We start from the raw sequence: 60,948 nt of genomic DNA, 5'->3' as shown, positions 1-60,948 counted from the left end.
GGAGAAATGGCTTCGGGTGGGTTAAGGTCTTTTGTCTACTTTTAGTTATTTGCACTTGCTGTGACCTGTCATTTTTTCCTGTAAACAACCTGCTTTTTGTTCATGTACACCAAGACCTATTTCTTATGCCCAGAGAAGCACCCATCTGGGCATTTTGGAATTGCAAATGATGTCTCTGGAGGGGTGTGTGTGTGTGAGAGAAAGAGTGTGAGTTGGGCACAGACGTGAATGATGTTTGAAGCTGGAGGGACTTGAGGGACAGAGGAAGGCTGGAAGGAGGCAGGGTGCCCCAGCTGGGTGGGAAAGAGCAGAAGTGGACAGGGGAATGATTTGGAAAGTTCTGGGAGGCAGGCCATGGGCCGACCTACTTCAGCGCAACTGGGAAGCTGTCCTGGAACGTTAGGAGGGCAGGGAAAGGAACAGCAGGACACACTGGCACACCCCCTCTAGCTGCACAACCTTGCATCCTACCACCTGCCCGTGTGCACTGGGCACCTCGCTTTGGATGGTACTTAATTGCGAGTAGCCTCATACGTGTGCTGTTTCATACAAGGGAGTCTGTCTCCAGCATAATTCCTACACAGGGAATTGCTGCATCAGACGCTATGTGTATTTGAAATTTCTATGAATATCTACAAATTGCCTGGATGGCAGCGACACAATTTAATCTCCTAACAGCAAAGGATGAGAGAGCTTGTTTCTCTGCAGTTTCTTCAAAATTATACTATTAAACTTTTTCAAATCTTTGATAATCTAATAAAAATTATCTCACCGCAACTTTGTTTTTTGTCTTATGATAGTATCATTGAATAGCTTTTCATGTGCTTAAGAGCTATTTATTGTACTTTCTGTGAACCATGCATTACTTTGCTAATTTTTCTACCAGTTAATTTATTTTCTCATTGAGTCACAACAGCTTTACATGTATGGAGGAAACGAGCCCTTCGTGGTGTCATGTTGAAATCGCTCCCCCCAGTTCGCCGCTTCTCTGTGCGATGGACGTTTTTGCCAGGCAGGAGCCAACGAGACCGTTCACCTCTCCGAACGTGAGAGGCCAGTACTGGGTTCAAGGCGTCTCGAGTCCGTTTCTCATACTCTGTGACTGAAGGAGGGCACGAGGCCACACCGCCCGGGGGTTGGGCGGCGGGGCAGAAACGCGCAGCCAGGCGGGTTCCCAAACGGCGCCGCAGCGTCGCGCAGTGGTTACGACGCGGGTTTCTGGAGCTCACCCTGCCCGGACGCAGGGCCCCGCTCTCTACTTCACGAACGCGTCGGGGACGAGTTGGCACAGACCCCACCGGCCGATTCAGAAGGCATCACGACTGCGCTGCAAGCCCCAGTCCTGTGTTAGAGAAAAATTCGACCCTTCTACCACCCCCACCCCCTCCCCCAAAAGAAATTAAGGCCTCTCGCAGCGTGGGAAGGGGGCGCGCGGGGCCCCCGGACGTCCCCTCCAGCCCTGGGAAAAGGGCGGCTGGAATCTGCTCCTCCGGGCTGGCCGGGTCCACGCCGTCCACGCCTCCGCTTTCCCGTCCTAGCCACCCGCGACACCGACCCCTGTCTCCGCCACCTGCACCCCAGTCCCCGCCCCGCTGGACCCCCTCTAAGCCGCTCGCCCCCGGGTCCCCCGCTGTCTCGTCCATGCCGCGCGCCCTATGGTCGCCCGCGCTGCTGTCCTCGCTGCCTGTGCCCCTCGACCCCCGTCCCTGCCACCTGCACCCGCGTCCCCACCTCACTGCTCTGCCGCGCCGCGCGCCCCCACGGCCCCGCGCCATCCCGCGGCCCCGCGCTCCCGGACGCGGACTACAAGTCCCGCCATGCCCCGCCGCCGCCCCCCGGCTTCCGGTGCTGCGCAGTTTCCGGAGCGGATCGCAACCCGGAGTCCGGATCCGATCCCGCTCTGCACATTCCAAAGGCAGGTAAAGCCCCGGGCCCTGCGCCCGCCGCCCGCCCCGGCGCGCGCCCCCCCGGCCCCGGCCCGCGCCCGCCGCCCCGCGCGCCCCCCCGGGCCGGCCCCCGCCGCGCCGCCCCCCGCGCCCGGCCGCCGCGCGCCCCCCGGTCCAGCCGCCATGCCGACTGTTCTTTGTTACATTCGCCGGCTGCGGGCACCGTTGGCGATCGGAGTCAAAACCCGGCTGGATTTCCCGGAGCCGCTCCGGGATCGCCCTGCGCGCCGCCCGCCCGCCGGGTCCCGCCGCCGCGGGCGCTCCGGGCCGGGCCGGCCAGGCCCCCGCCCCGCCCCCGCCCCGGCTCCCCGCGCCCCCGCCCCCGGCCGGGCCCGAGGGGCCGAGGGGCTGCAGGGCCGCGCTCGCCCGTGGGCGCGGCGCGGGGTCCCCGCGGCCCCCGGCCCGCGGCCCCCGGCCCGGCGCCCTTGTCCGGAGGCCCCTCTGGTGTCGCTCTCCCCCGGTCCTCGGGCGCAGCCCGCGGGGGGCGCACGGGAGGGCCCCTGGACCCCCAGCCCCGCCTTTGGAAAAGCAGATTCCGGGCGGCGGGGTTCCCCAGACCCCCCTGGGGTTTTATTTTCGTAAGCCTTTTGGTGGCAGAGGGAAGGTAGCGAAAGAGATGGGCAGGTGACACGTGCCCGTTCTCGGGGTGGGTGGCCGCGCGGGGAAGGGGCGCCATCGGCCGCACCAGGTGAGGCCCAGCCCGCCCGGCGCAGACAGGTGGGGACGAGGGCCACGTGTGGCTTCTGGCGAGAGGGAGGTGTGCGTGGTGGGGGTCAGTTTTGAAAAGACAGGTGAAAACTCATGGAACTACTACTGACCCAGCAGTTACAGTTATTACGCGTTTACCTTTATTTAGCCCCTAATGTAGTGCATTGGATTTTTCCATAAATGCTCACATTGTCCCCCCTGTCCCCATGGTAGTTTAAAACGGTGGAAACGAGTGTGTGATCAGAGACACATGGACCTGTGTGTGTATTTAAAGCTGCCAAGGCTTGTTTTAAAAAGCCACATTTGCTTAAGCCAGACCCAGCAGATGAATTTAGAGAACCCAGTTTGGTTCCTGATGGTATTTTTAAGGATGAAAAATAAAGGAGCAACTGGTTTTGCGATAAACCGTAAAAAGCAGCAGTGATGGTTCTCCCTAGACGGTGCAGGGATGTAAACACGGTTTGGGAGGGAGGTGATCCCACCCCATAGGCACCACTACCGTGTTTTGTCTCAACCCTGGATGTTTTCACATTCCCCACGATTTCACTGTTCACTCCGCTTCCCCAGATGTCCTGACACTGCTGCCTTATGGAGAATGATTAAGAAATAGTAGAACTATAATTTGGGTGTTCAAAGGGAAAAACATTAAATTTTCTCCTAGATAGAGTTTGTTTGTTTGTTTTCTTATATCCTTGTTTCATACTTTCACAGAAAATTCGCCTGCAAAGACTATAACTAACCTTCAGTTTTGGAAGCAGACGGGACAGTTATTTCTCCAGAGACAAATAAATTAAAAAATCAACCACAATTGCAAAGCTAATAGCTTTTCTTAGAATAATTATATTTGAGAAGGAGCTCAGTTCACTTAGGATGTGGCTCTCAGACCATTTTTTCAATGTTATTATCTGTGCAGGAGCCCGGGAGAAAACCCTCTTGCCATTTTGCAGATTTCAGGCAACTGTTTCTTACACCCCTGACTTCAGAGGTTAAGATTGTGAGCAGCGACTTAGATGCCTTCTCAGGCTCAGTTTCTCATTGGCAAAGTGGGGGTGACGCCTGTCAGGTCACCTCACGGCGTTCTTGGGTGCACATATGTGTTTATTGGGCTATTCATTCATTCGACAAATATTGACGGAATGCCCGTCACATGCCCAATGGCGTGAGACCAAGGGAGAAGGCCTTGCCTGGCGGCCCAGTGTCCTGGGGGGCAGAGGTGGTATGGGGATAAATACAGACGCTGTCAGGGGAGACAGTGGCAAGAGCTTGAAAGAGGGAGGGACAGCAGTGGAGGCTGCAGGCGGGGGGCCCCTCAGGGAGCTGGGACTAGACAGGTCTGTGGGAGGAGGGGGCATTTGAGCCAGTGCCAAATGGCAAGTGCAAAGGCCCTGGGGTGGGGACAGACCTGTGTGGCCTGGGGAGGGAGCACAGCGGAGAGGCAGGCAGCAGGACTGTGCGCCTTACAGAGTTTTTGTTCTGAGCACCATGTCGGTGCCACTGGGGACTCTGAGCAGATGACCCTGTGCTGCCACGTGGGGCGTTGAAGGGGCAGCATCACAGGCATCCAAGCCCAACATGACTCCACTCGAAACAGGGCAGAGGCAGAAGGGGAAGTGAGTCCAGACAAAGCGTCTTCCTAGAGCAGGGCAGGCCTTGCTGCTGGTTTGGTTGGGAAACCAGCCGCAGAAGACTGACAGCTGTGGGCAGGGGGAACCTGGGGCCTGGAGACCAGGCAGGTGCCCCTTGTGGCGGGAAGAGCCCTTGCGCCAGGGCCACATGCTCATTCTCCTACTCTCCTCAAAGGCCCCTGCTAAGATGAGGTCCCTCGATGTTGAGGAGATGGTGTCCCCAGCCGCCCCGAGTCTTGGTGTGGGTGTGGCCCTGGGGTGTGGGGAGCTCAGGGTGCCAGCAGATGTGTAGGTGTCAGGGGAGTGACTCCCCTGTGGGTGGCAGGCCTTCAGCAGCTCCCAGGAGCCCTCCACGCCAGGTGATCATTGACGACAGGTCGAAGGGCGAGACCCCAGAACAGGCTTCTCCGTGCCCACGTTTCTAAAAAGACGAATAGGAGCAGAGGTGAGCATCTGGCCTGATATGTGAACTGACTGGTAAGAAAGCGCTGTCGGCTTCATTCAGCACAGCATTATGTGAGATGTGGGCTTAGCAAAATTTTGCAGACTATATTTGTTTTGATCAGTGGTGTTCCAGCTGCAGTCACACGCTGCATGACATTTTGGTCAACGTCGGATCGCACATATGCTGGTGGTCCCATAAGATTACAATGCCCTGTTTTTACTGTACCTTTTCCATGTTTAGATATGTTTGGATACAGAAATACTTACCATTGTGCTGCAGTTGCCTGCGGTGTTCAGCACGGCAACATGCTGTCAGGTCTGTAGCCCGGAGCAATATGCTACGCCATGCAGCCGAGGTGTGCGGTGGGCTGTACCCTGTAGGTTTGTGTGAGGACACTCTGTGATGTTCACACGATGACAAAATCACCTAACGACGCATTTCTGAGAACATGTCCCCATTGTTAAGTGACGCCTGACTGTCCTGCAATGATGGCTCGATCCCCGAGAAGTTAGCACAACTTTGTGGCCATAGAAAATCAAGACTAATTCAATGTGTATACATATTTGTGTTGCAAAAAGTTACAGTGGGGATCAGTAGAGTCATTTCAAGCACACATATATGACGTTGGGTTTAAATTCTATGGTAACAGAAATAAGAGTCCTGGAGAGAGAAGCGTGGTAAACTTCCATGCACCTTGCAGCTTTCATGCACAGTAGATGACTGTGGCTGTCATGTCGCAGCATTTGGATTCCAACAGATATGTTTACAGGAGTGACGTAGGTTTTATCAAGTCAATATTTAACAGTATGCTGGAAATCATGTCCCTTGAAGCTATGTAAAACAGGGATGAAGTTTATGAGGATAGCTGGAACGCAGGGAGCAGCATTTTGTGAAAGAAACACGGTTGTGGGGATGCTGGCAAGGCGGGAAGGGGACGCCACGCATGGAGCAGGTGTCAGGTGGAGCCGCAGAGACAGGCCTGCGGCCGGGGGAGGGTGAGCAGCCCGCAGGATGCTGGCTTTCAGGGTGGCGGGGCTGGGGGGAGTAAGTGCTGCATCCAGAGGGAGAGAGAGCCAAGGGGCCAGCCTGGGCCACCCCACCGCAGAGGTGCTGGAGGGGAGGTATGTCCAGGGAGAGGGGAGGAAACTGGAAGACCCTCCAGGGCAGAACAGTTTCCAGGAGGCCACAGTGAGGACAACTTGGGGTGGACAGCAGCCCCCACTCTGGCCTGCGGCCCTCATCCTAGTCAGATCAGGAGAAGCAGGCTCTGCGTCTCCCCTGGAGTCTCCGCAGCCTGCAGGGTCTGATGAGCAGGCTGGTGCTGGTCTCTGCGTTGCCACCAGCTACGTAAAATTGGAGCTCGGATCTCCCAGAGATGGTGCTTTTCTTCCCCTGAGCTGCACCGTGCATCACTGGCTCCATTTGTCTTGTTTTTTTTTTGTCATTCAGCATGGCCGGGTCTCCAGCTTATTGCTGCTCGTGTTGATAGACTGCCGGCATCATCAGGGAACCTTGAATAAAAGATGTGGCTCGCGGTAAACTCATCTGTCGAGTGTCCTTGAACCACTGGCTCTGTGGGGAAAGGGGCCGCCCCTGCTGGACCGAGTCTGCCTCCGAGGGGGTGTTCCCAGTGTCGGGTAATTTTCTAGGCCTTTAGCCTTCAGTTAGCTTAGAAAATATTTATGCTAATTAGTTATAATAAGCTTCCCTTTTATTGTGACTAAAAACATAACCGCTATTTTAGCACCATAGTTGACAAGTCAACGGAAAAGAAGCCAAACTCTGTAAGATAATTTAAAGAGATTTATCTGAGCCAAATTTGAGGACCGTGGCCCAGAGCCACGCCCAAGAAGCCTCAAGCAAGTGAACTCACTGTGGCTGGTTTGCAATTTGCTTTTACACATTTCAGGGAGACAGAAATTACGGGTAAAGTTATAAATCAATACATTGGTTTGGCCCAAAAAGATGGGCCATCTTGGAGGGGGGGGCCTTACAGGTGATAGGTGGGTTTAAAGACTCTTCAATTTATAATTGGTTAAAAAATGAAGCTTTTGTCTAAAGGCTTGGAATGTTTTAAGTTTAAGATAAGGAGGTCTGCTAATCAGAGACAAGCCACCAGCCATGTATTTGTTGTGTAAATTGAGGACCTGCAGGTTTGTCTTGCATGTGAGTCACAAAAGACATCTCCAAGAGGGAAGGGAGGGGGCACAGCTCCCTCTCTTGGCCTGGAGGGGATCCATTCAGTCAGCCTGTAGGGGGGGGAACCTTAAGATTTTATTGTCTGGCCTGTCGAGGTGGGAGGATCGCTCAAGGTCAGGAGTTCGAGTCCGGCCTGAGCAACAGTGAGACCCCGTCTCTACTAAAAATAGAAAGAAATTAGCTGGACAACTAAAAATATATAGAAAAAATTAGCTGGGTATGATGGCGCATCCCTGTAGTCCCAGCTACTCGGGAGGCTGAGGCAGGAGGATCGCTTAAGCCCAGGAGTTTGAGGTTGCCGTGAGCTAGGCTGACGCCACGGCACTCACTGTAGCCTGGGGAACAGGCGAGACTCTGTCTCAAAAAAAAAAAAAAAAAAGATTTTATTGTCGTTCACAGGCAAGAGGTTTACAAAATCCTTGTTCTGACCCAGCTGCTTTGTTTCTGACTGTTAGCTGGTCCTGTCTGCTGGGTCCCTCGTGCCTCTCTGGGTCCCCCTGCTCTAGCACATTCAGCTTCTTATTCTCTCCACGGTCCTTTCTGACCTTGTACTGATGTTACAGCAAGTGTTACAGCGAGTGGTCCCGAGGACAAACCGAGCAGCACACGGAGAGTCAGAGAATCAGGGTTTATTCTCTGGCGGGCTCAGAGGAGTCTCGCCACCAAATTTTGAGCCCCGTCTACCCAATTTTTCCCACTTTTATTAAGTTGGGATGATCCAAGGGGTGGAGTCTCAGGTGACTAATGCCCTCCAGGTAATAGGTTAGTATTATGTTGATGCACCAGGTAATAGGGTAGTTGCTGCACTAGGTAATAGTTTTAGTGTTATGCTGATGGGCCAGGCAATAGATTAGTTGATGGGCCAGGTGTTAGGTTAGTATTATACTGATGCGGGTCTTCTATGAGGGGTGGGGGTCTCTGGTGGCTGCTGTGCTAAGTAATAGATGGAGGTTTTCCTTATCACTGAGAATGCACGAGAACCTGTTTCAAAACATGCTGAGCCCCTACTCCCAGCCTTTTCACCATCCAGGCCTCCTAGGTGCCAGGTTTTAAAATATCTCGTGGGTCACGCAAGCCCTGTCATTAAGTGGGAATCAGTCCTCACTCTCTGCCCCCCCCCTTTTTTTGTTAAACAAAACCATGATGGCCAGTTAGCATTCTAATCAGCTGAGAGAGTCCACACTACCTCAGTTTCCATTTTTAAGATGGTAGAGTGCACACCTTTCCCTCTTTGCACAGAAATCCCTTTTAAAGAACCAGAAGTGAAAATCAGAAATATAGATGTCATCCTGGATGAAACTAAGAGGTTCAGAGAGAACAGAGAAGAAATCATAAAAGAAATAGAACGAGAAAACCTCAGGGCGAAGGACGTGGTGCCAGGTTGAAGGTGCAGCCGGAGCAGGTGACAGGGTTTCAGAATGCCGGAGCTTAGACAGAACTGGTGAGAGATTCCGGACGGGGAGCTGCCCAGGAAAGCTTTGCCGGCTGGAAAGAAACCAGACTTGGCAGCTGTGACACTGGGTGCTAAAGGACGCTGGAGTCCTGCTTCTGCCGTTGGACATTCTGAGTGAAAGTGACTGTCCCAGGCAGCCCAGCTGCGGTGTGAGGGTGGGGTAAGGACAGTCACAGCCGTGGCAGATCCTCCCAGACGTTTACCTCCTGTGTCCCATTCTTCTGAAACTGCGGGAAAATGTGCTCCCCCAGATCCAGGGAGCAAACCCAGCACGGGGACTCAGTGGGGCTCAGGAAGCACAGCTGCACGTGCCAAAGACCCAAAGCACAGTCCCCGGGCAGTGGGAAGGGGTGTCAGGCCTCGGTGGCAGCCAGGACAGGAAGGGGAGGGTGCACGGAGCCCACCCTCCATCTCACTGGTCTGACCCTGTGAAAAACTAAGGACAGGCGATTGGAGGACGCGGGCAGATGCAGCCACGGGAGCCCCCCCTCCCCATGCCCCCAACAGCAGCAACAGAGTCTGTACACGTGTATGTACATACAACAGCCTGACAAAACGCACACACAGCAGCAGCAAGCAACGTGTGCACAAGAACTAAGCAAATATAAAAAAATAACTCAATTAACTTTAAAAAGTTCGTGCTAGAAATGTGTTAGTAATAAGCTTGCTTAAGCAGCCAGTGGTATTTTCAGAGTCATAATGTTATCTACATTGACTTGACCAAAATTGTGCTGGGGAATGAGGGGTGGGGAAGAGAAAAAAAGTTAACTCTTCATCTACCGGAGTACGATGTGAAAATACAAGATCCGAAGTCAGAGGTTAGGAGGTCTCAGCAGAAGCACATTAGTTACTCCGAGACATGGAAGCAGATGTCGGAGAAAGATAGACGAGAGTCACCGACCTGGGCAATGGGGCAGGAAATGAGGGAGGCGGGGGAGGGGGCGCTCCTTGGTTTTTCAAGCTATTTGTGTGCTTCATTACTATTCGCTTTCATAGAATAAAAATTATTTTAGATAAGAAAAAAACGAGTGGAGGTACGAGGGTTGGGTATTGGCTCCAGGCCCTGCAGGGGGTGGGGCTGGGTGGGGGCCTTGGCCATGTAGGTGGGTGCTGGGGGGCCAGAGAGCTGGCGGGCAGCAGGGGAGACCGGGCTGCGGCAGGGCCAGGCCGGGTGCCCCTCTTGCCCCGCGTCCCGGGCCTGGGTGCTGAAAAGGCAGTGACAGGGAACAGCGGAGTAGAGCAGCAGCTGCCGTCCCGAGGGTGGGGGCTGCTCTTTGGCTGTCGGTGGGAACAGCAGAGGCCCCCACTGTTCAGTTTCCATCGTGTTTCGAGACGTGAACAGGGACTCTGGGCTGGCCACTCTGTCTACCTTCCTGACCCATTGCTGGCCTCTAGGCCTCGGGTTGGGACCAGAGGGTCCACGAGCAGCTCTCGGAACCGCCCCTAGGCGATGAGATGTCCGGCACCGAGCCCCCGGGCTGGCAGGCACAGCCTGGCCACCGCAGTGCTGCCCTCTGTCGTGGGCACTCACTCTAGGAGGGCAGGAGGGACACGGCCCACGCAGTGACAGCCTGTGGCTTCAAATATGGCAGCTGCTGCCCCAGAGGGACAGCAACGGAGAGGGAGCTATGACCCCCGGCCGGGGCAGAGGCGATGGTGCTGAGGTGGGGTCGGGTGAGGGGATGTGGAGGGCTGGGGAAGCCCAGAAACTAAGGCGCTTGAGTGCGGAACCTTAGTTTGGCCAGAAGGAAGCCTTGTATATAATGGGAAATAAGGTTAGCAAGAAAAGGAGTTATAGCCACTTTATAGACTCGTCATGGCCAAATGCATGAGTTTGGACTTGGTTGGTTAACGGGCAGCGAGGAGCGGTTGTTGGATCACGCCGTCTCTTCATGGCACCGGAAGCTCGCCGTGAAACCTCTGTGTCTACAGCCACACGTGCCAGTCGTGACGCAGGGCAGGGCCGGGGGACGGGGAGGTCTGAGCACCACGGTGCGTGAGGCGGTGGTGGTGCGCTGTAGTTCACAGGCTGTGCAGGCTGGACGGGGACTCCGTGGGCAGCTAGGCCGACACTCTCCCTGTGCAGATGGGGAAACTGAGGCCTGCAGAGGGCGATAACTCACCTGAGGTTTCTCACCTCTGCTAAACAAGAGGCAGACTCACACCCTGCGCCTGGCGTCCAGGCCGCTTGTGACCAAACCAGGCCCTGCCCTCGTGCTGCCCGCTGAGGTCTGCTGCCGTCTCCAGCTGTGCCTCAGCCTGTGCAGAAAGTGCTCTTTGCCCAAGTGAGTCTGGGAGCTGCTGGGCTGAACGCGTTTCAGCGGGGATTTTTATTGCAGGACCTTCCGTGTGCCTGGGTGTATCTCCACTGCAGAGTGGGAATCTGCAAGGTTTCGTGACTTGATTTGGCCGCAGAATCCTGTCTACCACCCGTGAACTACCCCCAACATCTTTCAAGACTGTTCTGCACCACGTGTATTTGAAAATAGCTATCACTCGTTTCTTTAGCTTTTTCCCATTAGTGTTTTTTCCTTTAATGCATTTAATATTGTCACGAGAGCATACACCCAGTGGAAAGAGACCCCTCTTGCTTAAACAAAAATCCCCTGAACCTCTGCATACTTACGATGGGGCTGGTCTGAGTTAAGATAGGCTGTAAGTATGAAATAAGCTCGATTGCTAAGTCTCAGTGTGAAACAGTTCCTTCATAATTTTTATATTGATTACATGTTGAAATGGTAATAAATAGTTTGGATATATTCGGTTAATAAAATGTTAATAAAATTACGTATGTGTAGGCTGGGCGCGGTGGCTCACACCTGTAATCCTAGTGCTCTTGGGAGGCTGAGGCAGGAGGATCACTTGTCAGGAGTTCCTGAAAATTACATATGTGAATCTTGGCAAGATTTTTTATGGCTGTAAACAAGATTGGTCTAAAATTTATATGGAAAGGCAGAGGAACTAGAACAGAATAGCAGAATTTTGAAAAAGCAGAGGAAGCGGGAGGAAGTATTCTGCCTGATTTGAGACCTGCCATAGGCTGCAGTACCGAGGACTGTGTTGGTCAGCTCCACCAAGCGCACTGGTAGAGAGACCAGTGGGATGGAGTAGAGAACCCAGGTGGACCCGCGTAGATACGGCCACCTGGCCTTTGGCAGGTGCAGGAGCAGGTCAGCAGTGCCAAAGCGTTCACAGGCAGAAAGGTGAACCTTGACCTCACCTCCCATCTTACACAGTAACTCAAATTGCCTAACAGGTTTAAATGTGAAACCTAAAACCGTAAGGCTTTTCTAAGACATACAGGAGAAAGTCGTTGGAACCTAGGGCTGGGTGAAGACAGGTCTTGGACATGGTACTGAAAGCCACTGGGTTGGACTTCAGTAAACCCCTTTGCTCTGCAAAAGGCCCTCGGCAGAGGATGGAAAGACAAACTACAGACAGGGAAGAACTACTTGCAGATGACATGTGACAGAGGATCTAGACATACATATAAGGAGCTTTCAAAACACGACAGCGAAAAAACCCACTCAATCCAGCTAAAAAAACGGGCAAAAAATGGAACAGACATTTTACCGAAGAGGATTTACAAAGGGCGCGTAAGCAATGAAAAGATGTTCAGCATCATTCGCCACTAGGGAAACACAAATTAAAACCACAAGGAGATCTTGCCTCACCTCTGCCAGGGTGTCTAAAACGAAAACCTGACAGCTGGATGCTGGGCAGGATGCAAAGAAGCCGGTGGTCCACACGTCGCTGGTTGAAGGTAAGTTGGTGCAGCCACGCTGGAAAACGTGGGAGCTTCTTAAACAAACAAAATGTCCTTTTGACGCGAGCCCCAGTCATTGCACTCTCTTGGGCGTTTATCCCAGAGGAGCGAAAACTTAGTCCACAAGCAAAACCGTACGTGATTGTTCTTAGCAGCTTCATTTGTTACAGTCCCAAGCGGGATAAACCGGCGTGTCCTTCAGTGCCTGAGTGAGTGGCTGAAGTGCAGTACCCTCGTGCCCTGGAACATCACTCAGCAGTCACAGGGAATGACTCTGGGTGGAGGCGGGCTCCCCGTGGGTCGTGGGCATTATGTGGAGTTTAGAAAAGCCAATCTCAAAGGTCACACGCTGTCTCACTGCATTCGTGTGACATTCTTGACAAAATTGTAGAGATGGAGAACAGATGGGTGGTCGCCAGGGTTAGGGATGGTGGGGGTGTGGCAAAAGGGGGAGCATGCATGTTCTCGGTGGTGATCACACAGTCTACACTCCTAATACAGTGACAGAGGACCGCGCACACGCACTGTACCGACGTCGGTTTCCTGGGTTTGATACCGCGTACAGTTACGTGAGACGGAGTCCTTGGGGGATGCTGGGGGAAGGGTGCACGGGACCTCTCTCTACTGTTTCTGAAACTTCCTGTGAATGTGTCATTATTTCAAAACCTAACAATAAGCAGAAAAATACTACCTGTGTGCCTCAACTGGTATGGACAGTGTTGCTTTGACACGGAGGGGCAAGACACTAGTGAGTCCTCCAGGCCCATGATAGCCTCCTGGGCTGTGAGACCTCATCTCTTTGCTTCTCCGTCCCTTTCCTTATGTAAGTGTGGGAGGGTGGGGGGGGGATGCCCAACCAGGATAACAAAGTCTTCATTCCACACTTACATCGACAGCCTTCCTGAAAACACCTTTTTCTTTATCTCTAGACGTGCCTTAAAATTGTGAAGTTTTCATTTTCCACCATTTCAAAACTAGTTGTTTTTTCTAAACCTCCCCAGCCTTTGTAGATCATATCAACAAATAATCTTTCAAAAACGTTTTTCAAGCTGGGCTGCACGGTGGTGCACCTGTAGTCCCAGCAGGTCCAGGCTGCAGGGCTCTGCTCACACCTATGAATGAGCTCTGCACTGCAGCCTGGACAGCACAGCAAGACACCATCGCTTAAGATGTTCCGCTCAAGTCTGTGGAGCCTCCGCTTGCTTTTCTTTCACTGCTTTCAGGACCTTTTGCACAGACCTGTTTTTCTGGGGAGACCTCTCCCTTAGGGAGATTTTGAATGGAGTTGGTTGGTGCTAGAATAAAAAAGGGTTGCACTTTACTCTCTGACCAGTGTTTCACTAACAGCATTCTGTAGGACCACTCCGTGTGTTTATAGAAAATTTGTGCAAAACTCAAAATAATCGGTGAGTTACTGGACTTTCTGAGCTGAGGGTGGCAGGCATCTCCCTGCATCTCAGTGCTCTGCAGGGGAACATTCTCAGTGTGGAAAGGAGTTCTGGTCCCCTTGGCCTGGCCTGCGAGGTCAGGGTGGAAGCCTCACCGGTAAGTGACGTGTGATTGAGCCTGGAGAGGCACACCTGCCTGGTAACAACAGAGGCAGCCCGGACTCATTGTTCTGGACCTTTCCTCTTTGTACGAGAAGTGAATGAGTAGGGTCTCCCCAGGGAGTGGGAGCCTTCTGCTAGCTTCTCCCCAGAAATGCAAGATGAGGCCGGGTTTGTCTAGCCGGATCCGAATGGCACCCTCTGTTGTGTGCTGTAGCGGGGAGAAGCCGTGTGCTTGTTCTGCGCATGCAACACAGCCCTGAAGCACCACCCTGCCACCCTGGTGTCCTGTGAATATCTGCACAAGAAAGGGACTTTGTTTTTTGGAGCTGATAGCATGTGCTTGCGGGCGCCAGTTTCCTGAAAAGCTATGGTTTCTGATGGCAGCGTTGTCGGTTTGCAAGCTTCTTCACTAGCACAGATTTTGTTTGAACTTTCCTTCAAGTGCAGGCAGCTGGAGGGGTGTGGAATTTGCATCAGGAAGTGCCAGCGTGCACGTTCCTAAGCAGGTCCGGGCCGTGGGCGCGGTGAGCCTGGGGTGGCGCGAGCAGTTAAGCAGCCGACACCGTGTGTATCTCACTGCGCTCCAGGACGTCCCAAACCACGTGAGGTGGGCAGTGTCATCTCCAGTTCACAGCTCAGAAATCTGAGGCCCCAGGTGACCAATGTCCAGATCATCCTGTGAATGGGGGTCTGTGCTCAGCTGTCCCCTGTGCAGGTGGTTCTTGAGGACGGACGGGAAGGAGAAGTGACTGGATGTGATATCGGCCTGTGTGGGAGCAGGAGAGCCGTCCCTGATGTCACGTGTTGCTTATCCCCGGAGAAATGCTCCCAGGGTGTGTGGGGCATCAGGTGCAGGTTAGCGGCTGAGGGAAGAAAGAGGTTGTGTTAGACATGGCTGCCTGTGGTGAATTCACGGCCCAGTGAGGGAGGGAACAGCAAGAAGTGACAATGTGGAAACTGGCTTTTAAAATATGGTGATATCTTTATTTTACAAATGGAAACCGATGCCTGTATGAAAAGATGAAAGTCTAAGTTCATGAAGACTTTCCTAGACATGAGGCCGTTCAGGTCCATTGCTTTTGTTAAAAAGCAACGTTGGTGGCTCCCGCCTGTAATCCTAGCACTCTGGGAGGCCGAGGCGGGTGGATCGTTTGAGCTCAGGAGTTTGGGACTAGCCTGAGCAAGAGCAAGACTCCGTCTCTACTAAAAAAAAAATAGAAAGAAATTATATGAACAACTAAAAATATATACAGAAAAAAATTAGCTGGGCGTGGTGGCTCATGCCTGTAGTCCCAGCTACTCAGGAGGCTGAGGCAGGAGGATCATTTGAGCCCAGGAGTTTGAGGTTGCTGTGAGCCGGGCTGATGCCACGGCACTCTAGCCCGGGCTACAGAGACTCTGTACCGGGCTTTGAGACTCTGTCTCAAAAAAAAAGGCAATGTTATTTTAGGTGGGAAGACATTCCGAGGCCCCCAGCTCCATTCCACAGAAAGAGGGGACCCTGATGTGTTTCCCTGTAAAGTACGGGTCACACCCTGCACGGGCTGGGGGACGCCTTTAGTAGGACTTGCCTTTAAATACTGCTTTGTTATTAACGAGGCTCTCTGTGTCCCGACAGGTGTCGGAGATGGCCGAAGATGGGAGCGAAGAGATCATGTTCATCTGTAAGTGACCCCAGACCATCCGCGACCCGCTCACTGTCACAGAATGCAGACGAGCCTGGCGCTTGCTGTCTGGGCAAGGCCATGCCCACATTTGTGTTTATGTAGAGAAAAGCTGTTTCTTTTGGAATTGCCTTAGGAAACGTGACTACATGCGCAGTGCACGTCAGGGGTGCGGTTTTAACAGGGTCGTCTTACTCAGAACTCCTGGCAAAGGGCACGTTGCAGGGGGTACCGCTTGATTCAGAAAGTAATCCGGGGGTTTAGGACGAGGAAAGTGTGTTAGATTTATGATAAATGGGTTAACATTTGTAGATTTTCATTTATTCTCAGTGTTGGGGGAAGATCTGTTCTTGGTCACCACAGAGGTGACCGTATAATTTGAGGTGTCCTCAGAGCTGGGTCTTTTCCTTGGGGGTGTGTCCTGTTTTGCACCCCTGACATTTCCGGGAGCACTGAGAGGGCATTTGTGACATGGGCTTGTGCCCTCACTTGTCTCTGTGGTGTTGGGGCACACGTGTCCCTGACCACGGGTCACCCCCCCACGGGGCAGGGGTCCTCGCGTCCCAGGTTCATGTTCTTTGGGTGTCCCCACGCGGATGCCGTCCCCGCTGACGCTCTGACGCTTGGGTGTCTGCTCACAGGGTGTGAAGACTGCAGCCAGTACCACGACTCCGAGTGTCCGGAGCTGGGCCCCGTGGTCATGGTCAAGGACTCCTTTGTGTTAAGCAGGGCAAGGTGAGTGACCGCGTGAGCTGCTCTTACTTCCCCAGCCCCGTGTGTCAAACAGGGTCACCTCCGTGTCCACTGCGGCGCGAGCTCAGCAGCCTGTGTGTCTGCACACGGGGGAGAAGGAGCAGAGAGACTTGCCGTGGGGTTAGTGGCTCCGTCCCCTGTGAACCGAGCAGCCGTGCTGCCAGGACGAGCCACGACATGTCTCAGAGCTCCAGACTGAGTTCTTTGACCCAGCCCAACGTTCTGCAGAGCCCGGCTGTCCCCGACACAGCGTGGCGTCCGCGGAGAGCTGACTGGCCGAGTGGCCGGTGCACAGAGCAAAGGCAGCCACGCTGAGGTCTGCTCTGTGTCCGACCCAGGCCTGCAGCTGGCACACGCTGGGGACCAGCCCGGTGGGCTGGGCTGGGGGCGCTGGGTCTGAGCAGAGGTGACAGGGCAGAGCCGATGCAGGTTCTGGAAACACCTGCAAGTGGCCCTTCCAGGTGGCCCTGCCATGTTTACCTGTGGAGGCTGCGTCACCCGGCGGCCCAGAGCAAGTGACCTTGGACAAGGCCTTCTGCTCTCTGGAGCTGGGCTGCCTGTGACGTGGAGAAGACGGGTGGCCCTGGTTGTGGTGCTGTCGTGTGTGGTGGGCCGGGCGTGTGGTGACAAAGCTAAGACCGTTTCCATCTTTGCTGTACTATTGCCGGGAGCCTCCCGACCACCCACCCGTTATTCTTTTCTTCTCAGGCTGACCTTATTCTATGCAAAACAAAGAGATTAATATTTTTGCCTCAGTGGAGAGCTGACCGCGTCTTGGCTTCCAAAAGCCTTCAGGGTTGCCTTTTGCCCACGAACGTTCAGTTGAAACCATTAGTCCCACAGTCAGGCCCTCCGTGAGGGGTCCATGGTGTCACCCGGCCTCCCACTCTGCCGTGGGGGCCTGTGCTCCAGGCACCCTGGCGTCCGCTGCTGCTCTGGACATGTCTTGGGCTCGGCTGCCCTGGCCTGGCGCCGAGGTCCCAGCTGGTGTGCCTTCGTCTTGTGCCCCATCCTGCACGTTCTTCTGCTTTGGTCACTCCGGCCACATCCTTGGAGAAACTGGCCCCGTCCCGCCTGGCTGGAAACCCTCCTCTGGTCTTTGGGAGGCCTGTGGCACGTGTGTCTTTCCCGTGGTGCCCTCCACGTGGTTCCTCGTCTCCAGTTCTGTGGTCCTTCCGCCCTGGCCCAGTGTGCGCCTTGCGGGCGAGAGCCGGGCTGGCCTGCTCTCTTGTCCCATGTCGCTCGGCTCACGGGGGTTTTAAATGCGTCCTTTAGCCAACCGCCCCTCCAGCGTGTGCTCTGGGCGAATCTGGCTGGGGCCTTGTGGTGGTTCGGCACTGTGTGGCCACGGCCACAGGACTACAGCTGAGCACCACAGCCTGGGGGCGTCAGCACCACTGCATGGCCCTTGCGAGGGCGGCTTCTGTCTCACCACCGCGGAGAAGTGATTTTGAAAGCCACGCGGGGGTCGGTGAGAGTGAGCTTGGAGGTCATCCTAGTGGCCGTCCTCTCGCGAGTCTCCCGTTTTGTTCCGTTTCCAGGTCATCCCTTCCTCCCAACTTGGAGATCAGGCGGCTGGAAGACGGAGCCGAAGGCGTGTTCGCCGTCACTCAGCTCGTGAAGCGGACGCAGTTTGGTCCGTTCGAGTCCCGGAGGGTCGCCAAATGGGAGAAGGAGTCCGCGTTCCCACTGAAGGTAAAGCCGGTTGCCAGCGAGAGCCCAGGAGCCGGGTGGCTTCGTGGCCTCCCCTGTGGGCGTGGGTGTGCCGACTGTGGGTCCCAGTGATTTGTAAGTGCCTCGGACACCGCTCTGAGCATTGTAGTGCTGCTTAGTTTCCAAGAAAATATTTTTCTTTTTTTTTTTTAGCTTGTATATCACAAGAGTATCAAACTTAAGTTAGTATTTTATAATTTTCAATTTTGCAGAATATTAAAGAGTGTATTTAAAATGTGTGCAGGAGTAAACCCAAAACGCTGACCTCAGTTCTCTTACAACCTGGGTTGATACTGCAGGTTCTGTGTGGTGGTTTTGCAAGAGTGCAGCAACCTAGTTATTTTCACACCTAGGCAGGGCATACTGCATTTTGCAAAGCTCTTTCAAAGGCAGGTGTTTTGATTGGGCAGCAGTGAGATGCCAGGCAATAGCACAAAGTTTGGCAGCTCTAAAAATTTAGCACATCAGACTGAGCAAAGACAGCTGTTCTCTACTTTTACGTGAAATTGAGAAAACGAAGTGGGTGTAAATTGCAAGGGGGCTTAGAGTGCTTAAAACGTGACCTCTGTAAGCCCCACGGGGCCAGGTGAGGCGGGTTGTTCACCACCCTGTCCGCCTGCGGCGTGGTGCCGGTGTGGCATGAGCCTTCCGAGGCGTCTGAGACAAAAACACAGGAGGAGTGGGGTGCGGTGGACGGAGGTCAGCTGTCCCTAGAGACCCTCCAAAGGACAGGCAGAGGGAATCCTAAGCTTGTTTTCTTAGCAGTCCTTTGAAAAATTGAGCGTATAAGGCAGATTTCAGCAGAAAGGGGAAAAGGAAAGGTGCTTTATGTACAAAAAAAGAAAGAAAAGAATGAGAAAGGCTGTTTCATGTCAAGGAGTGACATAAAGGCCTAGAACCGCGCCTCGGAGAGGCTGCTGGCCGCATGCTGTGTTTCGTGGGACCCAGGTGGCCGACGCAGGCAGTGGTGTGGGCTCACAGCCGGAGTGAGTCCCCATTCAGAACGTCCTTTGCGCCCACTTTGGTTGTCTTCCAGCTGCTCGATTCGGAAGGTTCCCGTCTGGTGTCGTCTTGTTTTCAGTGCACACGCCAGCGCCAGCCTCGGTCACCTGTCTGCCCAGGGGCACCTGTGGGCTGCCAGAGGGAGGGTGTCACCCACAGGGGGCACACTTTCCACGGTGACAGGAGGTCATTAGACACCTGGGGGTCCCCTCTGCCCCCTCCCCTCGCTCCCGAGGGCTCTATCCTCAGAGGGGCCTCTGCAGGCAAAGCTTGGGCGAGGGGAGAGATCTCTTCCTATGGTGGGGAAGCAACGATCACAGCAAGAAGAGGGGGACAAAGCCCTCCTGTACGCGCGTGGTTGACTTGAACTTCAATATATTTAAGCTTCTCTTCCTGCTCCCTGCCTGCTTTTAATCCATAGGGCAATAGTGCTGTTTTACAGATGAGGGACAGCTTGTAGAGACCGAGGAACTTGGCTAACGTCACCTTGCATGCCTGCAGCAGAGCCCAGAGTAGGACTCAGGTGTCCAGGTGCTCACGTGGACCATGGGTATAACTCAAGTGTCCCAATTCCCACCAGACCATGCATAGGGCTCAGGTGTCCCCATAACACCTGGAACAGGAGCAGGACTTAGATGTCCTCATGTCCGCATAAACTGATGAGAACCTGAGTTCCACCCCTGGGCAGTGAGTAGAACTCAGGTGTCCCAACAACACCTGGACCAGGTGTAGAGCTCAGGTGTCTGATGACACATGGATCTTTTGCTGTCTCTACTGCTGCGTTTTGCCTCTGGCCAGCCTGGCCTGCCTAAGCCACGTGGTCCACCATGACCTTCCCGACCATTGTAAACACCTGAGCAGGTCGTGTCCTCTGACGCAGCACTGTCTAGCGGGGTTCCCCAGCACCCCCACACATACACTCTTAGGTAATCAGCCCTTCCCTGGCCCCTCGCGGGCCGGGCTCCCCCCAGGTGTTCCAGAAGGACGGGCACCCCGTGTGCTTCGACACGTCCAACGAGGACGACTGCAACTGGATGATGCTGGTGCGGCCGGCGGCGGAGCCTGCGCACCAGAACCTGACGGCCTACCAGCACGGCAGCGACGTGTACTTCACCACCTCCAGAGACATCCCCCCGGGCACCGAGCTGCGCGTGTGGTACGCGGCCTTTTACGCCAAGAAGATGGACAAGCCCATGCTGAAGCAGGCCTGCACCAGTGTCCACGGTACGTGGTGACCCCGTGTCCTGTGGCCACCTTCCTGCACGCCTTGCTGGAGGGGCTGCTGGCACCTTGGCTGCATGCGCCAGCCCTCGCTAGAGAGACGAATCGTGCCGGCCGGCCCCGGTGCAGGCAGGGTAGGGGCTGCTCTCACTGACGGAGTTGGGTCTGTCTGTCTGCTCATTAAACGTCGGGGCTGACAGACAGGAGAGCTCTGACAAGTGTGTGCAGGTGTGTAAGCTCCACCCCAGTCGAGTTATGGGACATCCCCTTCACCCCGGAAGGTTCTCTCGCCGTTGGCCGCCTCCTCACCAGCAAACATCGAGCTGTTCTCTGTCCTCTGGGTTTGCGGTCTCTTTTCTTTTACAACTTTGCATTTTCACGTAGTTGAGGCCTTGCTGTCCCTGCCGTCTGACTGCGTACCTCTGTTTGCCCGCACACGCTGACCTGCTGGCAGATCCCAGGCGTTTTTCCTGCCGTCACTATCTGGCATCTCCTTGGGTGTGTAGGGGTGGCTTTCACGGAGAAACTTCTCTCTTGTTGGCTACTAAGTGATTGGCAATCAAGAATTGCCTTCTAATTGTTGGATAATTTCTTTTCTTAAACATTCTTTTAAAATTGAATTTTGGAAAATGCCGAATACTTCCCTTGATGAGAGGACAGTCGTCATGATGAGTTCCAGTTAGTCCCCACTACTTAGCAGGGAGCACTAGGTCGCAGATAGCTGCCTGCAGTTTGGGGGTAGCTTGAACTACATGCGTGGGGTGGGGGGCCTCACTGCGGGGACAGCAGCCTGTGCCGTGGGAGGAAATTCCCTTTGTTCTCACTCGGTGGCTTCCAGCTAACCCGTTCCTGGTCCTCCTTTCCTGAAACGTTCCCGTGCAGGTGTGTGTTTCCCTCTCTGGAGCCTGAGTGCATTTGGGAGGGAGAGAGGAACGGGAATTTGGCTGTGGTTTCCGCGTGTCCACGGTCTCCTCCTGGGCTTCTCCAGCCGGCGGAGCCCAGAGTGGGCACAAGGGAAAGCAGAGGCTGGTGGGAGGGGCGTCCTGCAACAGTACCCTGCAGGTGCCAATCTCCCTCTGTTCTTCCTTTGCTTTAAGAACGACAAAAAATTCCATACGCCCTTTGTACTTCTTCCTTCTTGTGATCTTATGAGCCCTCGTCACTGTCCTCCCTCCCCAGACCTGTGGGGCGTGGGGTGAAAGCCTAGAGGTGCTGCCCAGAACAGCAGCCACCTGCCCCAGGTGTCTGTTTAAATCTAAATTCAAATGGAACAAAGTTAAAAGTTTACCTCCCCCAGGGCACCAGCGTGTGTTAAGGAGCTTGGCTGTCATCACGGAGGGTTCTGCTGGGCAGCGCGGTAGCTGCGGCAGACCAGGCGCAGCGGCACCTACTGGCTGGGTGTTTGGCATGCCACCGTCTCTTATTCTATGAGCCCATGCGAGATTGGGGAATTACATTTGGTTACTTAGCATGTATTTTTTTCTTGAAGTCAAATAAAGGGATAGGTCTGGTCCCACCGGGCAGGTTTCTTGAAGGAAGTCACATTTCCACGACTGGTGAGAGGACAGACCCTGCCATAGGCTGCTCTGGCCCCACGTCCCTGGGCTCAGTTTCCTCATCTGTGACACAGAGATAGTCACGGGGCGAGTGAGTCAATGTGTGAAAACTCTAGAACAGTGCCTGGGACATTGAGAGTACCCGTTTTCTCCCCCTTCTCCTCCTCCTCCTCCCCACCGCCATTAGAACAGGCCCCTCTCCTCGGGGCGGGGTTGCATGGAGACACAGGGGCGGTGGGTCACCTGCTCTCCTCTCTTGTCTCCTGCAGCTGCAGGCACCCTGGAAAACAGCGCCCCTGTGGAGTCGGAGCCCAGCCCCTGGGCCTGCAAGGTGTGCTCCGCCTCCTTCCTCGAGCTGCAGCTGCTGAATGGTAAGGCCGGGCGGGCAGGATGTCGGCGGTTGTGAGGCTCCTGTGCTGGACTCCCTCTGCCTGCACTGTCGCCTCCCCAGGGCTGCGGGTGCTCCCCCCACGGTTTAGCCTTCTCAGGTTTAAAGCTTCCAGCAGAGCCCTCGGCTGCGTGGGGTGTGTGACTGCACAGCCAGGCTGACTTGGGGGACGGCAGCCCACGCCGTCTGTCCCACAGTGTCACCTTTGTCGTCCCAACAGTGACTCTCCCTTCCTCTGTTTCTTTATCTACTCCGGTTGTCACACCCATTTAAGGTGGCCAGGAGAGAACTAGATGCACTCCCGAGTGGCGCGGTGCCCTGGGCACTTGCTGCGATGTCTCGCAGGGCAGGACTTTGCTGCGTTAGTGTGCGGCTGCCGTGTGGTGACGGAGACTCAGGCAGGCAGGCGGGGGAACGATGTGTGGTGACAGCGCGTGGCTTTCTGTCACGTGTAGAGTGCGCTCGGAGCGGGGTTTCAGCCAGAGCAGCTGGAGCGTGTGATCGAGGCACCCTGGGCTGGTGGCACAGGCCTGACTGGCTGCCTTCACCAGGTCAGCGGCTGGAATGTGCTGGAACCTGTGAGAAGGTTCCTCCCAGGTGGGTTTTAGTAACAAGACTAGTGTGAGGGTTCCACAGAGAAGCCTCGGTGACTCAGCAGGGATCGTCCATCTGCTTTGGGACAGGGACAGACTGACTTTAGCTCTCTGGTCACAGTTTCCCAGGACGTCCTACCAATCTTGGCTTTAACGAATTTGCTGACATGTCATTGTGCCCCTGCTTGGGGAGGAGGGTTTTGTGTTTGTCACAGAGATGAGAATAGCAAGGCGGCTGCTGGGTGTTAGGAGCCGGGTCTGCGAAGAACAGGCCCACCCCAGACTTCACAGCACAGGGGGCAGCACCAAGACGTGGTCGTTTAGTCCACAGAGCAAGAAAGGCTGTTTTGTTTGTTTTGTGTTTTCTCCTGGTGGCTAGTTTTGAGTGAAGAAAACAAATTCCTCACTGTGGCAGAATTCTACTTGTCCTATCTGTGTACGGCTGTGAACTTGGGTACCCCGCATTCAGTCCGGCTGACATTTCCTGAGACGGACTCAGTGCCGGGTCCTCTTCTAAGCACTCAGCCGTGTGAGCTCTGTGAACTCTCCCAGCAGGCGTCGGTGCACCTGTGGCTCCCACGTGAGGGCCGGGCAGACCGCGGGCCGGGGCGGGGGGTGATTGAATCACCTGCCCAAAGTTGTGCAGCCAGAGTGTGGCTGAGCGGGCTTCAGACTCAGGCCGAGTGGTCGTGGGCTGTTCTGTCCGCTGCAGCCTCTCTCTGGGGGTCTTGTCGGTAAAGGAGGGGCTATGCAGGAGCAGGACCCTTGAGGCCCGCCTGCGAGGGTGGAGGGGCCGTGTGCCCCACAGACTGGCGCTGAGCATGGCCCCAGGGCCAGATGACAGGCCTGTCCTGACCGGGCCTTCCAGGACTGGACCTCTTTGCGCTGCACCAGCACTGCTGTGTTGTCACGGGGAACACAGCGGTTCCGATCTGTCTCGTCTCATGGGGTCTGAAGCTGCCAGGTGTTTGCTGGAAGTAGGGAGACTTGGCTTTGTAGTTTCAGGATCATACTTGGCGGGTTTGCTCTCTTTGAGGAAGGCTAACATCCAAACCAAACCAACGCTTGAACTTGAGCTTCTTTTATTTTTTTAATTAAACTTAGAAGATGCACGACTACGGGCAATTGGAGGTTGGCTTATGCTTTTTACAGTCAGGTACACCACACACTCCTGACACCAGGGACTTGGCGAAGTCATTAGAGTGGCAGTACAGTACGGTGAGACAGAAGACTGTCATCCTCGTCGTGTCCTCTGAGGGATGTCATTTCCCTGTTGTCCCCTGGGGGAGCCCTGCTCACATCCCAAGCATCCCCTAAGGACCTTGTGCATCAAACAGGTGCATTAACCTTGCCGCCCTCCTGGAATTTCACTAAAAGGGCAAAAACAAAAGAAAATGGGGACACGTGGGGCAGCAGGCACGTTTGGAAGCTGGAAAGTGTTTGGGGAAATGACAACTGCTGTGCAGACAAGAGGAGCTGAAGCCAGCAGTGGGGGAGACCAGGTAGCAAGTCAGCGCCTGCCTCAGAGCTCCGGAGAGGTCCAGAAAGGGAAGGTGCCAGATGCCTTGGGCCGAAGACACGGAGGTTGGCTGGGAGTGTGCACAGGAGGTGGTCACACCCCTCGGTTCTGCCCCATCCCTGTCGGCAGAATACTGGGGTTGACCCTCCGGGGAGCTAACGCGGAGGGACCCGTGAGTGGGGCCTCCAGGAATGCGCCGGACTGAAGACGGGACTCGGGGAAGTCACACTGCCGAGACGAGACCCCTGCAGCGTCCTCGCGCTTTCCTCCCAGCACAGGGGCAGCCCGGTTTGTGGTCCGGGAAGGGGAGGGTTGGGTTTCTCTGGGGGAACCGGCCAGTGCCCAGGAATATGGCCACTCGCCCCCCGGCCATCCTGCAGGAAGCCACCCACGCCCGGGGCACCCGGGGCCACCTCAGGTGTGAGCACTGTGGACCCTGGATGAGGGCTCACGTGAGAGAGGGGACCGCCACAGCCAACAGAAGCAACTGCTCTGAGAAAACTGAAAACCAAACCAAAACAGGAAAACGTCTGTTGCAACCTTGAAGTAAGAACAGGTTGCTATTAAAACAAATTGGAGAACAGAAAATAACTGGAAATTAAAGCTGTGCTCACAGAATTAAGTTTGAGGGATGAGTACTGCAGGACACTGAGGAGTCTTCCAGAGAGGTGACATAAAGAGGAGACTGTAGGGAAAAGATGGGAGGACTGAAGTGTCGGCCCGAGAGGGGTTCCACAGAGAAGAGGGTGAATCCACAGGCCAGGATGAGGAGTCGGAAACTGCTGCAGACCTGGGACGTGCTTCCAAGTGGGAAGGCCCGGTGAGTAACCAGCACCGCCAAGCCGCATCGCCACGAAGCGTGAAATCGTCTTCAGATTTAAAGAAGAAAAACTTTCAGAGAGAAGAAACCAAGCTGCCTGACACGGTGAGAATCAGAGTGGCATCATATTAATACTTCACGACCCCAACCAGAAATTCTTAAGCCACGTCATTGTTCTAGGGTGAGAGCAGCCAAGGGTGTATTCAGACAGTCACGGCACAGACGTGACCTCCTGTGTCATTGTTCTCGTGAGGTTACTGGAGGATGGCCTCCCGTAAAATGAGGGCTCCACCCAAAAAGAAGGCGGCAGGGCTCCCCGTGGGGTTCCTCTCTGCGAACAGCAGAACTCACCCCAGGTGCTTTACTAGGAAGGGACATGTTGAAGGCACTGAGTAGCTCAAAATTTACAAGAAGGAGGCTGAGTGAGGAGGCTCATGCCTGTAATCCCAGCACTTTGGGAGGCCGAGGCGGGAGGATCGATAAAGCCCAGGGTTTGAGACGGGAGTGGCAACATAGTGTGACCCCGTCTCTACAAAAAATTTAAAAATTAGCCGGGTGTGGTGGTGCAGGCCTGCAGTCCCAGCTACTCAAGAGGCTGAGGCAGGAGGATCTCTGGAGCCCAGGAGTTCGAGGCTGTAGTGAGCTATGATGGTGCCACTGCACTCCAGCCTGGGCAACAGAGTGAGACTTTGTCTCTAAAAAAAGAAGAAAAGAAAAAGATAAAATAATTTCCAAGAAGGGCCAAAGAATCAAGAAAGGAGAACCCTGGAATTCCGCGGCAGGGTGCCAGACCTGCCTGGCAGGGACATGGCCACCCACGCTGACGCTGGGCTGGCATCCACACCCGTGCAGCTTCTGAGAGCCGGACGCCTCCATTGGCTTGCCAGGAACAGTGCTCTCGGGCCTCTGTGTCCCCACGCTACTGACAGAGCCTGGGTGCAGACCCGCACTCCAGCAGGACAGTTGGGGAAAGGAGTTTCCTTGAAAGGTGGGGCTCAGGTGGTGAGAAGTTAACAAAACGTCGTAAGGGTGTTTTACGGTGCCGACAGCCAGGACGCAGGACGGACATCCACTGAGCGTAGGACACAGGAAGGGTCAAAGGAACGCCCAGGTTGCTGGTGCGGGAGGTTGTGGGACAGGAGCTCTGCCCTGGGTCTCAGGGGTAACTGGTGCAGATTGGAGTGGGACCCAGGACTCCAGGAAGAAAGGCTCCAAAAGGGAAAGAAAAGAAAAAGAGAGGTTAGCTGATGTTCTTGTCGAGAGAAAAGTTAGACTTCTGGTAGAGAGTTTAGGGATCAGTTAGTGACATATACATAGAAAAAAATAAGCAATGTTAAAACGCAAGGCAACAGTTAATTCCAGGAAGACAGAAGTTGTATATATAAAAAAGCTAATCATAACCCATATATGGCACAGCTATGAATACATTTTTATGGTCATAATTATGTAAACACTGATTATTGATTTACCCAAAAATTGTGGTAGGGATATATTGGTGAGGTTGGGAGAAGGGTGTGTGTTGGGTAGGAGAGTACCGTGCGTAAGAAAGCTCAGTCCCAGGCTTCCGTATTCAGTGGTAGGTAATGTCTAACACAGGAAATGGAGAGATAATTGTGGGGGTGGGGGGCTGCTGTTTCCGTCATACAGCGGCACTGGCTGGCTGTGCCTTCTCAGTTCTTCCTTGACAGACTGTGACAACGTTACCAGTCTTCTCAAAGCACCAACTTTTGGCTTTGTTGATTCTTTCTACTGAATTTTCATTTTTATTAATTTCTGCTCTTATTTATTATTTCCTTTTTATACTTTTTGTTTATTCTGTTTCTTTTCTATTAAGTTGAATGCTTAGCTCATTAGTTTTCAGCTGTCTTATTTTCTAATATCCTACAAGCATTTCAGATCAGTTTTTTCCTGAGAACCATGGTAACCACATTCCATGTTTTGATTACACGGAGTATCTAAATTTATGTGCACTATATAAAATGCAGCATTAATAAGTTGAGTGTGTGTACTTCTCTTTGATATGTGGTCTCCCTTCCCCCATATTTCAATTCTAAATATTTTCTGATTTGCATTATTTTTTGTTTGAATCCATAGTTACCTAGAATGATAGTTCCTAATTTCCATACGTATGGCTTTTTTCCCCATAGTTAGCTTTTGTTGTGTATTTCTAACCTTCAATCTAAACTCACTTTCCTACTGCCTCCAGAACGTCTTCTGGGGCAGGCCTGCAGGTGACAATCTTGTCAGTTTGTGTCTCCAAGTGTCTTTATTCATACTGGAAACTGTTTTCACTGGATACTGAATTTTTGGTGTCCTCTGATTTTCTTTCTGCCCTTTGAGGATATGGTTTTACTGCTTTGTGACTCCATTATTGCTGTTGAGAAGTCCGCCGTCACCGCTGTTGTTCTTTCCTAGGTCGTCTCTTTCAAAGGTGCTTTTGAAATCTCGCCTTTGAAGTTCCGCAGTTTGTCACGGAGCCTTGGCTTATTCGCTCTCCTCCTTACGCTCTGGGGTCTGAAGACTTGTGTCTTTCGTCCATGCTGCATGACCCTCCGCCTTTTTCTCTCGCGTGGCTTGTTTCTGTCCTCTGCTCTGTCTGTGGGTCCTGCTGTGCGTGTCTGAGACCTTCTCTTGGCCACGCAGCTTCCAGCTTCTTGTCTGTTTTCCTTCCTGGGTAACCTTGGCGCTCTCTGTTTTGCTTTGCCGCTTCTCTCTGTAGTTGCGTCTCACTCTCTGTTTAATCTATACGTTGTTCTTTTGTTTAGTGTCTCTGCTTTTTGTTTTATAGAAATTTTATTTGGTTATTTTTCATAACTGCTTTTCTGCAGTGTGTCCTCACCTTTCTTCATGCTTTATCGCCCTTTACTGATTTAAATGTACTTTTCCCCCCTTAGCTTATGCCATCCTCTGGGAATTCCAGTTTCCCTGGGTTTTATTCCTATGTGTGTCTGCTGACACCCCCAGGGCTTACTGCTTTATTGCTCAGCTTTTTGAGATTTTTTTGCTGGTACTGTGGTGAGCTCTGTAGCGAGAATCTTCCCCCCTCCCCGGCCCCACGTGGTCCTTCCTGGCCCCTGGATTGTGGAAGTGCGGTGCAGAGAGCTTTCCGTTTTGCTTCTGCCAGGCCTCCCGGGGGGTCCATAGGTATAGGTCACAGTTCGTACTGGAATTTATTTTTTAGCTCGAATGGTGTGCATTCGCCTTCTCTACCCCCAATGGCTCTGACTCGGGGCTTCAGCTCCTGTCGAGGCTCATTTAATACCTCCCTCCGCCGCTCTAAGCCCTGAGCAGAGACCAGCTTTCTGGTAGCCTTCCTAGGCCGCTGGACCCTCGCGGAATCCGGGCGGAGATCTGGCTTTGCATGAGCAGCTGGGTTCCTGGGCCCAGTGTGGACCTGAGCTCGTGTCTCCCGGGCCCTCGTCCCGGGGGCCTCAGAATCAGCTTGTGCTTTTATGCTTTAGCTTTGAGTTCCCTCTGCGTGTCGGGCTCCCAGGAATCTTGCTTTCCTTGTTTTAAAGTCAGCAGTGCAATCACAGTTGGGGAACGGGAGCATTCTAGTGTATCAGCCTTTCCTTGTATTTGCAGCCAGATGGGCTCGCTGTTCGCTGGTTCTGCTGATGGCCGTGTCACCTTTTGCTGTTTGCTTTTTAATTTTCTTTCCCTCACTAGCCCTGGCTCCTTGAGCACTCACCCGGCACAGTGTCTCTAAATAGTGAACAAACGAGGAATAACAGCCACTTGGTCCTTAATGCCTTTGTTTGGGTATGTTGAGATTTATAACAGGAAGAATCAGTCCTAGGCCCAGATTTGCACGCAGCTTCCTCTGTCTGTGAGTCTTGGTCACGTTCGATCTCATGGGCCACGTCTTCCTCCTGCTTGCTGGTACCCTGTGTCCAGCTTGGCGGGCCCTGCCCACCTCCCATCAGAGAGCTGGTCCATCCTTGGACTTGGTCCCCAGCCCCGCCTGCCCGTTGCCTGTGTGTCTTCCGATTGTCTCTTCTTGGGAGGTCTCTGGGGCTTTCTTTGATTAAAAATAAAGCAAAGCTTTTTGTTTTCATGCAGTATTTTTAAAGGAAATTTTGTTTATCATGTGTTGAATATTTTTTAATATTCCTCTTTGAAAGTACATTTTAAAGTAAATGTAGTACATAGTCATTGTAGAAAAATTAGAAGATATAAATAAGCTTAAAGAAGAAAATAGAAATTGCCTGTAATGTCACCATCTGGAGAGAAACGCTTTAGTATTTTGCTATATCCTCCCCAGGTCTTAGTTGCAAACATACGCGTGCGTCTGCTTTTACTGTTCACAGAACTGTCCCCACGGTGAACCTACCCTGCTTTTATCACCCGATTTGCTTTTTAAAATAGTTGAGTTTGTGCAGTGGAAATGCTTTTACTTTCAAAAACAGTGGAAATAACGTTCATTTACCTATACAAAAGGTGCACTATTAACAAACAGAAATGGGGGGTAGAGGTGGGGCCAGGGCATGGGTGGGAATCAGGCTCCTGACCGTGGTGCATTCGTGTGTCCTCCCTGCAGAGCATCTCTTGGGTCACTTGGAACAAGCCAAGAGCCTTGTTCCAGGCGGCCAGAGCGAGGTTTCGCCCGAGAAGGAGCCAGAGGCACCCCGGGGGGACCCCCCTGCAGTGCCCGCGAATGAGAGTGTTGTGGCCACCAAAGAACAGAAGAAAAAGCCTCGAAGGGGGAGAAAACCCAAAGCGTCCAAACCCGAGCAGCCTCTAGTCATCGTTGAGGACAAGGAGCCGGCAGGTGAGGAACGGTCCTGGGGTGAGTCTCCTGCGGGACACAGCCTTCCTGGTGCCTGGGGACCAGGAGGACAGGGAGACGGGGCCTGAGACCAGGTCGCCTCGGTGCCAGGTGGGAGAACTCAGCGTAGAGCAGTTGCAGGGACGGGGGAGGCTGCGCCTTCTCCTTTGTCTCAGTCGGCTCTGTTACAGTGCGAGCTGCACCGACTGTGTTGCTCACCACACGTGGCACGTGGGTCACCTGCGTGTGGGCAGAGAACATTTCCGTCTCCCGGCACTTTCCTGAGAGTCTCCTGCACAAATTGCTCACCCGCCCTGGAATTTCTCACGGACGGAACTCTGTGCTGGCTCCGTGTGTGTGGCCTACAGTGGCTCAAGATTGGTCCATGTCGTGTTACCAGTGGCTCCTTCTTGATCACCGAGCAGTCACCAGGCCACGTGCGGACACCCCAGGGTTTGCTCACCTGGGACCCGGGGATGGGCATTTATTTGTTTCACGCCCTGCCTGGGGTTTGTTTCTTGATCATAGTGTCCTCAGTTGAGTTTGAAGTGACGTGTGACCGACCGTCTCGGGTGTGCAGCCCCTGTGGTTCTCACGCAGCCCCGTCCAAGCCCCCTGGCGCGGGGATGGCGGGTCCTTGCACGTGACGACAAGATGCGAGGCTCCTCCCCCACCCTCGTTACTGACACTGGACAGTTCTCTTTGCTGTCTGGGATAGCCCAGGATTCCTCTGTTGAGAGTGAGAAGGAATCCTTATTCTCTAGTCTCGGCTTCCCCTCTCTGGCCCCGGGTCTTCAGCCAGGTCCCAGTCCGGGAGCTGTTGGGAACTGGCCGGGAGGACGCGGTGAACTGCCCCGGGCAGCTCCCTGTCTCTGGACAGGCAGAGACGTTGGGGAGGGCGGAAAGCTTGTGAAGTGGTTACTTCACTGTTCATCACTTGCTGTCCTCAAGATAGCTTGCCTAATCATAAAAATTAATATTTCAAAATCTCAGGCAGAACTAATTTTTAATAAGTTAGATTCTGCTATGTATGTAAAATATTTCTGGTTGGTACAAAGGATTGGGGTAACGTTGTGATGTGGTTTTAAACAAGAATCGCAAGTTACAACTTCAGTTTGGGAGGAGAAACACGTTTTCCTTTCCTGTATGTACAAGGAAATCTGTGGATCCAAAAAACTGCCGGGTTTCCTTTCCCGTGTGAGCCATAACAGTCCTGCACACGCTGTGGCCCGGCTGCAGCCCCACGGCAGTGTCCCTGTGGTTTGGCCGTGTCTATCGCCTTCTCTGCTGGTGACTTGGCTTGTCGTGTCCCCTCGCACAGAGCAAGTGGCAGAGATCATTACCGAGGTCCCCCCGGACGAGCCTGTGGGCGTGACGCCGGACGAGCGGATTATGGAGCTGGTCCTGGGGAAGCTGGCCTCCAGCGCCGGCGACGCCAGCCCCGTGCCAAAGTGAGTCCTGCCGGCACTCGGGCCGCCCCGTGGGCAGACAGTGCCAAGGCAGCTGGTGCGTTGTGGAGGGGAGGCTTTGAGAGGGACAGAGACGTGCTTGGGAAGCAGCAGGAATGTTCTGGAGCTCAGGACTGTGATAATGCATCCACTGTGAGCACAGCTGTTAGAAAAATTTATTTACTGTGATAAAATATGTGCAACATAAAATTTACGATTTTAACTATGTTGAGGTGCACAGTTCAGGGGCATTAAGCACACTCACACTGTTGTGCAACCATCACCACACTGCCCATCTCCAGAACCTTCTCATCTTCCCAGACTGAAACTGTCCCCATGAAACACTGACTCCCATCCCCTCCCCAGCCCCTGGTGCCCCCCACTCTGCTGCCAGTCTCTGTGAATTTGACCACTCTAGGGACCTGTGGGAGTGGGATCATGCAGCATTTGCCCTTTTGTTACCGGCCTGTTTCACTGAACGCGATGTCCTGAAGGTTCATCCGAGTCCACTGAGGGACACTGGGCTGCTCCCGCCTTTGACGGTTGTGCAGATAGCTGCTGTGGTAAAGCAGATTTTTGTTTCAGGAAATTTTTGTGTTTTACTTATTCTTGGGTAAATTTTCACCCCAAAGTTGACTGCGGTGCTGGTCCCTTTTTTCCTTTGGCCCTTTGTGGAGCCCCGAGTTGCAGAGTGCACCCGGGGCACCGGCAGGTACTGCAGCTGAGGCCAAAGTAGTACCAGAAATGACGGGGCCAGCTGCCTGTTTACACGGTCTCATTGCCCGGAGGATGTCGGGGGCTCACCATCAAAATACTTCCAATAGGGGGAAGAAACTTTTAAAAAATCAGATTCAGATAAAATATAAAACTGAGAGTTAAGACCAAGTGAGAAAAACGGAACACGTGTGATGTGATTGTTCTAGTTGAGACACAGAGTCACCTCCAGGCTTTCCCGTGGCCAGAGCTAAAACCAGCAGGGTGTGCGGCTGTGCAGAGCGGCCTAACTGACGCCATTCAGCCTTCAAGGTGCTGGCCCTGGAGGTGACGCCGCAGCAGTTCCCGCCTCCCTCACACAGAGGCGTGGCTTGAGCCGGGCAGTGTTGGAAGGAGGCTGTTCCCAAGATGATTGTCACCTGAACTCTCTTCCCCAGCGGCCCAGTTTCCCGCCTGTCCCTTACCAGTTTGCTTCTCTCGGGCAGGTTCGCCCACCACCAGAACAGCACCATCTCGCTCAAGAGGAGCCTGATCCTGTCGGGCAGGCACGGCATCCGGCGGAAGCTCATCAAGCAGCTCGGGGAGCACAGGCGGGTTTACCAGTGCAGCATCTGCAGCAAGGTCTTCCAGAACAGCAGCAACCTGAGCCGGCACGTGCGCTCGCACGGTGAGGACGCGGCGGGAGGCCGGCGGGTGTGTCCCGCCACCGGTCCTCGTGGCCAGCCGTGCCGGTGAGGGGTGGCAGCCGCGCTGGTGTCTCCGGCCAGCTGTCCCTTCCGACACAGGGGGAGCGGGAGGGCTCCGCATACTCGGCAGAGAACCTCGCGCTTCAGAGATGGCGAATATTTTTTCAGTACGAGCTCGAAGTAGTGAAGCCGCTTTCTGTCGGTCGGTTCCGCAGGTGACAAGCTGTTCAAGTGTGAGGAATGCGCAAAGCTGTTCAGCCGCAAGGAGAGTCTGAAGCAGCATGTTTCTTACAAGCACAGCAGGAACGAGGTGGGTGGCATGGCCCGGGCGGTCTCCGTTGCGTGGAAGCGGGTTGACTGGATAACCCGCAGTGGGGGGTTGGAGGGTGGGCAGGTCCGGAGTGTGGTTACCCGAGAAGGGGACTGGTTTCCTAGGGCGGCAGGTGGCGAGAGGGCACGCTCTGTGTGTTCCCAAACGGAGCAGGAGAGAGCAGAGGGGAGGGCCGCAACACACCCCCTCACAGGGTCGCTCAGCGGCACCGGAGGGGCTGGTCTCTGTGGACCCTGCCTCGGGGGCTCTTAGTAACGGCGCGTCCCTTTGCCCAGGTTGACAGCGAGTACCGGCACCGCTGCGGCACGTGTGAGAAGACCTTCCGCATCGAGAGCGCCCTGGAGTTCCACAACTGCAGGACAGGTGAGGCGGCCTGGGTCTGGCCTCTCTGTCGTCATCCTAGGTGACAGACAGGCCGTGGAACTGTGGGTGGAAGCAAAGACTGTTTGAGAGTAAACAACCTCACTTTTAACACTCCCTTCTGTTCCCTGTGCTGCAAAGCAGTTGTCACTGATTCTAAAGACACGGATGGAAGCTTTCCCTGTCAGAGGGACGTGCTTCCTCCCTACGTTAGTCAGCCGAAGCCGTCTGTGGCCCGTGTTTGGGACGTTGTAAGGTGGGGGTTCATCTCTGAGACGTTGTGACATAGGAGGTCCCTGTTTTCTGGGAACAGGGCGCAGCAGTGCACGGTCTGTTCTGGGACCGCATGAGGAAGGAAAGACGGGGCAGTGGCATGAGGAGCGAGGCTCTCTGCCTTGACCATGAGGTCTCCTTCGTCTGTCTGTCCCGCATCGTCCAGAGCCACCTCGCATGATGTTTTGTTCTGAGCCTGCGTCTCCAGAAGGGAGGCGTCGTGTGAGGCTGGAAGCTGGCTGTGCCTGGACCAGCCTTGGTGGAGGGGCCTCTGGGCCCGGGGGCGTCTCAGGCTGCATCTCTCAGGCTGAGTTAGAAATACACAGCACAGCAAGGAGGCCTCGGCCCAGCGGGAGGATCCTGTGCTGCCCGGCTGCGGTTCTCTGTGTGGCCCAAGGACGCCCTGTGTCCTGTGGTGACAATGTGCTACCCTCTGGGGGAGGGGGATGCCTCCCTTCCAGCACTCAGCAGCGCCCACGCGGTGGGTGGTCCCAGAGGGGGTGGAGGGAAGAGTCGCAGTTGCCTTGGTGTCCCCCCTCTCTCCAGGACTTGGAGCAGACGCGGGGCGTGGGGGTGGCCAGCGGCAGTCGGCCTGGGGACCTGCAGGCCAGCCTTCAACCCCCACCCGATCTTGCCAACCCGCTCTGTGCTGTGTGTCCAGCACCTGCCTCTCTGTGCTGGCTCTTGTTGAGGTTCCGCCGACCCTGTGCCTCTGGAGAACCGTGGACCAGCGTCCGCGGACTCTCGCTGCCCCGGGGCCGTGGGGGGCCTGCTCCCCGGCACATGCTGGGCCTCTTTGCCCGGTCGGGTCTGCTCTGCGGGCTCCTGTTTGGAACCGTCCACGGCGCCTTCCTCCCTGGGGCAGGGCTGTGCAGGCGGCAGGCACCAGTCACCTTCCACCTGAGCTTTGGCTGCTCTGAAGGCTCCGTGTCCAAGGCATGGAGTGGCTTCCGGAAGCTTCTGGATGAGCTTCCAGTGCACTGCACCACCTGCATTCTAAGCCCTCCCCTCCCAAGTGTTCCCAGGAACTTTGGGGGACAGGCACCTGACTATTTGCATTCGGTGCAGCCGTAGCCAGACAGAGGAACATTTATCTAATTTATTAGCCTCCCTGGTGGTCCCCAAGATTGTACACGAGAGCAGTGGGTGAGGGCAGTGGATTCCTGAGGCTGTGGCCGGTGTCTGTGGTGCCTGGGAGGCAGGCTGAGGCTGAGGGACAGCAGTTGGCTATTGTTGGTTGTAACTGTTTCTCTGGACACAGATGAAACAGTAACTGAAGCGGCCAGAGCAGCAGCTGCTACATGTCAGCCAGAGGTTCTGTTAAGCCAGATGTTCATCTTTGCCTATTTGGTTTTTTAGAGACAAGGTCTGGCTCTGTCACCCAGGTAGAGCGCAGTGACATCATTATAGCTCACTGTAACCTTGAACTCCTGGGCTCAAATGATCCTCCTGCCGCAGCCTCCCCAGGACTACAGGCACACGCCACCACACCCGGCTAATGTTTGTGTTTTCTTTTTGTAGAGATGGGGTCTTGCTGTGTTGCTGAGATTGGGCTAGAACCCCCGCCATGGCCTCCAAAGTGCTAGGATTACAGGCATGTGCCACCTCTCCCGGCCTGTCTTTTTTAATTCTGTAGAGCCACCAAAGTGGCCGTGAATTGTGGTATATTTTCTCTTCTAAGATGCTCTAATTTCAAAGGTTAGAAGTGTAGGCCGAAATGAAGGCCAAGCCTTGAAACGGAGGCCATTTCTGCCTGCAGTGGTCCTTTTCTATGGCACTGACGTTAGAATGTGTCTCCCGTAGACCATGAAGCCAAGAAAGTGTAATGTGGAGAAAAGCTTTAAAATTCGTAGTCTGGTGGGTTTTTCTCAGGTTCCCTCCACAGGACCTGTCTTGTTTTTGTCCCCGTGCTGTGGCGGGGTGTTGACATGACGTGTCTGAGTGTCCTGCCCGGCCGTTGCCCGCGAGCGCTGCTCTGGGGAGTAGCCGTGGCTCACACCCAGGCCCTTGGGCAGGACAGAGACTGTCACTGTCACCCTCCCCTGTGGCTTGGCTCCCCCAGAAACCCACTTTCCTGTGTCCAGGTGACGTGTGCCCCAGGCCCAGATCCGGGTAGGCATTGGTTCTCACTTGCTCCACTTGTTAAAACACAAATGCAGACCTCGGCGGCGGCAGGATCATTGGTGGGAGAAGGGTTGCTGCTGGGACCCCGTGTCTGCCTGGACTCCCGAGCTGGCGATGTGAGGATGGCCGTGGCAGGAGCAGCCACCCTCAGCTGATGGAGTCCAGGACAGCTCTGCACCCACCGGGCAGATGCCACCTCCGAACTGCAGGGAGCACTGTGAACTGGGTCCTCTGTCCACGAGCCAAGAGGAGCTTGTGAGGGAGGAAACTGAAGCCCAAGAGCAGCAGCACCACCTTCTAGTGTCGCTTCCAAGCCCTGGGGCCAGTGGGGCCGCCTGGCCAGGAGGGAGGCTCACCTGTGCTGCTCAGTGCCTGTCCAGGAGGGAGGCTCACCTGTGCCGATTGGCAGGCCCAGGCTGAGGGTGTCTGTGGTGACGATGGGACAGCACTGTCAGGCATCACCCTCACAGGGCCCTTTGCTCCGGAGGTCCCATTCCGAAGCATTCATGCAAATTTAGCAGAAGGGAAAAAGATTGCATCGCTGAGTGATCTGCAGTGTCCAGAATGATGAAGTAAGTTGTGGTTGAACTGGATGGAATATCGTGTTGCCACTGAAGCAACCGTGGGGGTGTCCACATCGCACGCGTGCATGGCACACACGGAGTGCACGGATACGCGTAGAGTGGGATCGTGCAGGGAGGGCCAGAGCCTGTGAACACCAGGCCAGAAGAGACGGTGAGGGTGGACTGTGCCCATGACGTTTCCGACCACGGGCAGGTTGGCGTCTTTCACAGTTGCTAGGGGCCTTCGTGGGGCCAGGTGAGGAGGGCTCTGAGTCAAGGCCGCTTCCCGGGTGGGGAGCAGAGCCAGGTCTCCTAGGCCTCGCTGGGGCCAGTTCTGCTCTGCCCGGCCTCCTGCCCTGCAGTGGTTGGAGCTGTGTGCAGGCGCCACCACCCCCTGTCCTGGCCTGTCCTGGGTGTGGCGCCCAGAGAGCAGAGGTGGCCTCCCCACTGCCACCTGCTGCCTTGGTCCCAGGCCCTGGGGGTGGCCGAGTGGCCAGGCAGATGCCCCTGCCTGTGTCTCTGCTGCCCACGTGGGAAGAGATTAGACATCTGACTTTCTGCATGTCGAGGATGTCTGATTCCCTGGCCCCCCGGGCTGCACGTTGGAATCTCCCGAGTGAAGGCAAAGACCTACTGAGGCCTGAGTCCTGCCCCAGAATCGGATTCACTAGTCCTGCCCAGTGGCACTCAACCTGGAGCGGGCAGGATTCTGCCCCCAGGGGACATTGGCCGTGTCTGGGGGCATCTGGTTGTGGCAGCTGGCTCAGGGCAGGGGTTGCTCCTGGCGTCTAGTGGGCGGAGGCCAGGGACGCTGCTGGACACCCCAGTGCGCAGGGCAGCCCCTCCAGAGAGAAGCATCCGGCTCAGCACGTCCACGGTGCTTGGCTGGGAAGGCCTGGGCAGCGGACCCTCAGATTCCTGGTGACTCCGTTGTGCAGCAAAGAGGGGACGCGCTGGTTGGAGTCGTTGGGGAAACGGCAGCTTTCGATGCAGTCTTGGAGATTTGTGTATTTGGCAAACGTTTCCTGGGTGTGGGAGCTGGTCGCTGGGCCAGACCCCGGGCCCAGCACTGGCGACGGCACAGTCTGTCCTGGCGGCCTCGCTCTGGAGAGGGAGGTGGCACCTGTGGCACTGCAGACAGGGCAGTGGCACCTGTGTCCCAGGCACAGGAGGAGAGAGCAGCTCTTCCGGGCAGGTGGGGCTGGCGGGGAAGGAGGAGAGGGGTCCCAGGGCATGAGGGGGCCGGGCTGAGGTGACCTGGGGTTGATGCAGTGTTGGGGGGCCCCTGGGGTGCTGTTGGGGGCCTGGGTGGAGCAGAAACAGGGGTTTTACTGGCTGTCTTTGAGGGGGGGCTAGAGCTGAGGCCTGGGGCACGCGATGGGTATTTCTGAAGGCTCTGCAGAGTGTGTGCGTATTTGTGTGTGTATTAGTGTGTATGTGGTGTGTATTTGTGTGGTGTGTGTGCATGTGTGTTTAGTATGAGCGTGCGTTTGGTGTGTGTTGAGTGTGCATTACTAAAGGGGACCTAGAAACGAGGTGCTTAGGTTGAAAGGTGTGGGAAATTTGGGCGTGTTGGTACGCCGTGGGGGGGGCCAGGGGAAAGGCAGGCATGGGGGAGGAGGGCCGGGACTGCAGGGGTGGGGGGTCTTAAGGGAGGGTGAGGGACCAGGGCGGGAAGGAGGGGCCCTGGAGGGGCGGCTAGTGGGTGGTGACGAAAGGTGAGCATGGTGCTTGCTTTCGGGGTAGAGAAGAAACCACTGAAGCGCGTGGATTCCCTGCTGTGCCACGCGCTCCAGGGTAGGTGGCACGTGACTTGCAGAGAACGTCCATTCCTGGCCACGTCGCCCTTGTGCACCTCCCGTCCCTCCCCCTGCTTTCTCGCCACTGCAGAGGCCACATGCTCGTGCCCACGTTTGGTGTCATTCACCTCAAAATCGCTGTGTTTGTTTGCTCTCTGGACAGATGACAAGACGTTCCAATGTGAGATGTGTTTCAGATTCTTCTCCACCAACAGTAACCTCTCCAAGCACAAGAAGAAGCACGGGGACAAGAAGTTCGCTTGTGAAGTCTGCAGCAAGATGTTCTACCGCAAGGACGTCATGCTGGACCACCAGCGCAGGCACCTGGAAGGTGAGCGCACCTGCCCTGCGCACGCGCCCTGCAGGGAGGGGGTGGCCGGGGCACGCTGGCACAGCCTCTGGGAAGCATGTCGGCCACGCCTGCTCTGGTGCCTGAAAACGGCCCCCATCAGGCCCATAACCCTCTTCTGGGAACCTGCCCCGGTCGCAGAGAGCCCGGGACACGGTGTCAGGAGTGCTGTGTGCAGGTGGAGAGGGCTGGAGACGCCCGAATGCGCTGCAGCAGGAAAGAGTGTTAAGAAAGCCAAGGCCGGGCGCGGTGGCTCACGCCTGTAATCCCAACACTCTGGGAGGCCGAGGCGGGTGGATCGTTTGAGTTCAGGAGTTCGAGACCAGCCTGAGCAAGAGCGAGACCCCGTCTCTACTGAAAATAGAAAAAAATTATATGGAAAACTAAATATATATATAGGAAAAATTAGCTGGGCATGGTGGCGCATGCCTGTAGTCCCAGCTACTCGGGAGGCTGAGGCAGGAGGATTGCTTGAGCCCAGGAGTTTGAGGTTGCTGTGAGCTAGGCTGACGCCACGGCACTCACTCTAGCCCGGGCAACAGAGCGAGACTCTGTCTCAAAAAAAAAAAAAAAAAAAAGAAAGCCAGGCTGTTCCTAGGACTGAGTGTTATGCTTGTGAAAAGTGTTTTTCAAAGACACTAGATCCTGTGAAAAATGTTTCAGTGTGAAAGTAGGAAAAACCACTGAAAGAGCAGCTGCCGTTTTGCTGACTAGCCCTTAGTAAAGCACCAACCAAGACACCTTTTTATAAAAATCTAGAAAAAAATCATGTTAACAGTGAATTACAAATGGAACTTTATGCTTGTGAAAAGAAAACGTGAGCTAACAAAGTTGCGTGTAAAGTATAGCTGTCTCCATACAAATGTGCACACGTTCATATCATTGTGCCTTTTTAAAAAACAAGACTGGGCCGGGCGTGGGGGCTCACACCTGCAATCCTAGCACTTTAGAAGGCTGAGGTGGGAGGATCACTTGAGACCAGGAGTTCAAGCCCAGCCTGGGAAACATAGCAAGACTCCATCTCTATAAAAATTAAGAAAAAGTTAGTGGGACATGGTGTCATGCACCTGTAGTCCCAGCTACTTGGGAGGCTGAGGCGGGAGGGACACTTGAGCCCAGGAGTTAGGCTGCAGTGAGCTGTGATCGTGCCACTGCACTCCAGCCAGGGCAACAGAGTGAGACCCTGTCTCAAAATAAATAAATAACAAGATGGGAATCGTATCTTATGTCATTTTTTGCACGTTACTTATTTTACCTGACTTTTCCTCATGTTGGTTTATAAAGATGCGCAATTTGTTTCTTTGTGATTCCTTGGGGGGCACGCTCAGGGTCTGCATGTAGTGACCAGGCAGCCTTCAGCAATCCACTGTGCCTCAGTTTCCCCACCTGTACAGGGGAGACAGGAATCGTGCCCAACCCCCTGGAGTTGGGGTGAGGGTTGAGCCAGACCCTGCTCAGGAAGCCCCTTGCCCCACACTGGCGCAGAGCACGTGCTCCTAAATGCCGTTGCTGTGGTTGCCACGGGGTCCCCTGTGACGCTGCACCGTGCAACGCACACGTAACAGTCATCTGTGGGAATAAACTCAGCTGTGACTTGCACGGTTCCCCTTCACACTGGGGCTTGGTCTAGACCCTCCTCAGACTCCTGCTGTCTGTCCTGCTGGTGCCACTGGAGCCTTTGGGGAACAGCCCGCGTGGCCTGCATGCAGCTTGCCAGGTGGGCGGCAAGTCTGTGGCTCTGCGTTGGTGCCCAGTGCGGCGGGCATGTCCACGGAACGGGTCTGCAGCGCAGGGAGATCCAGAGATGAGCATTCTCTCTCGTTCACATTACCTGTTTCACACGAGCGTTTACAAGTCTGTTTTGATCCCAGTTTTGAATAATATGCCTTAAAACCGTAAAGATTTTACCAGCTGACTTTTCACCCTGATCCTGATTTGACTTATTTAATTCATAAGAGGCGAATATTAGTATCTTTTTAATAAAAAACATCTGCCTACTTCCAGCCGTCTGGAAGAATCGTAGCCTGGCCCGGAGCCCTGGGCGGAGCGAGAACCTCTTCATGGCTCTCCTTGCAGCCCTCCCACCCCGTGGGATTCAAACACTCCATGCCCTCCTCTTGCCAAGTGTTCCAGAGGCAATAGCTGTCACCAAGTCCCCTCCCTCCTGGGAGCCCCTTTGGGAGCAGCAGTGTGCAGTGACATTGCTCACACGGCCACTGTCCTTCCATGAGGGCAGCTCTGTCCTCCTGTCCAGCGGGGAAGGCCCCTGGCTGAACAAGCGGCCGACTGACCTTCCGTGTTCCGGTGCTCACGCTTTTGCCGGCGGGGTTGGGATTTCAGGAGTGCGGCGGGTGAAGAGAGAGGACTTGGAGGCCGGCGGGGAGAACCTGGTCCGCTACAAGAAGGAACCTTCTGGATGTCCAGTGTGCGGCAAGGTAACTCGCTGTCGGGGCAGGAGGCTGGGATAGGAAGCACGTCGTTCTCTCGAGCTAAGACTCAGAGCTGTGCCCATAGGTCCTGGGGGGAGGATTTTTCAGGTAACGATGGCTGCTCAGGCTGCCTTAACCTAAAGTGTCCCCATTTTGCACACTTGTCATTTTGATCTCCTTGGCACCTTTGATGGGTGTCCAGTGAATGAGCTGAGAAAGCAGTATTTTTCCCTTGAGAGCGTTTTTCCCTTTTGCCGTAATTTTTCACCTGAGCTGCTCCACGGCTCGTGCTGTGCTGAGGTGTCCTGTGGGAAGGCACAGGCACAGCGCATGAGGAAGTGGGAGGTCCCCGTGGCCACTGTGCCTGTCAGCGCTGGTGTCCCTGCCCCTCAACCAGGGAGCACTTCCTGCGTTGGAGCGTGGCCAGTCCCGTGGTTACGGAGCTCCCCAGGCACACGTAGCAGATGACAAATGAGCGCAGCGTCACGTCAGCCATGTGATGCATCCGTCCCAGGGCCTCTGGGGCTGACCTGGCGCTGGCTGGGGACTCAGACACCGCTTGCTTGGCAGCGACGCTGGATCCTGAACAGCCAGCACCGCCCGCCCCGGGAGACCCCACGGGCCGGTGTCCGTGGTGCTGATGTGCATGGGGCTCAGACCACACTTTCCCTCATGTCACCGTCACAGCCAGGCTGCCATGTGTCTGATCTCACTCTCTGCAAACGAGCACCTTGATCTTCACTGGAAATGCTGTCACCCAGCTCTCACGGCTGACGTGTTTGTGAGATGTCAGCTGTGTCCTGGGAGGACTAGAGCGTGTGTCCCTCCTGGAATCCACGTGCCGCGGAGCAAAGGTTTGCAGAGAGGCTCCCACGCAGGCCCTGAGCCCCAGCAGGTCTGGAACGTGGCTTTGGTGGCTCTAGGAGCCACCAAGAGGAGGGACACTGATGAATCTGTTGCAGCCAAGCACAGTTCACAGGAGCCGCCTGGCGCTGGTGCCCTGGCGAGACGTGACACAGCAGCTGGGGAGGGCAGGCCCCCGAGGACGGCCAGCTGGGACCGGCCCAGCTGCCCTGCCTGCTGGCACGAGGCAGCATTGCCAGATCTTTTGACCTTTTCAAGAGAAAACGGAAATATGTGTTTTTATATGAAATTTCCTGATTTTTTCCAAACCACAATGCAGGCCGAAGCAGATGGGTCAGCAGGGCAGTGTGGCCTGAGGGTTTGGCCACAGGTGAGGCTGGGTGGGGCGGAGCAGGTGGAACAAGGCACGTGCGTGAGCCGAGACGGCCGGGCCTGGCTGTGCCCGGGGCAGAAGGGGACAAAACCCATGCCCCGTGTCGAGTGTCCCTGGGCCTTGGGGAGAGCCAGCCCCGCACACTCTCCATGCTGCTGGGAGATCACATGTGTGAAACCACCCAGCCCTGTGCCTGACGTTCAGGTGTTTCGTTCTGTGCAGTGTTGACTGAATTCTCATCAAGGGTCACGGCAGGTAGTGAAATATTGTATGTTTTGGTAGCTGAATTCTCTGTTTCCAACCATTTCTGTCGTCAGTTCAGGCTCCCCTGACAAGGAGGCAGCTGACACCTGTGGATTCTTCCTTCCCTGAACCTGCTCCCCTCCCACCGGGCGTCCCTGGGATGTGGGCGCAGCGCTGTTGGCCCCGAATCCCCTGCACATCTTGATGTCCCATGGGAACATCAGCCTCCCGTCCCTCCCGAATCACTCGTTCCCTTTTGTTCACCTGTTGTGTTCTCTCTATGAGAATGTGGGCGTCAGGCGAGCTCTGGGAGACCTGCCTCCCGGGCTACCTGGCCCCTGGGAGCGGCCGTCCCGACGGAGACCTGCAGAGATCTGTGAGGAGGTGAGGGCCGGGACCCTGGCGCTGGCCCACTCTGTGCTGGTGGGCACAGGGCCACATCTGTCTTGTGGGCCACAGTGGGCCCCAGTCCTGGTGCTGGCCAGAGACAGAGGTGACCCACGGACGTGTTGGGCGTTGACGTGAATGTGCAGGAGACGCCGTCCACAAGCTGAAGGTGTCTCTTTTTTTTCGATACCTACTCTGGGAAGGTTACAGGTATTTCTGTGATTTACTGGCTCCTTCACAGGCTCTGTCCTAGTGAAACATTTAAGTGAGCTAAAAAAAAAAAAAAATGAAGATGAGCCACCACTTACAGTGACGACTAGGAAGTGGTTAATTCCATAACATAACGTAAGCACCTATTCAAATGTTTCAGCAAACAATCCTATTCTAGCATCACTGATTGTATCTCTCAGCACAAACACCCAGAACTTGGAGTCTGGAAAGCAAACGTCTGCACTTTTGTGCCTGGTTATGGTTTATCCAGGGGACCCCGGTGGTGACAGCCTGCTTCGTGTCCTGAAATGCCATAACCCCTCGCCGTGCTGGCTCTTCTGCCCACAGGTGTTCTCCTGCAGGAGCAACATGAACAAGCACCTGCTGACCCACGGTGACAAGAAGTACACCTGCGAGATCTGTGGGCGCAAGTTCTTCCGCGTGGACGTGCTCAGGGACCACATCCACGTCCACTTCAAGGTGCCGATCACATGCCAGCTTTGCCCAGGCACAGGGGCCTCCGGGCCAGTGTCTGTCTTAGCTCATGCTGCTGTAACAGTCCCGAGGACAGGGGCTTGTGAGCAGCAGGCATTTCTTTCTCGCCATTGCGGAGCTGGAAGTCCAAGGTCAAGGCACCAGCAGATCGGTGTCCAGTGAAGGCTGCTTTGCCTTCCCGCCGGGTCCCCGCACAGGGAAAGGGGTGAGGGGTCTCCCTGGGGTCCCTTTATGAAGGCACTGATCCAGGCACTTCACGCGGGCTCTCCCTCGAGGCCCGGGCACCTCCCAGAGGCCTCACCTCTTAACACCGTGACCTGGGCGGTTAGGTCTGGGGGATACACACATTCAGACCACAGCAGCGTCTGAAACAGGTGCCAGTCTGGCCCCATCCGGCCTGTTCAGAGTGTGCGTGAACCTCGTGTGCCCCGCTGCGGGGCTGGAGGTAAAGTCCTCAGGCCAGGTACTCCCGGGGGAGGAACAAGAGTTGGGGTGGCGGCACTTGCTTCCCCCCTGGCCTGGAGGAAAGCAGGGAGTTGAGTGGGTTCTTGGGGAGCAGTGAGGACTTGGGGTGTGGCGCAGGGCAGGAGAGGCTGAGGAAGTGGCAGTGGTGCTGCGGGCCCAGGGGGACATGGAGCATCCAGACCTGCGAGTTGGCACCTGGCCAGCTCGAGCAACTCCCCGCAGGCCAGGCCCCGGCCCGGCTGGCATCCTGCTGGCGAGAGAGAAGCAGAGGGAAATGCAGACAGAGGGTGGTTCCCGAGTGGGGTGGCTGGGGACCAGCTGGGGTGGGCCGGCCCGTGCCTGTCCCACGAGGGACAAGCTTGTTAGGGCGTCCTGTGCGTCAGAGAGGCATTTTCCTCTCCATTTAGGTGAACTATTAACTGCCCCTGTGGTGCAGATAGCAAGGCTTCCGCCACACCGGTAGAAACCGGGCGTTGCGGCTGTTTTCCAGGACATCGCGCTGATGGACGACCACCAGAGGGAGGAGTTCATCGGCAAGATCGGGATCTCCTCGGAGGAGAACGACGACAACTCTGACGAGAGCGCAGACTCGGAGCCTCACAAGTACAGCTGCAAAAGGTGTCAGGTGTGTGGCCGTCCCGCCCTCAGACGCCGGGGTCATCTGGGAAGGGTGCTCGCAATGGCAGGGCTGCAGGGACCCACACAGCACCGCTGTGCACACTGGCAGCGGCCACCCCGCCAGGGCCTGGGGGGTGGAGCACAGGCCGGGTGCTCTGCCGTGTCTGGGAAGGCCGTCCCGTGTCACTCAAGGCTGAGGGGTGGCCCATATGGTCTCACAGCCCCCCCCCAACCCCAGGAACCCGCTTCTTGGCCTGGTGTGTGTCCACACGTGCAGTGTGGGGACTGGGGCGGGTCAGTCCCCGGGAAGGTCGGCCACGCAGGCTGCGGGCCACGGCGCCTCCCCCCACCCCACCTCCCCACCCAAGACCTGAGGCCCCTCGCGAGGACGCCCGTGCAGGGAAGGGGCTTGCTGAAAGGGAGGTGCTGTTTCTGAGGAGACCCATCTCCTGTGTGGGGCTCCGCCACTCAGGGGAAACCATGGCTCCCCGTCAAGGCCCCAGGAGTCCCTTTCTCTTTGGCCAGAGTGACGGGCCTGGCGTGTGATGCCCTAATTAGCTGAGACACCAGGGACTGACTGTCCGTGTCGCGCCCACAGCTCACCTTCGGCCGGGGGAAGGATTACCTGAAGCACATCATGGACGTGCACAAGGAGAAGGGCCACGGCTGCAGCATCTGCAACCGGCGCTTCGCGCTGAAGGCCACCTACCACGCCCACATGGTCATCCACCGCGAGAACCTGCCGGACCCCAATGTGCAGAAGTGAGCCCCGCAGGCATCATGCCGGAAGGGAGGGCACGCATTTCCCTGCGAGGAGACTGAGCTGTCCGAGGCCCCGAGCAAGTTCCGTGCCCTGGGGCTGGGCCAGGCTGCGGGGAGGCTTGGGCACTGTCACTCTGAGCCTTCTGGTGTCCCCGCTGCCGGCTCTGACCGCCCCGTGCCTGGACTCCCAGCACACACAGGCCACATGGCGGGAAAAGAGCAGGGTTCTGGGCCTGCCCACAGATGACCGGGAATGCTTTCTCCCCACAGTAATTGGGTGTCACTAATGCTGGGCCACAGCTGGCTCGCAGCCCGTAATGAGCACTGACGGTGCTTGCGTGAGTGAGCGGTTGTCGCTGCAGGCTGACTGGACACCCAGGGCTGCCCTGACATGGCACGGACGGGTCTCAGGGCTGCCCCGACGTGGCACAGACGGGTCCCAGGGCTGCCCCGACGTGGCACGGACGGGTCCCAGGGCTGCCCTGACGTGGCACGGACGGGGCGGCTTAAACCAGACACTTACCTTTGCACAGCCCTGGAGGCCGGAATTCCAGGGTCCAGGTGCCAGTGGGTTCCTCTGAGGCCTCTGCCCTGGGCTTGCAGATGGCGACTTCTCCCTGTGTCCTCACAGGGCCGTCCCTCTGTGTCTGTGTCCCAGTCTCCTCTTGTCAGGGTGGACTAGGGCCCACCCACGAGACCGCGTTTCCATTTAATTACCTCTGCAAGGACCCGTCTCCAGACGCAGCCCTGCTCTGCAGAGCTGTGGGTCAGGACGTCATCAGGTCACCGGGCGGTGGGGTCACAGTTCAGCCCGTAACAGAGGCTGAGGCAGTTGCTTCTCGTATCATCCACGTGCGCCGTTTGCCTCACCGTTGCCAGTGGGGTGCTTGGGAAGGCGGCCGCGCACCACGCTGAGGGGGTCTCTGGTTTCAGGTACATCCACCCCTGCGAGATCTGCGGGCGGATCTTCAACAGCATCGGGAACCTGGAGCGGCACAAACTCATCCACACAGGTAGCCGTGGCGGGGGGAGGGGGCTGGTGGGGGGGAGTCCGCGCCCAGCGCCTCCTGCTCTTTCTCCAGCTGCTTCTGTCCCGCCTGCCCTGCTGCTTGGAGCACCCCCTCCCCCGCCACCCCCTTCAGGGCCTTGGGGACCTTCTGCCCAAGCCCCCAGAGGGTCCTGAAGAGGTGACCCGCCTTGCCACTGCACCTCCCACTGTGGCCCAGCCCTCTCCCCGGCGCTGCCTTTGCGCAGACCCCACAGGTAGGGACTTCGGGGCTCTGAGACGCTGCTGTGTGTTTCAGGTGTGAAGAGCCACGCGTGTGAGCAGTGCGGGAAGTCCTTTGCCAGGAAGGACATGCTCAAGGAGCACATGCGTGTGCACGACAACATCCGCGAGTACCTGTGCGCCGAGTGTGGGAAAGGTAGGCACGGCTCTCATGGCACGGTCTCCGCCGGGCCACGGGGTGCACGGGGTGGAAACGCCACCTTCGCTCGCTGAAAGGGGACGTCAGTGAGAACTGGCACGTCCCAGTGCAAAAGGCACCACCGGGGCGTCCCAGGGGCCCGCGGGCCTCAGTGAGTTGCTTAGCGCGAGGAAGGACGTGCGTCGGTATTTAAATCGGGGGTCCGGAAGACAGACGAGGTAGTCCAAAGGCAGAAAGACGTGCTAAATTTAAAGGCGCAAACAAATAATTCTAAAAGTAGGAAAATAATGCTCTATGTAATTGTTTAAAGTACAAAGTGATTCTAAGAATCCCTGTAGGGTCCGACAGCTGTCAGCCCTCCACACTTAGCTACTGACTGACTACGGTTGGCTGCACATTACAAGGTTAACACAGCATGGCCGAGGGGTCTTCCTTGTCACACATAAGGTTAATTAATAATCTATGGATAAAATAGATCAGTAAACAAAATTTAGAAAAAACACAGTTCTAGTACATGTTAAAATTTTGACCCATTCCTGTTTTTAGAAGAGCAACAACTTCCTAGAAGACTTGGGCCGCTTCCTCTGCCTGGCCGTCCGGATCTTTAGACATACTGTGTTCCGCAAATGGTTTTGTTTTCTCCTGTGTTGGGTTTTTAAAACTTAAACAGAAAACTATGAGGAAAACACGACTGCCCTGTAACCCCCTCCCTGCAGGGAGGCCGAGTCCCCTCCCGACCCTCAGGCCTCCGCCCGGGCCAGCACAGGCACCGGCTCTCGGCTGCTGTCCACTGTGCAGAGTAATTGTGTGCGAGGAGAGCGTGCGGGTTGTTTGTTGAAAAAGCAACACAGGCACCTAGACAAAAAAAAAAAAAACAATTTTTAGAACAACACAAATAGATCTGCAAGATGAGATTCATCCTTGCAAGTTCATCCCTGGCCCGATTGCTGCCCCTGGGCTGGGCCCACTTGCGGTTGGCAGGACCGGACAGGTCTTCCCGGTGCTTGTGTGCCCTACACACTCGTTCACCAAGCCGGTGTGCCCCTCCGTCTGGCTCTGACCTGTGCCGGGGCCTTCTCTTCCTCCCTGGCCTGAGTTAGTGAGGTTGTGCTTATTTGTTTAAGGAGTGGAAACTTAAAGATTGCCTTCTTTAAGTTAAACTAAAAGTAGATAGAAAGTCACTCTTTAAACCATGGAGTGTCCTCTTGATTGACGTATGTCACCAAGGTCCAAGGAAACCTTAGTCATACTAGTGCGTCTCCCCACCTTGTCCAGTGGGGGAACGGTGGTAGCACCTGGAAGCTGACCGACAGCCCTGGGCGTTGCGTGTGGCCGTCAGGTGCAGGGCCAGGCGCCGGCAGAGCTGAGCACTTTGGGTGTCACAGCCGGTCTCCAGGGACGGTGCCCTCCCAGGTCTCGCTGCTGGTGGTGTGGGGAAGCCGTGGGACCCGCAGCCCAGGGCAGCCCCTCACCACTGCCCGACGCCTGTGCAGGGGTGGGGTCTGCGCTGTGGGTGTGGCCACACTCTGATCCTCCTCCCCCCGTCCCCGCAAGGCATGAAGACCAAGCACGCGCTGCGCCACCACATGAAGCTGCACAAGGGCATCAAGGAGTACGAGTGCACGGAGTGCCACCGCAAGTTTGCGCAGAAGGTCAACATGCTCAAGCACTACAAGCGGCACACGGGTGAGTCCCGGGGCCGCCTCGGTGGCAGGCGCCAGGCAGGGAAGCCAGGTGTTCCGGTGGACATGTCATGCGAAAAAGCCACTTCGAGACGCTGCCCTTTCTTGACTCTGAGTTTTCTGGGTGACCCCCAGAGCGGTGGGTAAGCGGCTGCGTGTCTCAGAACCTCCCTCACGGGCGCCCAGTCACACGCAGCCCCATGCACTCGGGAGCTCAGGTTGCTGCTCAGCTGTGTGGGGCATCTGGCGATGCCCATCAGTGCTTAGCTGTCCCCATCCACTCAGCCGTCTTCCCTGCGGACATCTGTGCCCAGGACACGTGCTCAGCCCAGGGCCAGACAGGCGTCTGAGTGTGAGCTCTGCAGCGGGAACCCACGCCGTGGTCCCCGGGGCCCCTAAACTGCATGTTGAGTCCTGCTGCCATCTGACCCCGTCTCACCTGTGCACCTGACCCCTGCTCCCCAGGGCGGCCCAGGCTGCCACATGGCTCTGCTGTGGGTCCCCTGTCATGCGGTGCCTGTGCTTTTCCAGAGCCGCACCGTCCTCTTTCCTGGGGGAGCTCTATCCATTACTCCATTACTCGCTGTGCCTTTTCCGGAACACTCCTGCTCCCCAGAACTGAGCCACGTGCCCTCTCTGGGTTCTCAGAACACCCCACACTCTGCCTGCCACCCGCCAACCTGCTGGGCTGTGGTGGCCTCTGTCCCGTCGTCCCAGGGCCCTGTGCGCGTGAGGTGCTCAGTAAACTCTCAGAGGACTGAGTGCACCTTTTAAAATCCCTCACCTATTTCCACTGTGGGGGAAGCTTTGTCTAAAAGGCCCCTTAGGGGCCCCCATCAGTTTGGGGAGTGGAACGGGCCGACTCGATCCCCTCGCCCACCTGAAGGCAGATGGGGACCCACCCGGCTCCGGGGCTTCAGTCCCCGCCCTGGGAAGGGGCGTTTCGGAGCCCTGTGCACAGGGGCCGCGGGGGAGGATCAGGAGCCTCTGGTGTCCGTGTGACAGTGTCTGCTGCCCCCATCCTGCCAGGGCAGTTACGGGCCAGGATGGACTGAGCACGTACCATCGAGTCAGTAGAGAGTCAGATCAGCTCTGATTTGAGTTATTATAGTGAAGGTTCTTTTTAACCATATTGGTTTTGTGCAGCTGTAGCAATTCTGTTGTCTCTTGTGCTTGGTGTGTCTGTACTATCCTTGCATTTGGTCCTGATTTCAGTTATCATTCAGTCTCTCCTTGTGTATGTCATGCATGATGCCTGGATCTTTTTGCACTGAGGGAGGTGTAGATGAATCAATGCATTAAAGAAGTGGCTGTTTTCCTCTGCGAGTCGCACCCTACCTGTGTTCTCAGATAACTCTTCCCACATCTCATTATTTGTTTGATATGAAATGTCGCCACTGAGCGGTAAGTCTCTCCGGCCACACTTGCGGCTGAGTGTGGGGTGGGAGTTCACGGTCTGCCATCCCCTGGACACTTACCTGCCCCCAGCGCTGCAGTCACTCGCACACGTCAGGGGAAGACAAGACTCAAAACACTCACTGGACACGTGGCGTTAAGCGTGCCTTTTTCTGCAGGGATTAAAGACTTCATGTGTGAGTTGTGTGGGAAGACCTTCAGTGAGAGGAACACCATGGAGACGCACAAGCTTATCCACACCGGTGAGTGGGCGCCATCTGGGGAACCTTCCGGCCGCAAGCTGCCATGTGCTGGGGCTGTCTGAGCACATGCAGGGGTGGGAACAACTGTCCCGTTACATGGACTTTTCCAGAATGGCCAGTGCTGCCTTGGCTTAACAGTGGCCCGTTGGCCCTCTGAAAGCCCACCGCAGCTTCAGTACCCATTCCTGAACTGTCTGGTATCGGCGGATGCAGGCGGGGCTCTGTGGGGATGAGGGCCGCTCGCCTGGGTGTGTCTCGGCCTGACCTGGCAGGTGACCCTGCAGGACGTGGCTGGGCATCGCCGGGATGGCCCCACGGTGCCCTGCACTTACTTGTCTTTCCCTCTCCACCTGCGCGTATGTGAGAAGTGGGCAAGCAGTGGACGTGCTCCGTGTGTGACAAGAAGTATGTCACCGAGTACATGCTGCAGAAGCACGTGCAGCTCACGCATGACAAGGTGGAGGCGCAGAGCTGCCAGCTGTGTGGGACCAAGGTGTCCACCAGGGCCTCCATGAGCAGGCACATGCGGCGCAAGCACCCAGAGGTGAGTGTGGGCCCCGGCGCCTTCTCCCTGCCCTCCGCAGTGCAGGGCTGGACCCCCACCTGTGGTCTCTGCGCACTTCCGTGCCACGCTGGCTCGGGGACCTGCCTCCCTCTGCAGACCCCGAGTTCCTCGAGGCAGGGCCTGGGTCTCGGGTGCCTCTATGCACTGCCTGCCACGTGGAGGTGCCGAGTGGAGAAGGTGGGGCAGAAGAGCCTCGGTGTGCTTCTTGCTGAGGTTATAAATTGTATTCCCCCTGGGGTTACAGCAAGATGGAAACACAACCTGCCCCTCCCGTGTTCTCCCCTCCAGAGTAGCCGAAGTGCAAAACAGGGTCCTCCTTGTGGTGCTGGGCCGGGAGGCAGAAATTATCCGGAAGCGAGAGGAGGTCGGCTCCCTTGAAAGCCCGTTCTACAGGAAGGTCCAGGGATGTTCAGTAACCAGATGTGCTTTCAGAAGAAGCAAACTGACAAAGAGAGCAAGGAGAATACAGGGAAATAGTTAGATCACTGCAAGGGAAAGACTTTCTGAGCGGAAAAGCAGCAAAAGAAGTTGTGTACAAAATATCAGTAGATTTGACGACATGGGCACTTCTCTGTAGCTCAAAAAAGTAAGCAAAGGGCAAACTGAAAAATGTGTAGGCTGTTACTATCTTTAGATATAGACTGTTCATACTAAAGGTGATAACCAGCCAGGAGCAGCGGCTCACACCTGCAGTCCTAGCACTCCGGGAGGCCGAGGCTGGAGGATCACTTGAGCTCAGGAGTTCAAGACCAAATATAGAAAAAATAGCTGGGCATGGTGGCATGCACCTGTAGTCCCAGCTACTCGGGAGGCTGAGGCAGGAGGATCGCTTGAGCCCAGGAGTTGGAGGTTGCTGTGAGCTAGGCTGACGCCACGGCACTCTAGCCCATGTAACAGAGCAAGACTCTGTCTCAAACAAAACAAAACAAAGACAAACACTTTTCACTTTTGGTCTAATCTCCTCAGAAGAGTAAAGCCAGTGAACGCGTCTGCGTTGGTTCTTTTGTGGGATCGGCTTTCAGACTGTGACTAGGACCCTGATGACGTTGACGGTGGTGGTGGAGAGCCCCTACACATGGACTCGTGGTTTCCCCCAGTCCTGCGTGGTGTCTCCACAGCGAGGTTCCCTTCTGTAGCAACTCCTGGTATCACACACCCCCAGCACGTTCAGCTGTCCCTGTCCTGTGCCCCTCGTCTCACGTGTGATTCAACTCCGTGATCTCGGGGACAGTACAGCTAGTGCGAGCAGGGTGAGGGCGGTGGATACCGCTCACCTCGGGCAGGACTCGCTGAGCTGTGGCAGGACCAAGTGTGCACGGGGGCGTGAGTCACGGCGGGAGCATCATGTGCTGGGGACACTGGGCAGTGAGGCTGTGGGAGGGAAGGAGTCTGGAGACTGTTTCATGGTCGGGCCTGAGCAGAGGAGGGTCGGAGGCAGGGGGATGCCCACGACGGGAGTCGGTGACACGCCTGTGTGGTGTCTGGGTTCCTGCCTGTGCCCGAGAGTGGCCTCAGGTGGGCACAGCACCCCGTGCTCACCACCCCCTGCTCCCTGCAGGTGCTCGCGGTGAGGATCGACGACCTGGACCACCTCCCAGAGACCACCACCATCGACGCCTCCTCCATCGGCATCGTCCAGGTGAGCGGCTCGGCACAGGTGCGGGCGCTTCTAGACAGGCAGGTGCCTGCAGAGTGGGACCCAGTGGGCTCAGCCCGGCTGTGGGGGTGGCCCCTGGACAAGCCCCAGGGTCTGCACCTCGTGTTGCGTGGTCGAGTTTCATTCTCTGGTTTTTGGTTGATCTTTTCCCCCAGAACCTTCTGGAATATCTCCTAGTTTGTGTGAAGTTTCTATAACTTCAGTGGTTTGAATACTGGTGTATCTCACTTTGGAAAATAGATGGCTTCTAGAAAAAAAATTAGCATGATTGTTTTATGCAAAATAAGTTTAAACATATTTATTAGATGAACTTACTTTTTAAAGGAATTTTTAGTCAATACCTTTGTAGAAAAATTTTTATCACAAAAAGAACATGTCACCAAGCCTGCATGTGCACTGCTGTGTTGGGGACGGCGCTCTTGAGCACCGTGGGGACCTAGGGGGCAGGTCGCACTGCCTGAGCGGGTGGAGGTCCAGGTCCAGCCCCAGAAACCGTGAGCCGCTTCTGCCCCTGGCGGGTCGCAGGCAGAGGTCAGAAGGGAAGTCCCACCATGACCGCACCCTGGCCAGCTCCCGCTGGCTCTGCCTGCCGCCAGGGGGGATGGCACAGGCAGCACTCGAGGCGTGGAGGTGGCCAGGGTGGGCGGGTGGCCGGCCACCACTGCCCGAGGCCCCTGGGAGGCCGAGCGAGCCGGCCCGGAGCCGGCCTGAGCCAGAAGGCCTGGCCGCGGCCCCGTGGCGCCCTCGACACTTACACGGGAATGTGTGGGGAGGAGGCGCTGTCTGGGATGGCCGTGACCACAGGCCTCCTTTGCTGTCCCAAAAGGAGGTGTCCGTGCGGTTTTTGTGGTCAAACCCATTTTAACCCCAAAGTGTTTTCTACAACAAGTTTGCTTCAGCCTTGGGGACGAGAGCCCTGACTTGGCAGCGTCTCAGCCTTGGCCTGAGCTCCCCAGGGCTGAAACATTTCCTTTTACCCAGTGACTTAAAAAAATTAGTTTGTTTAAAGATGTTTACATTTTAGCACTAAATGTGGCTTTAAAAACATGAGGTGTGTGTGATATTCTTAAAACACTGAAACCAAAGGAACTTGCCTCGATCCTTAGAAATGCAAATACGCAGACAGCTGTGGCCCCTGGTTCCCGTGGCAGCTTGGTGGCCCAGGAGCCTCAGCAGGGACCGGCGAGCGTGCAGGGGCGCTGCTGGGGCTGCCCTGGCCACCGTGGGACGCAGCCCGTTGACCGGGTCGGTCGCTGATACGGATCTTCCTGCAGCCCGAGCTGACGCTGGAGCAGGAGGACCTGGCGGAGGGGAAGCACGCGAAAGCTGCCAAGAGGAGTCACAAGAGGAAGCAGAAGCCGGACGAGGGGGCGGGGGCGCCTGTGCCCGAGGACGCCGCCTTCAGCGAATACTCGGAAAAAGAGACAGAATTCTCGGGCAGCGTGGGCGACGAGACCAACTCTGCGGTACAGAGCATCCAGCAGGTTGGTTTACTCGTTACGCTCGGGTTAGGGCCAGTCGCTTTGCAGGACATGGCGTTCCCTAAGCTCGAGTCTGCTCGCGTGACTCCAGTCCCTTTCTTAACCCCTGCAGTGTGCAGGGTGGACCTCGCCTGGCTGTAGCAGCAGAGACGTCCCCTTTTCATGTGTTTCATGCAGCTTTCCGAGTGCTGAGTGCAAATCACACTTGTAGTTAACAGCTACATGACGCTCTAGCGTGTTGGAGAGAGACATCTCCCACTGGTTGGGGGTTAGGTGGGTTGTTTCCAGTTTTGGGAGATGACACATGGCCTGCGTCAGCACTTTTTTTGCAGAAATGCAGCCCTGTGCATGCACTGACCAGCCAGGGAGCAGGACCTGGGAGCCAGAGGGTTCCTATAGGGAGGGCTGCGGGGTGAAGGAAAGGAAGGGCGTGGCCAGCCGGTCCCAAAGGATGGAACCTTGCATTTTCTCCACCGGCATCGCTTTTGCTCTGGAAGCCCCCCCAGTCTTTGGTGCGGTTGTGTCTGACCCTGCGCACCTGTCGAGTGCTTTTGGAGATGGTAATCCCGATTGCAAAATCCTCGAGTTTGGCTTTCCTTGCTCTCCATGAGGAAGAACTCTGCGTTTTTTCTTATTAGCTGTCGGTACTGCAGATGCTTTTATCACCGTTTTTAGCTTCCTGGTTGGGATTTTCATTTGCCAACAGCAAGGCAGTTTAGAGATGGGAATGGAAAAGGAAGAATTTACTTTTTGCCATTTTCATGCTGACTTTCCTCTATTTTTGTTCTAGCCAGTGAAATCCATTTGTTTCTCGGTTCTATCTCACTGCCACTATGATTCTGTCTGTATTTTGTTTCTCTTTTTCACTGAATTATTTTCCCAGAACAAAATTAACTTGGTTTCCTCTTTCACCAAGGAATGTGGCACTTCCCTCCCTCGGGCGAGGCGTGTGATTGTTCTAGAACAATAACACAGTGTCGTGGGGAGGTTACTTTTCTTCTCTCTTTTGCAGAAACGATGACTGTCTTTTGTCACATGTGACTCTTCCAGGTGGTGGTGACCCTGGGTGACCCTAATGTGACTGCTCCATCGAGCTCGGTCGGCCTGACCAACATTACGGTGACTCCCATCACCACTGCAGCTGGGACTCAGTTTACCAATCTCCAGCCGGTGGCCGTGGGGCACCTTACCACCCCCGAGCGCCAGTTACAGCTGGACAACTCCATCCTGACCGTGACCTTTGACACCGTCAGCGGGTCTGCCATGCTGCACAACCGCCAGAACGAGGTACAGGTCCACCCGCAGCCGGAAGCCTCCAACCCGCAGTCCGTGGCGCACTTCATCAACCTGACCACCCTGGTCAACTCCATCGCGCCCCTGGGCAGCCAGCTCAGCGACCAGCACCCGCTCACCTGGCGGGCGGTGCCCCAGACGGACGTCCTGCCGCCCCCGCCCCCGCAGGCGCCCCCGCAGCAGGCGGCCCCGCCCCAGGTGCCAGCGGAGCAGCAGCAGCAGATGTACAGCTATTGAGCCCGGGCGGGAGACGGGCGAAAACCACAGCGAGGGCGTGTTGGATTGTTTTAGATGTGTTTGCTGAATACCAAACAAACAAAAAAGTCACACATTGCAATGTAAGTAAGGTTGACTTAGCTTTTACAGAATTGTTTCCAAATCCCTCCAGTGACCACCACAGTCCATCAGCTTATCTCGAGAAGTGACCCAAGGGGCCGGAGTTTTAAACCGGGTTGGGTTCCAGGGCGCTAAGGCGGAGCATTGGGGGCTGGGCCACCCCACCCGCCCTTCCAGGCTGCCTGTGTCCACAGCTTTGGGGACATGACACGTAGAAGCAGGTTCCCAAGAGGCAAGTGATAAGTTACTAGGAGCATAAATGGTTCATTTCTTCCTTTCCTTTGAGCTCAGTTACTGTATGAAATTTAACAGACAGTGTTCACAGGTGGCAGCACGCTGCAGGGGGACACGGTTTTCTCCTCACTTTCGGATTTTTTAGCAAGGGAGCAGGTAGAAGTTTAAGTAACATTTGTTCTCTTCTTTGAAACATGAGTTGAGTCGATTTGCTGTATGCTGGGCTGAAACCAGGTGTGAGCTGTGCCTGCAGCATGTGAGCCTCCGGCCTTCAAGCTCATCCTGGGGTCAGGTGAGGTCACTGACTCCGGCATCAAAGACATCTTAGTAATATCCCTGAATCGATTTTCAGTATAGTTTTTTCATTTTTTTACTTTATCTCAGACACACATTATGTATTCAGGACTGTGTTGTGGCCAACCTTGTTTCTGAACTGTATTTTAACCTGAGTCGTTTGCACTGTAGGACTTGGGGGTCTGGGCCAGGTCTGCACAGCTGGTAAGCGGGGGGCCCTCGGAGTGGTCTCGGGACTCTGCCATCCACGCGTGTTTATTCGTGAGCTCAGCCGGAGCCCCCTGGATGGGAGGATAGGGAACGCACTCATGTGTCCTTTGTTTAAACTTCAATTCCAAAGGCTGACGTGTTTCAAGACCAACACAAGGGAAGTGCTGAGCCCGCCGGGTGGGAAAAAGCAGGGGCGGCTGGTCCAGTCGCAGAAGCATTAATTGCCCCAATAAATGAACGTGCAGGTGAACACCCAGCTCTGCGTGTGCGGGGACACATGCTGTCATACATGTGTGCAGCTTCAGGGTTGTGGGCCAGGCGCACAAAGAGGCCCCGCCGCCAGAGCCCTGCTGCCCAGCCATGGGAGCTCCAGGAGGCCAGGGGAGAAGTTTGATTCTTACTTTCCTGATATTTTTTTAACACTGTCTGAAGTGAAATGATAAACTTGCCTTATTTTGCCCTTGGTCACTACTGGTCCCAGATCTCATGTTCCCTGGGAGGCTGTCTTGAAGAAACGCCGTGGACCATCAGTGATTGACAGACGAGGCCAGAGGGACCCGACGTCGCCAGCGAGGCGTAGGTGGTTTGTGCTGCACGGAATGCACCTTTCCCACCACTAACGCCATTCCAAACAGCAGGCTCCTGCGGACGGGCTAGAACGTGCTTGTGCAATACACGCCTTCGCGGGCTGGGAGAGCGCCGTGCCCAGGCAGCTGCGGGGGCCTGCGAGGCCCCACTCCCCGCACACCCAGCTCTCGCCTCTCGGCCGAATAATAGTGGGAGAGCCTTTTACTTTTTAATTTATGATAATTATTTTTATGTTATTTATGTATATAATTAACTGCTTTATACATAATAGTTTCATTAAATGAACTTGGACCAGGAGTGATATATTTTCTAAAATACTGTCTCCATTCTCCAAATATGCGTGGTCCAGGCGTCCACAGGCTCAGCGAGAGACCCAGGGTTCCTGAGATATTTTTGTAAAACCTGATGACGGTTTCTCTTTGCCTTGGCGGAACCTAGCGGGCAAACAAGCGAGCGAAGAACCCACGCGGGCCCTGGGCCCGTGATCTGACATCACTAGCGTTTACCTTATATTCCTCTCCCCTGTGAGGAAAGGCCTTTGAGATCACAATTTTATTTTTCTAAAGAAGTTGTTTTAGTGCCTAGAGTAAGACTGTATCAGATGTTTTTAAAGAACCTCACGTAGACCGCGTGGCCCTGGTGTGTCGCCACTATTTATTTAAATGCCAGACACGTCCTACTTGTTATAGTAAGGGAGTGCTCTAAATAAAAATCAGACTCACTCCCAGGTTTCATGGAAACACACGTAGTCTTGCTGGGGCCACAGCGTGTGGTCGCGGAGCAGTCGCTGTGAGTTTTCGTGTCCATAACTGGATGCAAAAAAGCAAAAGTACTGCTCAGCCAAGTCATCAAGTGTACACTGTCTGGCTATTTATCACTGTTTATCGACAGAAAGTATTTAATTTTTTTAACTGATCCACGGTGCGCAGATGTATCCGTAAAGGAAGAAATCAGATCAAGCCATTGTGGCCTCTGAGCTCTGTGAATCCATCTCAGTTGCTGTAAATTAATAAATTATGAGAATTTATTTTCGATCTGTGAATCTGTGACACTGTGTGGTGAAGTGCCACAGCCGGTGTGACTCTCGCAGGGCGATCGCGGGTGCGGCCGCTCCCTGGGACTGGCGTGCTCTGTGTGGAGACGGGGCCGGGGCTCCGGGCGGCTCTCGTGGGTGGTGTGTCCTCTCAGGAAAACGTTCTGTGCCAAGCGCCCCTCACTGTGCCCGCCGGGAAGCTGCTCTGGAGAGTTCCGGGCATGGCAGGCAGGTTTCCTGACCATACACGGTTTTCCCAAGATGCGGTGTCTCTTTCTCACTGGAATTTGAAAGGAAGACTGTTCTGAGATGTCGAGTGTGTTTCGTGTCACATCAGTTTGTAAGATGATAAATAAAAGGTGCTGTGACCTGTGGTTTTCAATTGCTGACCCTCTGCCCAGACCGCCCATTGCGAAAAGCCGACACACCTGGTGTATTTTGAGAGTGCCTGTGATTCCTGCTGTGAGCCGCATCTCGACTTCTCTGCAGTCCAGACCTGCAAAATGTCTGGATTATTTGAAATGTTCCCTGAGAGACTGAGGTATCAGAAGCCTTCTCAGGGATTACCACCCCTCCCCCCCAAAAAAGAACCAAAGAAAGTGCATAGAACATTTTTGCAAAGCTTAGATCGGGAGAGAATGGGCACCGAGAAAGACCCTAGCCAGAGAGGGACACTTAGCAGGCATTTCCTCAGGGTCTGAGCTGTGAGAACCACATCTTGGACGTTTTAGTCCTGATTAGATAGTGTCTGGTAGCAGCTAATTCTCCTGCCACTAAGTAGGATTCATTCGTTCAGCATTTAACTAATTGCGAGCACTTTTGTACACGTGCCAGCTCTGTGTGGTTCTCTCTGCACACAAAGGCAACCCAGAAACACTCCAGAGGAAGAAACGGTGGCGACTATTGTTACAGACACACTTGGTTCATCCCATGTTTCTTTGTTTTGGTTGGTTGGTTAGTTTTTTTTTTTTTTTTTTTTTTTGAGGCAGAGTCCCGCTCTCTCACCCTGGCTAGAGTGCCATGGCATCAGCCTAGCTCACAGCAACCTCAAACTCCTGGGCTCAAGCAATCCTCCTGCCTCAGCCTCCCGAGTAGCTGGGACCACAGGCATGCGCCACCATGCCCGGCTAATTTTTTCTATATATTTTTAGTTGTCCGGCTAATTTCTTTTTATTTTTTAGTAGAGATGGGGTCTTGCTCTTGCCCAGGCTAGTTTTGAACTCCTGAGCTCAAACGATCCACCCGCCTCAGCCTCCCAGAGTGCTAGGATTACAGGCGTGAGCCACCGCCCCCAGCCCATCCCATGTTTCTTTGTAGAGCACAGAGTGCCACGCAGCGATTTGCTCTGCTGACAGCCACATGATGTGATGAGAGACGAGCGGGTCACAGCCTGTGGTGCAGCCTTTTCACAGGCATTGAAAACAAGTTCCCGTAGAAGGGAAAGAGCTCGCCACTGGCTCCTTCCCCATCATTTTTTATAGCAGGCTGGAGTGTGTCGACTTCAAAGGGTTTGGTATGACAGGGACACATGAGCTTGCGTGTGCGGCAGTGCGATCAGAATTATCTGGAAGGGGCCTGGGTTGCCTGGATGAGGCTGGCCGGAGCCTCCCTCTGGCCCAAGCCTGGCTTCCCACGGAGCCGAGGGCTTCCCCTCCCTTGGCCGGGGACCGTGACTGCCCTGGGCCCACCATCCCCAGGTGCAGGCAGCTGGCGTTCCCAGTGTCCTCAAAACACGGCCCTCCACATCCAGACTGCCCTGGAGCCAGGCGGGCGGCTCTTTCCCCACTGGCGGATTCGCCTTCTCACGTGTTCCCTAAAGAGGGAGGCCCGGGGGAACGTGGAGACACCCCTCTGGGAGATGGAGCACAGAGACCCGTGGCTTCATGTCCGCCGAGTACAGCCTGTCCCACGCATGTGACGTTCAGTCCCTCCTGGCCGCTAGCGTGCCACCGCCCTTGGGTGTCAATCTGGAGCTTGGCCTGAACCCCAGAGCCGTTTGCTCCTGTCCTGAGCGTCAGCCACAGAATCTGGCAGCGACGTAATGACGGACGAGAGGGAGCAGCCCCAGAAACCCGAAGGCTGCACGGTCTGCTGACCCGAGACAGTCTGGAATAGGGGTGCTGGTTGCAGTTAGGGGACTCCTATGTAGCTTTTGTGCTTTGCCATTTTTTCTTGAATTAAAGTACACTGATTCCTCCCCGCCTGCCTGGCTGAAGGATCAGCAGGCACTGCATGTCCCAGTCACGGAGTTCATGATCTTCCCCAGTCCCCACGCTCAGCCAACAGTCCTGTCACCACCTGATCACACAAGCTCAGAACCCAGTGTCATCCTGGGCTTGTCCCTGCCTCCCACATTGACATCCGAGTACTTTTGAAAATGTCCAGGTTTCACCACCTCCTCTGCTGCTCCTCCAGCCTTGTAGCTGACACTCCCTAAGCAGCCGTCCAGCTTCCCCTCTGTCCCAGGGAGTCCGTCCTGCCTTCTGTGGCCCCAGTGACCCGGCAAAGCTGTGTGCTCCATTGCGTCGCCCAGGCACCAAGCCCACTGTCCTCCATTGGGTCCTGAGAGCTCTCTGAATACCCCCAGATCCTCCCTGCAGCCTCAAGACCTACAGGGTCTGGCCCTGCCTCCCCACAGTCAGTCTTCTCTGTCACCCCGAGGTCTCTGCACATGCCGCTCGCACTGTTTGGAGGGTCACACATGCAATTCAATTCTCTGGTCTGAACACTTCTGCTTCTAACCAAGATGGAGTACTGGAAACGGCTGAAAAGCCCAGACAAGGCACATGAAACAATGGTACCGAAGACACTGGCCATTGGGAGTGAAGGACAGCAGGACCCGAGAGGTGAGGAACAAGGCAAATCCTATGATCACCCAGCTCACAGCCTGGACAGGGTGTCCGGGACGCAGGGTGGAGAGGGAGCCGGGATGGGGCTCAGCAGTGTCTGAACTGACGGGCAAAGCTGGCATTGAGGAAGACAGAGCCTCTGGAGTTCCCTGGAGAGCACCGGAGAGCAGGAGCTGTGCAGACGCCAGAGGTCAGCAGAGGCCCCCCCGACAGCCCAGCTGAGCCCTGCCAGAGCATGCGTGTGAGGAAACTACCTATGCCCAGCATGCACGGTGAAAAATCTCATAACTTAGGGAAATTTGAACAGAGTTCTCCAGAAGCATTTGCCTAAACATGAGGGGAAATTAACCCTAAACTCTGCTCTGGTCCCACGTAAAAAACTTAAAAGCAAAACATCAAAGGGTCAAACTGTTTCCAAGTTGCTTAACTTAATCCTAGAACAAAGCCCAAGAATATTTT

General features: G+C 55.3%; 1 protein-coding gene across 4 annotated transcripts; it reads left to right on the top strand.

Annotated features, from left to right (window-relative positions):
* The first annotated feature begins 1,853 nt into the window (after positions 1 to 1,853).
* Positions 1,854 to 57,641, top strand: PRDM15 (PR/SET domain 15). 4 transcript variants are annotated; one of them, XR_006732756.1, is made up of 25 exons: positions 1,854 to 1,919; positions 15,311 to 15,356; positions 15,998 to 16,091; positions 17,651 to 17,804; positions 19,796 to 20,048; positions 21,871 to 21,972; positions 29,462 to 29,692; positions 31,011 to 31,140; positions 32,337 to 32,518; positions 32,753 to 32,847; positions 33,144 to 33,231; positions 38,151 to 38,318; positions 40,677 to 40,771; positions 43,191 to 43,322; positions 44,293 to 44,427; positions 45,019 to 45,182; positions 46,116 to 46,195; positions 46,487 to 46,606; positions 48,164 to 48,295; positions 49,866 to 49,949; positions 50,315 to 50,493; positions 52,073 to 52,153; positions 53,446 to 53,655; positions 54,703 to 55,283; positions 56,501 to 57,641. XR_006732756.1 is itself a non-coding variant. In XM_045540706.1 (24 exons), the coding sequence occupies exons 2-24, from the start codon at positions 15,320 to 15,322 to the stop codon at positions 55,180 to 55,182; spliced, it is 3,423 nt and encodes a 1,140-aa protein (XP_045396662.1). In that variant the 5' UTR covers positions 1,854 to 1,919; positions 15,311 to 15,319; the 3' UTR covers positions 55,183 to 57,641. The 4 variants fall into 4 exon arrangements, 3 of the variants coding, with proteins under 3 accessions (XP_045396662.1, XP_045396661.1, XP_045396663.1); XM_045540706.1 differs by having other exon boundaries at positions 50,318 to 50,493; positions 54,703 to 57,641; XM_045540705.1 differs by having other exon boundaries at positions 54,703 to 57,641.
* Positions 57,642 to 60,948: the final 3,307 nt, after the last annotated feature.

This window comes from Lemur catta, chromosome 1 (assembly GCF_020740605.2).
Source record: "Lemur catta isolate mLemCat1 chromosome 1, mLemCat1.pri, whole genome shotgun sequence".
NCBI lineage: Eukaryota > Metazoa > Chordata > Mammalia > Primates > Lemuridae > Lemur > Lemur catta.
The sequence above is the reverse complement of the archived record's forward strand: the minus strand, read 5'-3'. Positions and strand labels throughout refer to the sequence as shown.

What these genes read in the sequence shown, in the direction of transcription:
- PRDM15 (XM_045540705.1), top strand. Translation starts at nt 15,320, where the DNA reads ATGGCCGAAGATGGGAGCGAAGAGATCATGTTCATCT. An exon ending in GGCCTGCACCAGTGTCCACG is followed by an intron (nt 20,049 to 21,870) that starts GTACGTGGTGAC and finishes TGTCTCCTGCAG; the next exon opens with CTGCAGGCACCCTGGAAAAC. An exon ending in GTTCCACAACTGCAGGACAG is followed by an intron (nt 33,232 to 38,150) that starts GTGAGGCGGCCT and finishes CTCTCTGGACAG; the next exon opens with ATGACAAGACGTTCCAATGT.